Below are 72,089 nucleotides of genomic sequence, written 5' to 3' on the forward strand. Positions count from 1 at the left end.
GTTTCACATATGCTAATTGGTCTTGGACTGAATGGGGCGCCACCTGAAAGGATGAGGGGCCCTTGGCAAGTATCCTGCAGGTGTTTGAAAAACACCCAGACGATTTTAGTCCCAGAGAAAACTTAGCCCTCAGACCAGCAGACAAAAGCTCAGAACATAATTAACGTGAAATGGTGGGTGAGTGAGTAAGTGAAGGGATGGGTGGACGGTGGAGAGGATTAGTGAAAGGGTGAGTGAAAGGGTGAATGGATGTATAATGAGAGAAAGGATGGATGGGTGAGTGGGAGGATGGATGAGAGAAAAGGTAAATAGATGCATGTATGGGTGGAATGGTGGATGATGTGCGAGTGAATGGGTGGATGGATGAGTGAAATGATGGATGGATTGATAATTGAAAGGTTAGATGGACAGAAATGAAAGGGTGGATGTAAGGATTGATGGATGAGTGAGTGAAAGGGAGGGTAGATGGACAAAAGGATGGGTCAATGAGTGAAGGAGTAAAAGGGTTAATGGATGAGAGGAAGGATGGATGAGAGAGGATGGATGAGTGATAGGGTCAATAGATGCATTCATGAATGGATGAGTGGATGGGTGGGTGGGTGTATGCAAGGCTTGATGGGTGGCTAAGAGAAAGGGGGATGGAGAGAGAAAGGGAGAATGGAGAGAGAAAGGGAGAATGGAGAGAGAAAGGGAGAATGGATGGATGACTAAAAGGGTGAATGGATGGACGAGTGTACGGATGGATAGGGTTAAAGGGTGTATGTAGGGATGGATGAGTGACATGATGGATTGAAGGATATATGATGGATAGGTTTCGGAATGGTTGAATATGTGTGACCATGGATGGGCACACAGGTGGAAGGACATGGTGAAATGAATGAATGGTGAAAGACTGAATGATGGGTGAAAGAATGATTACACCTTGTAGCCCCATTATCTTCAGAACATTGACTTTAACATTTATATGAGTCATTGTCTTTATATAATGTGTGTGATTTGAAGCACTTCGACACCCTGACGTACATACTTGGGATGAGTAGCAATATAAAAGAAATCAAATACACATGAGGGACGGTCTATGCGAAGATGAGGGGCACCATATGAGGGTGGTAGCAAGGCTGACTGGCAGCACGGGGTATCAGGCGTTTCCCAAGGAGGCTGGAAAGGTGGGGGCGGGTTTGTTATTGGGGTCTGACACTGCAAAGTTACTTGTATATCCAGCATTATTTAGGCAACAATAAAAGTGTCATCGCTTATATTCAGGTGTGGTTCACCAGGGTCAGGTGACTAATGTACCTGCTGGAAGATTGAGTTTTGAGCTGTGCAATAAGCCTTTGTCTTTTAACCACACCCGCTCACAAACCTGCAATTAACTAAACACACTTATTGTGTTGGACATTATTTGCCGGATATGGCCCAGGATATGAGGGTGGCGGTCCATTATGTGGTGTACGAGATTCCAGAAATTTGTCAGGTGGTGGGGGGGGTCCCGACATGTAAAAATAAATCAGCTGTGGGGGCTCAACCTACAAAAGTTTGAAGACCTCTGCTCTACGGTGAGCGCAGAATCAGCTGCTTCTTCGAGATCAAACAGAAGGCTAAGCGCCTTCTGGAACATGGGTGTGGCTCTATATAGTCTAGCCACACCCAATATGGCCGCGGCACGCTGAGCGTAACGCACATATGACGCTATGATCATTTGTGCTGATACCAGCAAACAGGAGACAGCATAAGTGAGGAATGTTCGTTGCTAAATGCTGTAAAAACACCACGTAGTCAGCTCAATGTGATCATGATGCTGCAATTGTGTTCAAAACCTCACAGTTCGTGTCACAAGCACAATAGTAACCATGCCTTACCAAAAAAGCACTGATAAAAACAATCAAAAATAACAAATGGTACAAAACTACCACACACGCATAGTCCTAAGAAATATAGCATGATTAAGAACACATTTCCGGCATACCATGGCGTGCTGCCTGCATGGGACAGGGGTGGGTTTTATGAGGGGGACATTAGTCCTAAAAGGTAGAATTCTGCACGTGTGTCAAATTTTGGCTTACAAGAATGATGAGTGCACTGTGACTTCATGACAGGTAAATTATGCTGCATGTTTTCTTTGTCAGAATTATTTTTATCTATTTCAGCTACAAACAACATTTTTAGCTCAAATCTGGAAATTATATGGCAAGTGCTGCAAATCCATAATAATGTGCTAAGCAACGCAGCCACAGAATAGCATATTTTCACTGGCCTTGACCATTATGTTATAAAGTACCTATTCATAAAATGTAAATAAAAGATAAACACAGTAATTGCAATCAATAGCCATTGTTAGATGCACCTTGAAAAGAACACCTTCAACAATCTCTACCTCTATGAGCAAAATACATTCAACAAGGCAAAATATTTTTTCTAAAATGCTACATTCTTACATATATATTTCAGATTTTCCAAAGCAGAGGTTAGAAGAAAATCATGTTTTTATTAAAGACACAAAGTCTAATATGATGCATTTTCCTCTTTTTTTGCCACATACACAGCAGCAACTAGAACCTTTAACTTTTAGAATTGGAACATTTTAAAGAGTATAAATGTCCCCAACAAGCAGAAATCTTTATTATTTTTGCTGTGAACAAACCAAGCACTCTTTGTTGAAGCATAACCGACATGGTAAACGTCTTTTTATCTATTTCTGTCAACTTTCATGGATTTTTTCATATTCTCCTCAAACGTTTCCTGCAATCAAAAAAACATATTTATAAGGTATATTATTTGAAAGGGATAATATTAGCATCCGTGTCTTTAATAAAATCATGATGTGTTTCTCACCCCTGCTGTGGAAAATCAAAATGTTATTGCAAGGCAAGGAGGCCAATATTATGCATGTTTAAAGTCTTGCCAAAAAGGAGGAGCTACGCGGGCACCCAAAATGGCCATGTAGGCCAGTGGCTCACGGTGACCCGCGCCTCGCCCTCTAACATCCTGCAGTCATCCTGGTGCGCCTTTGAGGGGCCGACCCTGTGGATTGAAAGCGCTGCGCGGTGGTGTCGCTCCGGGCCCGAGACGTGGTAGTGGGCCAGAGCGGCGCGCCTGTGAAGTCCGGGCCTCTGGCGGCGTAGACGCCGGGGACTTGCGTGGCGAGGCGGCTGGCGCTAAGCTTTACAACATCGGCAACGCCGACCGGAAGTTCCCGGCCACGCCTCACCCTGGATTGTGCGATTCGACCGGAGACCCTTGGGCGCCTGTGTCGGGGCTCCGGTCAGTGAGAATTGCCTGTTGGGGGGCGAGTGGCGGCTCGGATTTGTTTCTCCCGGCTGAATTAAATTGAAGTGGCGCTATCGGGGGGCCCGGGTGATCGCGAATCCCCCTGGTGGTTATTGTGGGTGCCGCCTGTGGATTGCTGGCACCTCGGGACCGGGCTTGGCCCCCTGCCAGCCATGATGGGGAGTGCTTGTATGCCGCTCCAGAGACCCTGCTACAGACCGCCCCATGTAGTGGGGTGCGGCAAGCTGGGCGCTGGAGGACACCGAGGATGGGGCTCCTCCTGACACAGTTAAGGCCCATATTTACAAGTGGAGGCTCTTTTGCCGCTCTCACCGTTTGTCTGGCCGACTTAGAGCATCTGGATTTTGCCGAGGGTGCAACATATTGGCAGGGAGAGGCCCGAGCTGCCGCCTGGGCACGGCCATGGAGAACTACTTGAAGACCCGTGGTGCTGGCTGTTAGCATCCTATGGACTTCTGAGGACTGCGGTGCATTGCAGCTGGAATTGTAGCGATCCTCCACGGTGCCCCGTTTGTCTGGGTGAGACTGGTCGCTGGCTGTTGGCCCCATTGGTTTGCGCCCCCTGTGTTGCAGGGCTACTGGCGGACATTATTCCTCACAGTGGTGTATGTACATGACCCCCATCCACAACTTCTGCACTACTACTTGAAGGTGGGCTGATCCAGAGGGCCTGCGGAGGAACCTGAAGAATCTGAGACGCCTACCTGACCAGTCTGATGGGCGATTCGTGGAGTAGAGGCTGATCCATCCGGTGAGGGGCTGGCGTGCTGGGAACGGTGATTGTGACAGGGGTGCTTCTGAGCGGACTACCATCGCAAATATGTTGGCCGTGGGTTAGCAACCCTCCATGTGCAGACTCCAGATGGCGGCTCGATCAGAGGGCGACAGGTCACAGCCCAGGTCTACTAAGGGGTCCTGATCTGTTCAATCTAACAAGTTGGATCGATATACGCTGCCCAGGGGCTTGCCCTCTGGGTTGGGACAGATGCTGGGAGGAAGTAGAGAATCCGCTGATTCTGCATCAGAACCCACGCTGCAAGATGTTATGGCCGCCACAGAAGGTGTCAAGACCTCCTTGGGGCAGCAGATGGCGTGCTGGACCATAAGCTGGATACTGTGTCCATTGAGGTCAACCTGATCCGAGCTGATCTCACCAAAACCAGTGAGGTCAAGTTGCTTGATATCAAAACCGCGAGACTGACGATGTGTCGGAGCTGCAACAGGAGGTTTCTGCACTCAAAGCTGTTACTGACTTGGCGAGCCGCAAGCTGGACGATTACGAAGGACGGGCTCGGAGAAAGGTGAAGGTTTGGCCCCAGATCTCTTTGTTGAAGACATTATCCTTAACCATCTGAAGCCGAAAGGGTTGGGTAACTTTTTTACGATAGAACTTGCTCATAGAATCCCGGGAGGACGACCTAAGCCAGGGGCCCCACCAAGTCCGATGATCGCGAGGGTGCTCAACTTCAGAGATAGAGATGCTATCCTGCAGGCTTCCAGATCCGGGGGACCCCTGAACTATGAGAACTCCACCCTCACCTTCTTTCCGGACTTTACACAGATGGTCCAGAGGCAGCGGCAGAGTTTCCTTTGAGTCAAGAAGCAGCTCAGGGACAGGGGTTTGAAATATGCCATGTTGTACCCGGCAACGTTGCGAGTTGAAGTGGCGGGGAAAGTTTGGTTCTTTAATAACCCAGAAATTGCCTCGGATTGGCTGGAGGGTCTTCCCTCCCAGAGAGATCCCACGGGAGAGGGCGGCAGAGATGGACATGGTGCTCAGGAACAGGAATGATAAGTATCGCTGTAGCTCAAGCAGTCCTTTAATTAGGTGCAGCTCCAGGCCCAAGACATGATTACTATGGGTGGGGGCGGAGATGCGGGGCTCTGGCTTCCTCCTCTGATCTACATTTAGATAGTTATTTAGTTAGAATATGGGGCGACAGGCACACTGCGAATTGGGGGTTAGCGAATGCCGCGAGCAGGGGTGCAGGGTGGGGGGAGGCGGGATGGGTACATTTTTGTGTAATTGTGGTTTTCTTATTTCTTTTTCCTTTCCTTTTTGAGTCAGGTGATGACAGTGTAGCGGGATGTTCTTTACATGGGTTGAATGGCGCAGGGTAGTCGAGGATCAGGGATGAGTGTAGCGTAGTTCCTATTTTCCCAATAGGCCCTGCGCATTGAAATAACATAAACAGTAGTATCGACGTAGAAGTGCGGATCTTCCAGGCCTCTACTGACTATGCTAAACTTAATTGGGTTTGTTACCAACTAGCTCAGAGTGAGGTTCCGTGACAATTGTAAGTGGTGTTTTTTGACTCGCACGAATATGGTCGAGTCTGGTATCTATGAACCGCAAATGACGAGTTTAGTGGGTGTACGCGTTTTCGCTGTGCTAGCCTAAACTGTTCGTTTGTTTCGTGGGTTTCTTCATCTGAACCCACGGGTTCCATCTTAGATACGGCATCCATTTTGTTTCTTGCCCTCAAGTAGCCAGCGAACGGACGCTGTCCGCTTCGCGACCCTGGGATTCCCAAACTCTTGCGGAAGACACGTGTTCCTTTGAAGGTGTCTTTATGATGAGGGGGATGGTACTGTAAGGCAGATGGCGCCGCTCGAGGCTCATCTTGCCGTGCCGGTCTATTGTCTTAGTTGTGCATTCATTAGGCACGTCCCCTTTGATGCCTGCAACTCGTGTTTCCTGATACCACCCCTTTTACACCCTTTTCGATCTGTTCACTGTCCTCGTCTTCCTCTGCACCTGTTTCTGTCTCTTCCTCGGCTCGTTTACTACTGATTGGAATGTTCTAATGGTGGGAAGATGTACTTTTACAGTTGGGAACCGCCAAATGTTACTGTAATTATGTTCCGGGCCCTGAATACATGAAAGCGACCCCCTATGACCTTTACGATGGGAACCAAGTTGTAAACCTTTGTGCACCATGTTATCCTATGCTTGAAAACTGTATAAGAAGAGCGATCCACAGATACAATTTGAAGCAGTCTCCGTGAACTTACATGCTATGTACTTCTCGTGACTTCTGTGTTACCTGCAGTAATAAACCTCGAATCTTTGACGCCGAAGGAAGTGTCCCGTGTCTCTGTCATTTGTACGCCGGAACAGGTTACCCACGAAGGTTTTAGGTGTTATCCCTGGCACCGCTGGGTCTTAGAAAAACCCAGTCCTTCAGTTGGCGCCCAACGTGGGGCTGCATCAGTGGTACCGGTCCAAAGCCCGACTATCGTGAGGAACTTCGTGTGAAATCTCCGAGGGAAGGTGCACCCCGCTTCATCGATCCTGTTGTCGAAACAAGTGGCCCGACGACTTTTCCCGCGAAGATCCCCGCCTCCTGACGGCTGCGACGGACTGCTGCCCTGACTGTAGACCTGTTTTGGCGCCTGGCGTAGACCTTGGTACAGCGAGACGATTGACGGGCCTTCCTGGTGACGCCATTGATCTTTGAGTTAAGTATTTGTGGGTTGCTCCCAGAGTCCTTTGTTGTGGGTGCTTAGTTGTTGCATGGTTCCATTGCATTTGTGGTTCTTGGTATTTTGTTCTTTGTTGTGATATTTGACGTCTGCAGTCGCCAAAAACCGAGGGTTTTTGCTCTTTGCAGGGACATTGTAATCCTATAACCCTTGACGTTTGTGAAACTCGGTTAGTGTGCACGATGCCTGGCCGTAGTACTTTGTTCAGTTGCTTTAGAGGTTGTGGTGCGGATTCCCGACTGGAGGACTCGTGTCCGATACCTCCGGTTGGAACTCCAAATTACGAGTTGTACAGTCGACACGGTTTGGGTCCAATTACATTTAATGAGTGTTGGGTTCGTTACACTAAAAAGGACGGTGTCCTGAGTTGGCCACCTCATGGTAGTTTTGAGGCCCCGATTTTAGATAATCTTGAAGCTAAATTGTTCCATAGAAAAGCAAGGCCGGCCATGTTTGATTCCTTTCGGTTGTGGCGTAAAGAAGCCAAGCAGAGAGAAATCAAGCAGATTAAACGTAATAAGAGAGAAGGAATTGTTACAACGGTGAGAAACGCAGAGCAGTTCCAGCGAGATAAGGAGGAAAAGGAAAAGGAAGTTTTCGATAGATTGCAGCGTATGACTGTGGATAAGTGTTACCCCGCTTTACCGACGGGTACGGATAAGCAGGAGGAATCGGTAGAGGACCCCTTGTTGTCCTATCTCCTGAAGTCACCACCTCCGTACGCACAGGGCACCGCAGTTCCTGTGGTTCCCCCTGTCCCTGTTCCTCAACCTGCTCCTGTCCCTGTTCCCCAACCTGTTCCCGTTCTTCAGCCTGTTCCCGCTCCATTACCTGCTCCTGTCCCTACTGCTCCCCCGCTTGTACTTCCTCATACTCCTGCTCCCGCTGCTCCTACTGTTCTGGTTACTCCAGCTGTCCCTTCTGTTCCTGACACTTCTCTTGTTACCCCGTTGTGTTAATCTTCTTCCCCATCTTCTCGACGTCGTGTCCCTCTGTTGCTGCTAACTTTTTCACTTCTCTTGGACCAGTTCTTGAGTCCGCTGGTTCTGATGGTCCCCAAAGGCGAAGTCAACTTCCTGGTGGTAGGGAACGTGACTCGCTGTATAATATGGCGATGGGATGGATTAGATACCCCCTTAGAAATCCTCCACGTGTAGTGCTTGATACGTTCTGTCAATTCAACGTACCGACACAAAGGTTCGTGTTTGAGGAAATGTGCAAGTTTTTACGTGATCAAATATCGGCTGATGCATCTGACGATGTATTGACTGCTCTGACTAATCTTCAGCTCCAGTTTTCGAGCGGAATACTGGTGGGTAGCAATGTTCGACATGCTGTCGAGCAGTTGCTATCTTTTCGTCCTTCTATAATGCCTTGGGCATTGTTTTTAGAAGACATTGAGGAACCGCTAGCAGCGCCTGGTCAGTATCCCATGCGTGAAGTTCCACCAGTGTGGATGCCAGGTAACCCTGGTGCTAACCCTCCGATCTTACCATTCTTCCAGAGAGTGTGGATACACCTCCCATGGAAGCGATCGGAAGTTTTGCAGGTGAAGCAATCTTTGCCAGACCCTCGCAAGAATCCCGCTGGGTACTATAAAGAATTGTCTCAGCTAGTGGATGCGACGGTGATGAATCTTGCCGACATTGATACGTTGTTTGGCAATGTCGTACCGCAACCGGTATGGGCAAAGATTCGTCAGGAAGACCATGCGGCAGAATTAGGCGGTGACTGGGCTGCACTTCTTGCTGCGGATGCCTTGCAAGTTGGTGGGGCTAAGCCCGAACAGTTGATTGCTAATCTCCCTCAGAGAATTATTACTCTTATGAAAACGCTTATGCCAGCTATGAAGGTGAATTGGGACAAGTTGTCCGCTTGCAAGCAAAAGAAGGATGAGAGTGTCTCTGATTTCTTTACAAGATTTGAGGAGGCATTCATTGATCACAGTGGTCAAGATATGGGCACTGAGGGAGGTCAGCGATTGTTTGTGGACAAGTTTGTCTCGAATTTGTTGCCGGACTTAAGCAACAAATTACGGAATTCAGAGAGTGCGTGGGCTGTTTCCACTTCTGCTCAAATATTGGCCACGGCCCAATATTATGAGAATAGGGAGAAAGAGGAAAATTATCGTGCCGATAAAAAGACGAAAGAACTCAAAACTAAAGTGTTGTTGCAGCAAGCGTATCCTCCACGTTCGAATCAGAATGATTCGCAACAGCGGAATCAATCGCAGTCTCAGTCGAATAGGTCGCAATCACGAAATGACTCCTCTTCGCAGAGATCTACATTGGGGTAGAATCAGTGTGCCTATTGTAGGGGAGAGGGTCATTTGAAATTCGATTGTCCAGTTTTGCGTGATCGAAATAGTGGTAATTCATCTAGAGGAGGCCGTAGTGGTCCTCAACAGGCATTACGTGGTAGAGGTCGCGGTGCTCAAAATGATCATTCTAACACTTCTTCTGATTCTAATAATTGTTTCGATCAGCGTGGATCGTCGCAAGGAAGATCTGCGCAGTACAATGTGGACGATTATTACGTCGATCAGGACGCTGACAACGGTAATTACTAGGACAGCCATAGACAAGGAGAGGGAGTAGTATCAGTTCCGGTTGATCAGAGAGGGCCTTACGTCGCAGTTGCCACCTCGGGCGTCGTTGAGCCTTTTCTGTTGGACACTGGTGCAGCGAAAAGTTCCATCATGCATTCGAAACTACCTGGCGCACCTTTGTCTGGCTTAACAAATGTTTCCGTTGGATTCTCTGGCGCCCCTGTTAGCAATCCGGTTTCGCGCCCTTTGCCTCTTGCAATTGGGCCACGTGAGCTGAAAGCTCCTTTGATTTTGACTACTGGTTGTGGTGAAAATCTTTTGGGCCTGGATTTGCTAAAACGTCTGTATGCGACTTTGTATTGTTCTCCTGCGGGAGTGAAGCTTACATTGGGTGAGAAAGTTGTCTCTCCTATGTATTTGTCCGTCGATAAGCTTCCACCGGAATTGAGTTCTCTTCCTGCATCTTTGTGGGCAACAGGTCCCAATGACGTGGGCCTGCTTGACATCTCCCCTTATGTTGTTCACTTGAAATCTAATGTGCGTTTGCCACGTATTCCCCAGTATCGTATCTCCCTTGATGGTGAGCGAGCACTGTTAGCGATCATCTACGATTTGATTGAGAAAGATGTTATTGAGGAGACTCAGGGAAACGTGTGCAATAGCCCTGTGTTGCCTATTCTGAAGCGCACTGATCCATCAAAGCCCCCTGTTTATCGTTTTGTTATCGACTTACGGGAGGTGAATAAAATTGTGATTCCTCAGTTCCCTGTGGTGCCCGATATAACGGCTCTACTGACTCTGATTCCAGCCTCTGCATCTTGGTTCTCAGTGATCGATCTGAAGAATGCTTTCTTTAGCATTCCGATTGCTGAGGAGAGTAGGGACCTTTTCGGTTTCTCTCTTGGTGGTCGCAGCTTTAGGTTTAAACGCGCTCCTCAGGGCTACTGTGAGAGTCCATCGATATACAGCCAAGCCTTGAAGAGCCAACTTGATGCGTTTGTGTTGCCGGCCGGTGCGTCCTTGATCCAATATGTCGATGACTTATTGGTGGCTGCAGACACTCAGGACATTTGCAAAATTGCTACGGTGTTGTTGTTGCAGCATCTCTGTGACTTACATCACAAGGTGTCACCTTCTAAACTGCAATATTGTTGCCAAGAAGTAACCTACCTAGGTCACTTATTGTCAAAGGAGGGAAGAAGGTTGACCCCAGAGAGAATTGCAGCAATTGCTCGAATGACTGTGCCAACAACTCAGAGAGATGTGCGTGCCTTTTTAGGTATCACGTCATACTGCAGGCAATGGATCCATAATTTTTCATTGCTAGCGAAACCATTGGTGGCTCTTACGTGCAAGGATGTTCCAACTCCTTTACCATGGACGGAAGAATGTCAGAAAAGTTTTTCTGAATTGCGTGATGCGTTGTGTTCGGCCCCTGTGTTAGGTACCCCTGACTACAGTAAGCCGTTTACACTATACGTTCACGAGAGGGAAGGTTGTGCGTTGAGTGTTTTGACGCAACAGTTCGGCGGTAAGCAACGTTCATGTGCATATTTTTCCTCGACCTTGGACCCAGTAGCTAGAGCATTGCCGAGTTGTTTGAGAGCAACAGCGGCAGCTGCGGTGTCCATCCGACAATCTGCAGGATTGGTCATGGATAATATGCTTACGGTGATGGTTCCGCATGCAGTTGACACTCTCTTGAATCGTACTAAAACCCAACACCTGACGAGTGCAAGGTTGTCTGGGTACGAGTTGACGCTTTTGGCAAGTCACATTCAAATAAAACGCTGTAATGTCCTGAACCCGGCGACTTTGTTGCCAATCAGTATGGAATCAGACGAAGTAGCACCTCATGACTGCTACTTACGAACTGAGGAGGAAACAAAAGGTCGTGTAGACTTGAAAAATACTCCATTGGAAGACCCCGATGAGACCCTGTATGTGGATGGGTCGTGTTTTAAGTTGCCGAATGGTGATGTGACGACTGCATATGCTGTGGTGACGTTGAGTACGGTTGTGGAGACTGCGAGACTGAATCAGAATTCTGCTCAGGCGGCAGAGCTGATTGCTTTGACTAGAGCGTGCGTGTTGTCGAAAGGGAAACGGGTGAATGTGTTTACGGACAGCCAGTATGCATTTGGTGTTGCGCACAGTTTTGGACGATTGTGGAGAGAGGTTTTATGACATCTCATGGTACAAAGATTCAGCATGGACAGCTTGTGAATGATCTTTTGGATGCACTTACATTGCCCGAGCAGGTGGCGATTATTAAATGTAGTGCACACCGTAAGGTGATAGATGATGTTGGTCGTGGCAATGCTTTTGCGGATGAGATTGCTAAGGAGACTGCCCGGAATCTTAGCACTAAAATGTATGTGACGAATTCGGTAAGGTGGCCTGCAGAAACTGGTATGTGTGAAGACACTATCGAGAGTGTGAAAGCGATTCAGAACGAGGCCACTGAGTCTGAAAAGATGAAGTGGAAAGAGAGTACGGGAAAGTTGGACGCGAATGGTTGTTGGATTGATTTGTCGGAGAATAAGAGATGGATGTTGCCGGATGCGTATGTGCTAGCTGTTGTGACGATGGCACACGGCTTGGCACATATTAGTGTGAAAGGTATCTGTAAGTTATTGTCCCCTGTATGGAAGAATGATGGTATTGCTAAGTGTGCTGAGAGATTGGTTAAGAATTGTATGATATGTATGATGTACAATCCTGGTAAGGGAACTCCTACACCCCCTGGCCATTTTGCTCCACCTTCATGTCCTTTTGAGGTGATTCAGTTAGACTTCATCCATATGGAGCGATGCAATAACCTAAAGTACGTTTTGGTTGTGGTTTGCGCATTCTTCCGATGGATTGAAGCCTACCCTCTCAAAGACAACACTGCTCTGTCCACTGCAAAAATCTTACTGAAGGAATACTTTCCTCGGTATGGAATGCCACGGATTGTATGGTCTGATAACGGAAGTGAGTTTGTGGGGAGTGTGATGAAGAGTGTGTGTAAGGGCCTTGGAATTACACAGAAATTCCACAGTGCCAATCATCCCCAGTCAGCAGGTTTGGTTGAAGGGTATAATGGCACCCTTAAATTGAAACTAGCAAAGATTCAGGCTACGACTGGTCTCTCGTGGCCTGACGCTTTGCCCCTAGCTCTTCTGTCAACTAGGGCGACTGTACACTCCCGAGTAGGGCTCAGTCCCTATGAGATTGTGTTCGGCCGCCCTGCCAATGTTTGGGGGGTCCCTAGACCCAGTGTGTTCTCTGATCTTGAGTACCCAATGTTGATCGATTATCTTCATGATCTGACTGCTAAACTGAGGTTAATTCACCAACAGGTCTTTGAAGCACTGCCGACGCAGACGGAGGGTCCAGGCCACCAGCTCCAGCCCGGAGACTGGGTGGTGACGAGGAATTTTGCCCGGAAGCGCAACCTTGACCCTCGTTTTACCGGACCCTACCAAGTGCTCCTTGCCACGAGGACTGCTGTTCGTTTGGAAGGGCGTAAGAACTGGGTGCATGCGACCCATACCAAAAAGGTACCTATACCTTTACCAGCAGACTCGTGGGTGAGGAAGGGCATCGCCTCGTCTGAAGTCAAAACTGTGCCGACCTTCGTTCCTTTTAGCGACGCTCAGCCTGTTGGAGAGACCTCAGTGCAGCAGAACGACATTGTTGAACATTTGTCATCACAAAACTCAGGATCTGAACAATTGACTGATCAACAGAACTCTGTCTCATCACCGGATCAACTGTTTGACGAACAGACTCGTCCTGGGAGAAGCCGATATTTTCTCCGCTCCAGCACTAAAGACTAATAAAAATATTTTTGCTTTCTCCCCTGACATCCACGTTACCCCATTGCCACTATTCAGTTTGAACATACTTGCATAATTGTGATTTCGTGAATTTTGAGCCTTTTTCCTATATGTGTTATGCTTCCACAGCTAGGAGATTTTTGTACATATTGTTGATTAAAAATACCTTACATCCGGGTGGACCGTAGGGCCGCGCGGGTACTTCCTTCTGGTTAGTAGGTCTTGACACTAGGTCAGAGACCGTTGATTCCTAGGAACTCCTGGGGATTGACTACTGCTACACAGAACGAATTGCGTCAAGAACGTTGCGGACGGTTTTAGAGGATGGCTTTCTCGAAGCTGTCGGAATTGGAAAAAGCTCAGGCCCACAGATTCAAATTACGAAAAATTGTACATACAAAATGCTTCATGTTTCAGGTGTTCCTTCTGTTCTTAACTGTTTCCTCGTTATTGGTGGGTGGGGTGTATTACATGATACAGTCATTTTTGCCTTCTGCTTCACCTACCCCTTCTCCCGAACCTAAACTTACCTCCACTGTCTCTCCTCATTCCTTCCACATCTTACCCCAACACGAGCAGGTTAGACGTGCGGAATTCATGAACAATTCCTTCGTTCAGCTCCTCCATCAGCATCGGTTGGTGATGAACACTACCAATTGTTGGGTGTGTGGGTTAATGCCACATTCCACCGATAAGGGCATTCCGTATTTGGTCCTTCCTTATAGTTCCCAGGGTTCAGCTCGAGCATTCCAAACAATGTTTCGAAGCGCACTAGATTCTTACCCCAATCGAGAGCCACGCTCTCCACACTTTGGTCCCGGTCCGTACCATAAGCCTTTGCCAATAGCGATTGCTGATTTAGATAGGCATATCTATGAGCCGTCGCTCATACCAGAGGAAGAGGTGCGAGCCTATAGGGATCTGAGTGAGGTTGAGTATAGTGCGCTCGTGGGCGAAAGACAGCTCAAAAGCTCGTCTCCAATATGGATCGTACCCCACCTTGGTAATTTCTGTCTAAAAGGCCGTGGCCGAAGCCCGAGAGCTCACCTTGGAGAGAGTGCTTGCTCTGAGACGTATGTCTTACCAATGCTCTCTTCCCCTGTTCTCCTGACTGCCAAGGGTACGTACTTTGTTTGTTATGACCGTGCATATACATGGTTGCCCCTTGACTTTGCGGGCACCTGTTATATTGCAAACTTGTTGCCACCGACTTTTACAGTCGCCTCCGATTACCACAAGACCAGAGTTGTGAGGGGCGTGATTAGCAAAGAGGACACTGCCGGTCAAGAAGCAGGAGACTTTTTCAAGGGTTTCTTGCCGTTTTGGGGGCCTATGATCAATAGTAGGAACCTGAGACAGTTGACTCGAGTGGTGGAATCGACAGCTAATATCACTGCCAGTGCCCTTGGTAATATCAGATTTGATCTCTCTTTTTGGTGATTAATTACGCAGTTGTTCCTAGATAGAGGTTAATTATTTCATATTATTTCATGTTTCATAGCATTGTTTAGTGCCATTAATTATTTTATGCTGCATAACGTTGGTCAGTTGGTGTAAACCGACATTTTATAATGTGTTTTTGTCTTGTGCCTATACTTTTATTTCCTCATTTCAGTCATTTATCCACTCAACATGTGTTGCTTCTCTTTTACATGTCCCGTTCTATTTAGTCTTAGGATAACTCCATGTTAGTTTTAGCACTACATTTCCCTACAGTCCTGTCAGTTTCACACGTGGTTATCACAGGAACTATTTTAGATCCTGTATGGTATCCCTCCGCTAATCTCCGCATTAGGATTCCACCGTTGCGCGTGTTGTCGCGTTTCAGAGCTTTCCGGTAAGACTTGGGGCAGTGCTTGCTTTCTTCTTTCTCCCTACAGCGGGAAACCGTTTCTCTAAGCCTTGTCCTGTTATGCATTGTTTTAGGAGCCGACTTCACAACGCACGAGAATGATTCCGAGTTTATCTCAGAGCCGGTAAGACCCGCAGTAGCGCTTTAGTCTTAGCAGCCACATTGTAGCAAAAAAGCCTCGAGCGCTGTTCTTGTATTTCCTTTGTAGATTTCTTCTGTACAATTAGAAGAGTTTACTACGCATCCTCAAAACCGTCCGGTGACAAGCATAATTTACTGGATCTGCTTAGAGTCACTCTAATCTAAAGGTATTTATTTGCCTATTTGTTCACTTTTAGTGTTTATTTCCATCGTAGGGGATATGAATGTACTATCACCGTTAGGTCATTTCGAAGAGCAAATTCCTTGCATTTATTTAATGCTTCCCTAGCGCCCGCCTTTAGGCCCATGCTGAGAACTACTCAGTTAATTCCATTTTCGTTTCAATATATGCAGATCTTCCTTAAAAACTACTCAGTCTTAAGGAACCCCGTCAACTCACATGGCGTTCATTTTCTTCATGTTTTCACAGTTTTTTAACGTGACAGAAACCAGGGAAAGACCCAGAGAGCGTGTTACTCACCATTCCCCATCTGGTATGTTCTATTACTTACCCATTTCCTCGCATGTGGATTAGACCCAGCAGTAAATGAGTGATGGTCATTAAGTCCGTGTTAGCTTGCCCGCAGCATACATACTTATTTTTTATGGAATTGGTTTGTATTTAAGTTTATCTACAGATCACGCGCATACACTTATGTGTTTCTACATGACATTGTTTTAGAATAATGAGCGGTGTCTTTCACTTATGTATTCTGCGCTACCAGTAGATGGACAGTACTACACTATCAGATGAATGTTTTTATGGATTCAGATTACGTGATATGTACTATGATGTTTCTGCTTAACACATTGGATATGCTCCAATGATTGAATATTTTTCTAATGACAAAGTTTGAAAGCGATTTCTTCTTTTTTCCTCTCTGTGTACATTGTGTATTTATGCGCAGTTGTAGTTTTTTTCACACATACAATTCTCTGTATTATATTTGTTTTAGGTATTCGCCCCTGAAGAAGGGAACAGGGCTTCCCGAAATGCATCGGGCGACAACTAGCAACTACATCTAATGTCATTTCTTTATATGGATGAACTTGAATTTTAGTGGCTCATTAAGTCACACATACTTTTGTATTTTGCTATTGTTATCAATCATATAGACTTATGTAAAGATAACATTGTATGATTTACAAGATGAACTGAAGAAGGCAGGATTACAACTGAATAATCACTGCGAAAAATAAAATTTATGTTGGTAACATCCAGCTATATATCCTTTGACTTATTAGCGGTTTATTATATGTTTACTTTGAGAGAATATTTTCTCCTAGGAACAGTGCATACTGCATGTAGGCTCAGCTTGCATTTTCAATTACTGTTTTGATACTATGTAGCCAACATAGTCTTGCAGTTTGCACCCTTAGTTTATTTGGTTAAATTGATATAAACTTGAGTGCTCCTCTCTCTTTGTTCTTGGTAATATCACAGCAGAGCTTCAGGCGGATAGATTGATGACGTTACAAAATCGTATGGTTTTAGACGTTGTCTTAGCAGATCGAGGTGGAGTATGTAAGGTGATCCATTCGAGCTGTTGTATTTTTATTCCAGACAACGCTCCGACTGTCTATCAAGCCATCTCGAAGTTGCATAAGATCTCTGAGTCCATACACGTGGACGTAGGGGATTGGACGCTGCTCGGGTGGTTTTGAGGCCTAATGTCGACTTGGGGTTGGAAAATTCTGATGATCATTGGGGTTGTTGTAGCATTCCTGTTCACATGTTGTCTTTGTGTGCAGTGTGGTCCTGCCTTATGTGGCCTCTGTGCTACGACGTGTATAAGGCAGCCGCCTGTTACCAAAGGAACTCTGATGGATAGAATTATGTTGCAGCAGCATCTAGATGGTCTGATGAATATCGAGATCGATTATGATTCCGACTAGTGCTTGCCTACATGAGGGCAAAAGGAGCGTCTGAGGTTCCGTGACAATTGTAAGTGGTGTTTTTTGACTCGCACGAATATGGTCGAGTCTGGTATCTATGAACCGCAAATGACGAGTTTAGTGGGTGTACGCGTTTTCGCTGTGCTAGCCTAAACTGTTCGTTTGTTTCGTGGGTTTCTTCATCTGAACCCACGGGTTCCATCTTAGATACGGCATCCATTTTGTTTCTTGCCCTCAAGTAGCCAGCGAACGGACGCTGTCCGCTTCGCGACCCTGGGATTCCCAAACTCTTGCGGAAGACACGTGTTCCTTTGAAGGTGTCTTTATGATGAGGGGGATGGTACTGTAAGGCAGATGGCCCCGCTCGAGGCTCATCTTGCCGTGCCGGTCTATTGTCTTAGTTGTGCGTTCATTAGGCACGTCCCCTTTGATGCCTGCAACTCGTGTTTCCTGATACCACCCCTTTTACACCCTTTTCGATCTGTTCACTGTCCTCGTCTTCCTCTGCACCTGTTTCTGTCTCTTCCTCGGCTCGTTTACTACTGATTGGAATGTACTAATGGTGGGAAGATGTACTTTTACAGTTGGGAACCACCAAATGTTACTGTAATTATGTTCCGGGCCCTGAATACATGAAAGCGACCCCCTATGACCTTTACGATGGGAACCAAGTTGTAAACCTTTGTGCACCATGTTATCCTATGCTTGAAAACTGTATAAGAAGAGCGATCCACAGATACAATTTGAAGCAGTCTCCGTGAACTTACATGCTATGTACTTCTCGTGACTTCTGTGTTCCCTGCAGTAATAAACCTCGAATCTTTGACGCCGAAGGAAGTGTCCAGTGTCTCTGTCATTTGTACGCCGGAACAGGTTACTGAGGTTCCGTGACGATTTGAACCCGTGTTTTCAACATTGTCGTAAATACATAATTTTGGTATCAGCGAACCGCAAATGATCCATTTAGCATATCCTGGTGTTTTCGCTATGCTACAAGCAAGAGTACTCCTGTTACAAACACATTTCCGATCTACCCATGGCATCCATCTTAGATCATGGCAGCCATTTTGTGTTTCTTGCCCTCACATAGACAATGGACACGCAATGACCTCTGATTACTTCATTTTCGATTAAGGACACGAAGGCTTAGCCGGCGATTCACCTCTCTAGTGACACGTGCACCTTAGAACAGAACATGCCGTGGCTGCATGACTCGACAAAGGCTGCCTCCTCTGCCTGAGGCCAGTCCTGCCATACTGGTTCTCGTGTTCGTTGGCCTGATCATGATTAGGCGGCCGAAGCTGGTAGCCTTGCCCATTTACGACCCACAAACATCTCTTATCCTGCTTTTCTATCTTCTGCACCTGGCTCTGCTCCTTTCCTTCTGGGCCTTTATTAGGGGGAGGTAAAGAAATTTACGATGAGGCGGTCCGGCTCTTGAATGAAATGTTGACATGGGATTGTGATGGAATAGTGGGAACCCCTCTTCGTAATGTTTGACATCAGATATTATCGACGATTCCTGTGCAACGCCAAATATTTATTGTTTAGGACACAAAGGTTTGGGAATGTACTAACATTGTGAAGAATTCGCCTGAAGGCTAATATTTCGTATATAAGGAGTAACCCTTCTTGTACAAATCGAACAGGCGCCTAGATACTGCCCGTGTGTAGTTTCTGTGACTTCTGTGTCCCTGCAGTAATAAACCTTTGGTCTTTGACGCCACCATCGAGAAGCCCGTGTTTCTGTTTATTTGTGCACCGAGACAGGTAGAACTCCGGGGTCTTCGGGTGTTATCCCTGACACCTCTGGACGGAACCAAAAAGTCCAGAACTCCATTACCCACGAAGGTTTTAGGTGTTATCCCTGGCACCGCTGGGTCTTAGAAAAACCCAGTCCTTCAAGAGGTCACTGGAAACTTTCTTGACTGAAATAGGAAGTGATCAGCTTCCCTGGCACAGACAAGAAGGGATTCAGTTTTCCAACAGCCGTGCAACATGACAACTTTGCTCCTCAGATCAAGAGTCAATCTCTAGGGTCGTGTGAAACAATAGACAGTTATTTTACTCAGTCAGGTTGGTGCAGTTTACTTTCACAATATGTAGAGAACAGAGAGACGGGCGTTTGTCAATAAAGGGTTAACATTTATTGAACAGTCTTTCTTCTCGTACAAGAGAAATGTATTGCCACAATTGCAAGACTTGTTATTATAAAAAGTACGTACAGTAAGATAAGTATTGCGAAATAATACTGTAAAAGCATTGATATGGTTTCTTAGCCATACAATGGTTTAAAAGTAATAAAACATATATACATTCATATATACAGTAGGCTAAAATACTCAACTGGTGCTTCTAACTACGCCTACCCCAGTGTACCTGACCTAAGCCTAATACTTGGGAGGGGAGTAAGTAAGTAGCTTTGAGTTAAGTTGGTTTTGCCAAGGTTTGCTTCAAGAATTCTCTCTCAAGGGTTTAGTCAACACCATACCTCTGGAATAGAATGATGGAGGTCTGGTATCTCCCTCAGGGCTCGATATCCCAGTCACCCGCAAGGGTAGACCAGAAACGTTGGAGCTGGATTTCTCGGCAGGAGAAAGGCAGCGTCTCTTCTTCAGCGCGTCGAGGAGGAGAAGGAGGGGGGACAGCGTCCGCGGGCAGCTTGCATCTGCTGGGCTCTTGCAGGAGGACGGCTGTTCAGCTCCTAAGTTCACCACACCATCGTTCGCTAGTTAGCAGCGATAGCAGTAGCGATAGCAGCTATGATATCTTCAGCATAACAGCAGCTTCAGGCGACGGGCAACAGGGGCCTTGCTTCACCAACAGCAACGAGACAGCAGCGTTTGCTTAAGGCAACGTTGGTAATATTTATACCTGAAAGGTGCCTTGTTTGACGTAAGTTTGCTGGACATAAGACGTCAATATAGATGTCACTAGGAAGTGATCGTCTATCAGTGCTCATTAGAGTTCTATTACTAATTAAAACACAGCAATCGGGGATTTCCAGGTTTGCTGAGTTTTTATCTTGTTGAAGAATTCGGAGTGTTAATCTAGGAATCTCAGATAGTGACTTCTGCTCTGTCATTGCACTAATTGGTTGCAAAGGAAGTGGCAGAGAAAGCTATCCTGGAATGTGGCTCTGTTCGTGTGAGGCCAGAGATGAGTTTCTGAATATCGCACTTGAACGGTTATGCCAATATAGGGAATAAATAGATTTATAGCCGAATAGGGGCATAAGGTCACAGTATCGATCAGGATCCTAGATAAGCACGCAACACCCACTCCACGAATTCATGTCCATCAAATTACTAAAACTAGAGCAATAAGATGCATGTGTAACATTGCCCACCCCAAAATACATAAATGCATTTGAAATAGGCGTATATTGTAATACGTGAAATTTAGGTACTGTACGTTTTTGAAGCATAGAAATCATTCAAAAATTATAGCATATGAAATCAATGAACGATTATGCAAAAAGAATTACACATGAAATATCTCTGAAACAGAAGAAGGGCGAGATAAATCATCACATATAAATGCATTGCAATAAATGTGCTAGAGGCTGGTGTAAGGTTGTTATGTCTCTAGATGTGTTTAGAAATAGAAGTGTGAAGCTTCTGTTCTCTAAGAATAGTTTTTACTTTAAGCAAATAATTTTTCGTGCCAAAAAGGGTGAATATTAGAAAAGTGTTCAATTCAAAAGAATTATTGCTTGAACGGGGAAAATAGAGTTCCAACGCTTTTAGCAGTTTTTGTTGTACAAAACTGAAGGCCGAATTCAGAGTTCATGGGAACGCTGTGTGTTGGAATGCTTCCCCAAAGTTATTGTTTCTGTTCGGGTGAGAACATCATATCAGACAGGCTCTCAAAGAATTGGTCTACAAAATCAGGTGATAGTTCAACCAAATTCGATAGTGCTGTAACTTGGCAGGTGTGAGAATGATTGCTGTCATCATAGTCGGGATCAGCAATGCTCACAGATGGTCGTACCTGGGTGATGTTGCTTTTGTCACTCGCTCCACTGTTACCACCTAGTCGTAGCACAGGAGTCTCAACGAATGCCGTCATCAGGATTGGTAGCCGCTGGGGACAACACAATGCGTGAGCAGTTATCGGACTGAGCAAAGTATCGACGTCCATTGGTACTGCTGATGGAAGTGAAAGACAGATGTCCAACACGCACTCATCTCCGCATAGCATACATCGTAGTACCGGTAAGATACAGTTCTGCCATATAGGTCTGAATGAAAGGAACCAGGTCATGTTTAGATCTCTCAGCCTGGCCAATCCAAGGACTCTAGTTATTCTGTCCCGGTAGCGGATTGCTAGGATTGTCTCTTCCATTCCCATAGGAGTCATGTCTGAGCTTTGGCTTGCCATAACGAAGCAGGAGGGTCAAAAATAAAATCCCTGCTACAAGTCCCAAAAATAGGGGTATGCCGCCAAAAACAGAGTGGACAAAATTAGGAACGATTCCCAGAATTGCTTGAAATGGTGTTAGCAGTCCCGTAAAAATCGTCTTAAATATGCCTGGGATGCCTGTGGCATTAGACATGTTAAGGAGTTGGCTAAGCATTTCTACGAAATGCACGGGGCAATTTGTTGATAAAAGGTCATGAACCTCCGTAGCTGTCCTTGCAACTAGAAGATCATACGTCTCTTTTGATGACGTTATGGGCACTGTTGTCTGTAAAAGCACAGACTTCATTTTGCTTAAAGTATCAATTCGTATAGAATAGAGATTCAGACGAGGCCAGATGGGAGTCTCTGTGTCTGCAAGCCCGCTCGGGAACAATGCTTGCATACAGCATTTGACCATGGATGTTACACTTACTAGATAACTTTTCCCTGGCACTAGGCCACAACATCTGTGATCCGTTCTAAGAATGTAACTCCCGTTAGCAAGTTGCATAAAGAAGGGCTCTATCTGAGTTGCAGGTGTGACAAGCTGGTGGCATGAAAGGTTGTTAGAATTACCTTCACAGGCGCCGTGTAAATTAATACCATGGCACAAAAGTATACCGCTTAGTGAATGTTTACAGTTTTCACCACTAAGAAATACATTTTTGTCGCTGTCACTATAGCAAGAATGTGTGTATGGTAATTTCCATTCTGATTTTACATATCCTTTACCCAATCGTTCATACTGGCCAGTAGGTATGTATTCAAGGCACTTTTTAAATTGGAAAGTTGTTATCGGAATAGTGATAATGCTGTGTATTATCCATTCAATGACAGGTCTCTCTGACATTGTCAATGGTAATCTCTCAAGTTTTTCGATGCTCAGGATTGTATAGTCTGCTCCTTTCTGTGCCAAACTGATTTGTTTATCAGTAAGGTTAAAAATGGAAAATAATGACGTTGTGTTGATTAAACGCCAAGGCACATAGCCTGAACGAAGATTTTGCAGCGTCCAGCCTAATTGTACAATAGAACGTAATTGAGATTGGCCATGCTGTAACATTAGCAAGTCTCTGTCTATTATGTCAAAGGCAGAAGATACAATATTGTCCAACGAATATATTCTGGAGGACAGAGTCATTAACCCATTGTCCACTACAGAAAGTGATTTTTCCAAATTAATACGATCAATTTCTCGTATTTTTTCTGCTGTTTCAATTTGTGTGACTTTCCAAGACTCGTTGTACGCAGCATAGATACTGGTCGCTATGAAACGCTTTTGACGCTGTTTGCGTGGTCCAAGAATGAAATCGCGCAAATCAGCACCATCTTTTAGTAAAGACAAGTGTTGCTTAATTTCAGCCAGTGTGGATGATCCTAGCCATTCGAGGCAGAGTTTCCCTACACTGTATGTTGTTACTATCCCTGGATGTTGTCTCTGGGAGTATCTAGGGTCTTGTCTGGTCATTTTTAACCCCTGTGTTTTGTTCAGGAATCTATCTTGACAACTGTTTGTGTCAGTAGGCCAGATTAACCACTTTTTCCAATCAGGATGTGTTCTGTTAAAATGTAAAATTTTAGTTACGTCTATCTCAATATCTGTTGTTGCATTATCAGGTATTGGCTTTGGAATAGACGGTTTGTTAAGTTCTTTGATCTTAGCTAGGCCAAGACAAGATGTTTGGTGTATTGTGTCATTTAAAAACATAATTTGTTCTGGTATCATGCAGGTTCTGAATAGTGCTTCAAGGCCTTGTACCTGCCAATCTTTTGTACCCCAAATAGTTTTCGTTTCAGTGTTATTTTTCCAATAATCAAAACCAAATGTCATCATTTTTTCATAAAATGCTTCTGAATATATTAATTTAGTGTTTGTCAGCATTGTTTTCATTCCTGTTTTATCTAACAGTTTGTAATAAAACGTTTCTGCATCACTGGTGTTAAACCCTGAGAAGTATTTGAATTTCTCAAAAAATGATTTAGAACTGCTTTTAGGTGGTGTAGAACAATGTTCCCATTGATTATACTTAAAAACATTTCTAGGCTGGGCAGATTTATGCAAATAATGATCGCCATAATGTGTGTAGCAGAATAATTGCTCATAACTAGATGTACCTTGTAAAAAATCATGTTCTGTGAATCTAGCTGACATTACTAAATCAGACATCATGTCATTAATACTGTTAAAGTCCCAATCATCAGAGAATGTACTATGTTTTACAAAGTCACTTAAGGAAACCTTCAGTTGATGAGGATACTTCAGGATCTCGACCGGACCATAGATCTCATAGCCAGTTTTCTCCCATACTACCCCACCAGGTATTGGAATTGCTGTGACATTTACTGTTGACAGTTCTCTTTTCTTCACGTGGGATGATCTGTGTGGTTTGAGGACTAGGTTGATGTTCTGACTTGCTGTGTCCATTGTACTATATTTTCCCTCAATGAATTTTCCCAAACAAAGTACCATGATGAGCCAAAGCAGGAGGAAAAATACACCTAGACCGAACCAGAACTCTAACCAAGGGGAATTAAGGTAGATTTCCTTCAGTTGATGAAAGAGTTCCGTTGCTTTTTCTTTAAAAGTCATTTTTGTTTCTGGCATCACTTCCGGGTCGTTTTGATCTTCAGAGAAGTTGTCGAAGTCGATGAAATAACCAGAGGCAGTTCTGTCAATTGTTGGGATTGTTCTTTCAATCTGTCTTTCGGTAGCATTTTCTGATGCCACATTATTGTAGACTGGTGTTTCTTCTTGACGAACTGTTTCAATCTGTGTCTCAAGAGGCACAAGTTCCATGGCATTGTTGCATAGTCCTTCTCTGTGCACTGCAGGCTGATCGAATGTGATTAGTCTTTCAGTTTGAACCTCTTGGATTGTTGCAAGTTTGGGTATTCTGTTGTTTCTTGGGAGTCCACTGGGCCTACTGTTGATTATAGGCCACATGGTTGTGGTTTTACCAGGTCGATAGATACGACCCTGTTCTCCTTTTTACCAGCAAGGGGCGGTAGTACTACTGATCTTGTTCCGGTGACTGCCAAGACAGGTACTGCTTTTCTGTAAGAAGGCCCAAATTCCTTCTTCACCGCAATTTTTTCTCTGACTAGATCCCCAATCTTTGGAATCCAGACAGGCCATGCTGGGGCTGTTGCTTGTGGTGCCTCGTCAGTGGTATCTGGCTGTTGTTTTAACTTTATGTTGCTTAAGGATTTTCTTGTTTCATTCAGTTCCTGTAAAACAGCCAAACGATCTTTTATGTCAAAGTCTGTTGTTTTTTCTTGTACCACTGATACCTGACTATGTAAGTCCTGAATTCTCATTCTAATTCCGAACAATAGTTCGTATGGGCTGAAACCTTTTAGAGATTTTCTTGGCAAATTGTTAAGACTGGACTGGACACTTATTAAATGTTTGACCCACCCAGCACCTGAACCTAATACCTTCGCTGTTATAGATCGCTTTATGTCCCGGTTTTTTCTTTCAACCACACTATTCCCTTCGGGGTGCGACGGACAAGAATACCGCAACCCAATTCCCATGCTGGCCATGGCCTCCTTATAAGCTCGAGAGCTGAAAGCAGGACCCTGGTCAGAATGGAACGTGGTAATTGCGTATGTGCCGATAAAGACTCGCAGATCTTTTATAACCGTTCTAGCGTCAGCCGAGCGCTGGAGCCACATCCATATGAACCTCATACAGGAATCCACTGCTACCATGATATATCTATAGTTGCCGTCCCTTTGTAGGGGACCACAGTGGTCCAGGTAAACACATGCAAATGGTTTATCCGAGATGAGAAGGGGTGTCTGCGCTGGTCGTTTTACTGTTGATACTTTTATCCTTTGGCATATATCGCATTCTAATACATACTTTTTAGTTTGTATTCTCAAGCGAGGCCACCAATATCTCTGTTTTAATAGTGATATTGTTGCGGAAACGCCAGCGTGTGCAGAAGCAAGCCCTTTGTGTGCCGCTTTGATTAGTCCTAACCTGTGTTCCATGTTTGGAATTACCCTATCCCCCACTCCAGGGATTCGAGCAAAAGGAACATTATTCGTATCTGTTGAATATAAGTACTTTTCTGGAAAGCCTTTTGGGAGTGTTTTCTTAGCATTCTTTACTGACACACTGACAGCTTGTAGAATATCGCTGTCTATTTTTGTTTGTGACCGAGTTATCGCAGCTACGGAAGCCGTTTGCACAGCTGCCTTCGCGGCTTCATCAGCCAATGAATTCCCTGCAACGTGAACGCCATCACGTTGATGACTCTGTGCGTGTATCACGTGAGTCTTTTGTAGTTCTTTCTGTAAAAGAGCTACCTGTTTCCAGAGCAATTTATGCTTTATTGTGGCACCTGTGTCATCTTTGTAATCGTTTTCAATCCAGCTCTGCAGGTTGTTATTGTAAGAGTTGACGCATAAATGAGAATCACACACGATAAGTGTCGGGAATTCACGTTCTGCATTTTCGAGCGCCATCTTCAAACATCTGATTTCAGCTCTCCGAGCTGAACAGTTTCTCAATGATTCAGTTTTTGTTACTTTCGGTCTGAATTTACCGCACAGCCAACGACCTTTAACAATCGCACATGCTGCATCGTAGGATTTGCTCTCTACGTTGTAATGCTGTACAAATCTATCTGTATAGATTATACAGGCGTATTGTGGGAGAGGCAGAAGTTCGATTGGCAGAGGATATTCTTCTTCATATTCTAAATTATTCAGTTCTTCCGCTCCTAGAGAATCTACACACTGTATCCATTTCGGATCCAGTGACACTGTAGGCAGGTTTACTGGGCTGAATAGCGCCTCGAAGGCGGATTCCGCTGTGAGGATATTAATCAGTTCGCCGTGTGCTAGTTCTCGTTCATTTGCTAATGCAATTTGCACTGCTTTCACAGTTCTTTCTGTGAGACTGAATGCTTTTTCTGCTTGTGTGTACAAGTGAGATTTAATTGAAATTGGTACCTTTTCTCCCTCATTAGAGATTAGGTACGTGAATCCGCATCTTCCTGGGATGACTCGGATTACAAGACCGCGTGTATTGTCACGTGTATCTAATTTAGTTTTAGCTAACGTGTCTGTTTGCAGTGATCTCAAAATTTCTGTGTGTTTTTGAGTCCAATTGATTTGTTTAAAATCAGGTTTAATTAGTTCGTAGAGAGGTTTAACCCTCTCCGCGTAATTTAAAATGTATGTTCTTCCGAAATTCAGAAAACCTAGTATGGATTGTAAATTCTTCAGCGTTTTTGGAGCTTGGAGTACAGCGCACTTCTCTAAGAAGTTGTCCGCTAGGCTTTTTCCTTCACTTGACAATTCGTACCCTAAAAATAGTACTGTCAGATGGGCAATTCGAGACTTTTTAAAGTTGAATTTGTAACCCTCTGCTGCGAACCCAAGTATAATGGTGTTCACTCTTTTCAAGTGAGTATCCAAGTCGTCGTCTGTGAGATAGATATCATCTACGTAAGATAATGCCTCATCATCATATATTTGTAGTAACTCTGTTACCCTAGCTGAGAATAGTCCTGGGCTGTTCTTGAACCCCTGTGGGAGTCGACAGAATTTTCTCTGTGACCCAAATGTTGAGAAAGCGGTCAAATATCTGCTTTCTGGTGCAATGTTTTGACAAAAGAAACCATTAGATATGTCTAATGTCGTTTTATATTTTTTCCTAACTATGTTATTCATTAGGGCTGCACCATGCGAGTTTTGTACTGCAAAAGTTTTACAACATGCATTAAGATGTCTGTAGTCCAAAACTAGACGATATGAATTGTCTGGCTTGGAGACAGGAAACAAAGGATTGTTCATTTGAGAGGTGCATGTTTCAATCACCCCCTGGTATTCAAGTTGATCTAAGATCTCCCTGACCTGTTTTTTAGCTTCTTGCTTAATGGGATACTGCCGTTGGGCAGTTGGTTCACTTTTTAACTGGATTTTGTGAGGAGGTGAGTCCTCATCCCATCCTACATGATTTTTATATAATGCCGGTGCCTGGGCTACTGCCCATTTCCTTGCATATGTATATTTTTTGTGAATCGGAATGTGATTAGAGAAGGCAGGCATAATCACTTCTTCGCCACGAGGGCACTCCCTGACAAACTCTGGGGGCCAATCTTTTTCAGCTAACAGAATATCATAGCCTTTTGAGAGTTTATCCCAAAATAGACCCCTTATTTTCCTAGTCTTATCACCCTCTATACGCAATGTTATTTCGTATATTTTATGGGGTTCGCTAAGTCTGGTGTCGGCAGTTTCAACCTGAATGTATTCATTCGTGTCCACTGTCTCCAGATGACTCATCAAGATCTTGCGGGCTATACTGATTTCTGCTGCACTGTCCAACATTGTCAATGCCCACTCCTTGTTTTTCAACTGTGTCCTCAGTATTCTTGGCATGGTTGATTACTCTAATACTGGCTACCTTCTTTTTCGGAAATTGAGATTTTTTACTCTGAGCAGGTTCCTTGTCTTTGGACTTGGTGTGCTCTCCTGGGTCTGACCATCCTCTTCTTTCCGATTTCTGCGAAAAAGATCGAGAGGGATGTGTATCAATACTTTGATATCTATCAGGTTTTTTCAGATTATCCCTATTTCTAAGGTTATATCTTTTCTCAGAGGGCTCCCTCTGGGGAGACTGGTGTTCTCGAGTCGGAGTTCTTTCCCTCCGTCGAGGAGACCTTCCTCTGGACTGGAAAACTTTTTCCTTGGGAGTGGATTGTTTATTTCCATCCCAGCTCTTTTTAGGAGTATTTAAATTATTTTTAATAAATAATTTTTCTGGATTTTCGAGCAGTTGGGGTTTTACTGGTTTTCCACCCAAGCTGTCTCTACCTAATTCTTCATAGCATTTCTCTATGATTCTGGCAAGCTCAATTGGCTGATCTGTTATATCTGTTTCCTTCAACTTCTGGTGGATCGCCACAGATGCTGCTTTTCCTTTTATGTTGGCTAATAATATAGCCGAGACCTGCTTGAAGTCTTTCAGTAATTTCATACCTAGATTTAAAGCGGGCTCTGGACCGTATTCATTTTGAATCTGTTTTAGCACTTCTGGTATTACCGCCATAGACGGAACACCGTGTGTTTTTGTGTAAATGGAAGCAAAGACTGTTCCCCAAGTGTCGCAGTCCTCCACGTGTGGTGCGATTCCCATAGGAAGGCAGATGGTCAAGATTCTGTGTTTCTCAATAGGTGTAGTATCAGGAAATACTGCCTCTATTTGAGTGATTTTCTGTGCTAACCAGAAAGGAATTTGTTCCCGTTTTACGGGTGTTTTACCAAGACATGACTGTATGTTTTGTGGTGTAATTTTATTAGTGTTCCCCTGATGAGGGGTCAGCTGTGGTACATTAACAGCTGGTTGGACTGTTGCAGTCCGCATTACATATTGGACTAATTGCCTATGTATTTTTATTAATGTTCTTAGCTGTACTAACAGCTCTTCTCTAGACATTTTTGCAATGTCCGGATGTGGTGTGTAGCTGGCTAGAACCGGCCACGTTGCTCCTGGTCTACCTAGTGGACCGAGCCTGGTAATATGATCATTATGTTTTAGGGCGCCATTAAACCAGAGCAGGTGCTCTTGGAATTTTAGTGGGATTTCAGTCTCCTCGAAAGGAGCGTACTCTTCCGGAGGTTTCTCTATTTTGTAATAGTGAAACTCGTTTGTTCTAGCGTTTGCCGCTGGAAAGTTTATCCATGAATAGAATACCTCTGTCTGCCGATATTCGTGAGCCTCTATCACGAAAATTACTGTACCACCTTGAGGTGTCAGTCCGTTCTCTATAAGTTTTAAAGTTATAGATTTTCTTAAATGGACCGGGATGATTATTGCACCCGGTACCGTGTCATCGGGACCCTGCTGAGTCGCATCTGCTGCGGCCACAGTGGTTCCGTTTTCTCCTGGCATTGTATAAATGCAAGGTTTGCAGAGTAGGTCTCCAAGGAGACAAAGATTAGGTGCACAATATTTTGGAACACTGTATCCTTCAACGTTGAATAAACCAGAGCTTTACATAGGAATCTCTTCCTACTGAGTTCGGGCGGATTTTAACCTTTCACCCACTCCAGGCGTCTATTGGAGTATTTACGGGAGAAAGGGGTCTGTGTGAAATATGCACGACTGAGTTACTCTAATTTCTTGCGTTAGTTTATCGCCTTGCCCCACGTTGGGCGCCATGTAGCGTAGTTCCTATTTTCCCAATAGGCCCTGCGCATTGGAATAACATAAACAGTAGTATCGACGTAGAAGTGCGGATCTTCCAGGCCTCTACTGACTATGCTAAACTTAATTGGGTTTGTTACCAACTAGCTCAGAGGTCACTGGAAACTTTCTTGACTGAAATAGGAAGTGATCAGCTTCCCTGGCACAGACAAGAAGGGATTCAGTTTTCCAACAACCGTGCAACATGACAACTTTGCTCCTCAGATCAAGAGTCAATCTCTAGGGTCGTGTGAAACAATAGACAGTTATTTTACTCAGTCAGGTTGGTGCAGTTTACTTTCACAATATGTAGAGAACCGAGAGACAGGCGTTTGTCAATAAAGGGTTAACATTTATTGAATGTCTTTCTTCTCGTACAAGAGAAATGTATTGCCACAATTGCAAGACTTGTTATTATAAAAAGTACGTACAGTAAGATAAGTATTGCGAAATAATACTGTAAAAGCATTGATATGGTTTCTTAGCCATACAATGGTTTAAAAGTAATAAAACATATATACATTCATATATACATTAGGCTAAAATACTCAACTGGTGCTTCTAACTACGCCTACCCCAGTGTACCTGACCTAAGCCTAATACTTGGGAGGGGAGTAAGTAAGTAGCTTTGAGTTAAGTTGGTTTTGCCAAGGTTTGCTTCAAGAATTCTCTCTCAAGGGTTTAGTCAACACCATACCTCTGGAATAGAATGATGGAGGTCTGGTATCTCCCTCAGGGCTCGATATCCCAGTCACCCGCAAGGGTAGACCAGAAACGCTGGAGCTGGATTTCTCGGCAGGAGAAAGGCAGCGTCTCTTCTTCAGCGCGTCGAGGAGGAGAAGGAGGGGGACAGCGTCCGCGGGCAGCTTGCATCTGCTGGGCTCTTGCAGGGGGACGGCTGTTCAGCTCCTAAGTTCACCACACCATCGTTCACTAGTTAGCAGCGATAGCAGTAGCGATAGCAGCTATGATATCTTCAGCATAACAGCAGCTTCAGGCGACGGGCAACAGGGTCCTTGCTTCACCAACAGCAACGAGACAGCAGCGTTTGCTTAAGGCAACGTTGGTAATATTTATACCTGAAAGGTGCCTTGTTTGACGTAAGTTTGCTGGACATAAGACGTCAATATAGATGTCACTAGGAAGTGATCGTCTATCAGTGCTCATTAGAGTTCTATTACTAATCAAAACACAGCAAGCGGGGATTTCCAGGTTTGCTGAGTTTTTATCTTGTTGAAGAACTCAGAGTGTTAATCTAGGAATCTCAGATAGTGACTTCTGCTCTGTCATTGCACTAATTGGTTGCAAAGGAAGTGGCAGAGAAAGCTATCCTGGAATGTGGCTCTGTTCGTGTGAGGCCAGAGATGAGTTTCTGAATATCGCACTTGAACGGTTATGCCAATATAGGGAATAAATGGATTTATAGCCGAATAGGGGCATAAGGTCACAGTATCGATCAGGATCCTAGATAAGCACGCAACATGAGAGTGCTGAGTTGGAATGTGAATGGTTTGGGTGACAAGATCAAGAGAGGGATGGTCAGCCAACTTATTAGACGACACTCCCCAAATGTGGTATTGTTGCAAGAGACACACTTGGTCGGTAATAGATGCATGGCCCTCCATAAAGGGGAGTATAAGTTGATGGTGCATGCTGGGTTTACAAACGGCTCTAGGGGGTACAGGATTCTGGTTAAGAATTCCTTTCCTCTGTCTGTGCAGGCTACGTCGGTGGACCAAAGGGGCAGATACGCAGGAGTCTCGGGGCAGGTGGGGGGCAAGACGGTCACCTTTTTGTCTATATATGTGCCACCGGGCCTCCAGGCCGAGACCTTCCGGGATTTGAGCTTGGTCTTTCTCACATTGCCCCTTGGTGGCCTAGTCTTAGGTGGTGACTTTAATGCTGTATTGGATGGAGAGGCGGACGGCAGTCGCCTCGGGCACTTAGACAGAGACAGAGATGGCTTTCAGAATTCCTGGACATGCTTGGATTGGTTGATAGCTGGCGAATACGCAACCCAACATTGACATATTACACCCACTTTTCAGAAGCTCACTGTAGCTTATCTAGGATAGACTACATTTTGTTACCTGTGGCAATGGTGATCATGGTCCATGAGGTGAACTTTCTTGAGAGGGGAATTTCTGATCATTCTCCACTATGGCTGCGGCTCGCCCTTGATCAGCCGGCAGTGGGCAGGATTGATCCCAGTAGCGCCTGGCAGTTAAAGGACCCAGTTACAAAAAAAGAGGTGATCCGGATTTCAGACCGTTATTTTTATAGAAAAATAGGGGTCTGTAGATTCGGCGCAGTCCCTCTGGGAAGCATACAAAATGGTAGTGAGAGGTGAGGTAGTATCCTTGGTGTCAGGTAAGAAGAATAAAAGACATGCAGAAGTAGCCCAGAAACAGACGGAAGTTATACTTTTGGAGGAGAAGGCGGCTAAGTCGCATACGCCTGCGGAGCTCCCCTTGCTAAGACTCCGGCAGGAGGAATATAAAGACCTCGTTAGAGATAGAGCGGTTGCCCAAAACAATGCAGTCCAGAGCCGTATATATGAGCACGGCGATAAAGCCGGTAAATTGATTGCATGGCTTGAGCACGGGGAGCGAACAACTAGGCTGGTACCTGAGTTGGAAGGGTTGGCATCATGTAAGATCACGGATCCGCAGGCTGTGGCAGACGAGTTTTCTGAGTACTACAAGAAGGTTTATATGGCCGGCAGTGAATTTACGGAAACTGAGAATAGCGGAATGATCAGGGACATTGTTATGATGAGTTTGTCAGAGGAGGAAAGGAGCTATCTTGACTCCGCGTTTTCAGACGATGAAGTTGCGCAGACGATCAGGCAGATAAAGTCCGGTAAAGCGACAGGCGCCAACAGGATACCGATTGAGTTGTACAAGTTGAATGCTGGTAGACTCGCCCCACACGTCCGAGCCATGTTCTTGGAAAGCAAAGAGAAGGAAGAGCTCCCATATGACCAACAAGTGGCCAATATTGTGGTCATACATAAAGTCGGTAAGCCTAAAACACTATGCGCATCCTATAGGCCCATATCGCGTCTCAAGGCAGAACCCAAAATTCTAGCGAAACTCCTGGCTACTAGGCTGATCAAGGTGATCACGACCCTGATTCACCCGGATCAATCCGGTTTAATGCCTCGTCGGAATACGGCACTGAATCTGTGTAGACTACATGGAGTCCTTGGGGGCTCCTTGAGGATCCACGAGCCAACAGTATTGGTATCTTTAGACGCCACAATGGCCTTAGATAGAGTGGAGTGGCAATATCTGTTTGTGGTGTTGGCGCCTGGGTGCGCCTATTATACGCGAAACCCCTAGCCAGAGTGGTTGTCAATAACTGTAAGTCTAGTGACTTTTCTTTGGGTAGGGGCACGAGACAGGGATGCCCGTTGTCCCCATTACTCTTTGCACTCGCAATGGAGCCCTTGGCGGCCTGGGTCAGATGGGATACGGGGCTTACAATGGTCGCCTGACTGGGAAGATAAGATCTCGCTTTACGCAGATGACGTTTTGCTTTACCTCACCAACCCCAGGGAATCCTTCCGCAAATTTCTTGACGTGCTTGCCATTTTTGGTAGATACTCCGGATTGGCCATAAACTGGGCAAAGTCGGTGCTCTTTGTCTTGGTGGGCGACCCGCCGTTGATTCCGCAGTCGTGCCCTGTTCGTATTGAGACTGTAGGATTTAAGTACTTGGGTATATTTATCACGCTCAATCCACAGCTACGATATGATAATGACTTAGCTTCCCGTTGAACAGGTGTAAGAAAGATGTGGAGAGCTGGAAAGCTCTTCCACTTTCCTTGCTCGGAAGAGCCGCGCTCTTCAAGATGATGGCTTTGCCTCGGTTTTTGTATTTCTTGCAGAACTCGATGGACCCAGTGCCGACTACATATTTTAGGGAGATAGAGACTCTTCAGAGGTAGCTCCTGAGGGACGGTAGGGCCTGTATAGCATTTAGTAAACTGACTCTCCAGTGGTATGACGGCGGGATCGGAATTCCAGACTTAGGGAAGTACTACTGGGCCTCACAGCTGGCCACTGTGAATCATATTGTCTACGGACTTTTGGGGGAATCCAGGCTATGCCATGGACAGGGGTCAGGCCACGGGTGGTATGATGGATAGAGCTCTGTATTCCAGGCCTGGGAGATTTCTGTTGACTAGCCCGACCGTGCACGCAATACAAGTGTGGCACACGGTCAATAAATGTCTTGGTTGGGAAGGCAGATTGACAATGGCCACACCCCTGCTAAATTCTGAGAAGCTGGGTAGTCTGTGGAAAACTAAGACCTTATTGGAATTACCCAGATAAAAGATGTGTGGGGGGAAAGACACGGAGCATACATTCGAGTCCCTCAAAAAACTGTATAGTTTACATGATAATGAATATTACCGATATCGGCAAGTGAGACATACCCTCACCACCCATGTCCCTAAGGGCACGGTACTTCCGGAGGCGTCGCCTTTGGAGGACCGAATCCTAGATGGGCATATCCCCAAGAAAATAATTTATTTGATATACAGGAAATTGGTCAATAACATAGAGAACGCGTTGGAGCGGATTAAAGCCCAATGGAGTGCAGATGCGTTAGAACGTGATGATGAGGACTGGGCGGAGGCGGCTTCCTCCCCGAAGGTAGTCGCTATCCAGATGCGGCTCCGACTGGTGCAATTGAAGATATTACATAGATCCTTTATAAATGGACCTGGTTTGGTACGAATGGCACGAGCTGAGAGTGGAGAGTGTAGGAGAGAGTGCGGGTAAATTGGCACCTTGATGCATACTCTCTGGCATTGTGTTGAGATACAGTTATATTGGACAAAGATCCATGAAAAGCTGGGGGAGGTTTTGGATGTGGAGATACGACCAGAAGCCCGAAGGTGTTTGTTGAATGCGTGGGAGCCTACGGATTTAAATGCGTACCAGAAACAATGGGTGACGCTGGCGTACATGGTGGCTAAACTAAAAATAGCTCAGCTCTGGGGAGCCAGTCAGCAGCCCCCGAGTCAACAAATGAGCAGAAGACCTTGACTGGTGTATGTTTATGGAGAAAGCAGTATACGTGGCCAGGGGTTGCCCAAAAAAGTGGGGGAGGATATGGGGTGCATGGAATAGTCACAGAGGAGACATCTGTGAACCACCTACGCCGAGACTGGACCTGGAGGCACAGGACTCACCTGGATCCCTGCACTGAGTGTTGTTGCGTTTGATTCTGTACCTTGCCACAATGACCCATGCGTTGAAACTGTATGTGTCCACCTGAGATTTGGTTTCCCTTTTGTAATTGGTTAATAATAACATTTTCATTTAAGACTACCACTCACCAATAATGCTTTTTATGCCTTAGCACCTCTTGCTGAATGGAAGAGGAGGAATAGATCTACATTTGGATCATATTTGGCAAGAGGTGGGATGGCATCAAAAGCATTTATGGTGGGTGTTTCAGGTCAACATATTTCGTATTTAAGAAATTGTATTTTAAACCAATAGAAAGGACATCCCTAAATGTTTTGGCAAGACATTAAAAATGCATAAACACAAGACCAAAAATCTTTGATGAATTTAGAAGCCTGTGACGATAGGTCCGGACGCGTGCCATACTCTTCTGTAATCATCCATGTAATCAACTGCATTTGACCATTCTGTACCTAATCATGACTTTACTCTACTGGATTAACAAACAACCTCACACAATCTGTCAGAAGTACAGGATCGCCCATCAGTAGACTCATTAGGTTTGTAAACCACACTTGTGAGGGCTAAAACAAAGCTACAAACAGATTTGCCTGACCTTTCCTCAGTTTCATCAATGCTTGTAGTATTCTAGAAAATGGGGTAAATGAGTAATTGCGTGTCTGCCCCCGCTGTTGCAGAAATGTATCTACTGCACTTGCCTCTTGCTTTGGATCCAGTTTCCAACTGCAAAACATAGGAAGCTGAGCATTTAGTTTGCTTGCAAAGAGATCTATCAGCAATGGGCCCCATCTGATCTGTAACACCTTGAACACCTCCATGTTCAGCATCCAGTCACTGAAATTCCCCAGAATCCATGAATCCCAATCTTTCACAGAAATGCTGAGCTCTAAAATATGTTGTGCCTGGATCTTTATATTCTGATCTAAAATGACAAAAATCCTTTGCTAAGGCTGCTTACAAAACTCCTCACAGCAAATTATCCTGGTAACAATTCTAAATTCTAGATCACTGCTAGGCTCAATAATGAAGTGGAGCTGGAAATATTGCCTGAATTTGAACCGAAAGCAAGCACGACAGTCTTGCTAACTGACTCAGAGATAGTACACTGCTCTCCATAACTCTCCTCATCTCTCTGCGTATCTTTTTATCCTTCTCTGTTATCCAATGTCTGTATCTGAAAACCCAAAAATATAATCTCCCTGCTCTGTACTAGACATTACTTCTCCCTGTTCACTACAAATCTCAGGTGCTCAAAAATACACTGCTAATTGTTTGCTCTACAACCATTTCCCTTGTCTCTGCCATTATTAAAACGTCATCCAAATAGACTATCAGAGGCACACTTCTCAATCTCAACCAAGTCATTATTGGTCTCACTGATTTGATGAAGCACCATGGTGTGATGTCAACAGGAGACACGTGAACCTCCACATCCTTCCTTGCCACTGAAATCTCAGATAATGCATGTGATCCTGAAATATAGGCATCATTAATTACGCATCTTTTAGATTCAGTCATGTCAACCAATCTCCCTTCCTCAGGATATCTCTCAGCAAATGAATACCCTCCTTTTTTAAATACTTGAACTGAATCCAATCGTTCAGCTCCTTCAAATTAATGCGAGTCTCATACCCTTGTCCTTTTTATCCATGAAAAATATATTATTTACAAAACCTTTTGAGTTCAAGCAGCTCTCTATTGCGCCCTTCTCCAACAGAGCTTCCACTTTCTGACTCGCCAAGTGTGTCAATTCCTCTGAATATTGTTAAACTCTTGGACATTTTACCTGAACCGGTACCTCTACAAGATATCCTTGCACTGTCTGTATTACCTCTGAGGTGATTTCCATCCATTGAGTTACAAAGTGGGCAACCCAGCTTCAAAGGGGTACACAAAGGATCTTATAGCAAATATACCTTGTGTTCCTCTGGCCCTTCTGTCAACCCCGGATGATCTTTCTTTTCTTCTTTGCCTTTGTCGGTAAAAATTAAGCTCTTGTGATACTGTATCCTCAGCCAGAAAACCTGGCCTGCTAAAAATCATTCTCATGTCTCTTTGAACTTTTTGAATTGAGTTGAATGCACCAACATACCTAGTCATGTCCTTTACACATTCCTCGCCAAATAGTAAACCCTTGGCCTTAATTCCAGCCTCTTTACTGGCTAGTTCTGCAAGCTTAGGCTCTATTTTCACTCATCCTCCGTTCAACAAAAAGTACCACATTTCTATTTCCCAGCAAGCAAACTGCTCTCTGCACCCATTGCCTCAGTTCCTCTACATTCAGCTTTCTACTAATCGCATAGGCCTCTTCAAATAAATCAAACATTTTGGTCAAAGGACCAAAGACATCCAGAAGTCTACCTTGACATCCTTTTAGGCCTTTATCCAAGCTCTTCCTTGGGTCTCTCCCAGGTTTATTTAAAAATATCAGTATCTTTGAAATCAATTCTGAAGAGTATGCCATCGTATTTTCTAAAGATGGTCTAAGACACTCAGAGTGCATTCTATTCCGGACCTCTTTAGGCACGTCTCAACTCAGCCAATACTGAACATATTGTGCTACATGGTCCACCAGTGTCCATTGAGGACACCGGTGAAACCTTTGCAAGCGGCTTGCTTTCAAAGACCACTTGCTCTGCCCTTACCGTTAACTTCGCTGCACCACTCTGCATATTCTAAAACCATTCTATTCATTTACTTTTTTACAATGTTACCTTCAATTTCTAACCATTTTAAGTTGAAATAGACATTGTTAAACATATTTAAAAAAATCACTACTACTCTCATACACTAAAGCTGTGAAATCATAGTGCTTATCTAGGATTGTTGTTAAAAGAAGAGCCCTTTAAAAAGTGTTTTCACCCTGGTTTAAAATAAACACTTCTCTGACTAAAATATAGTAATTCTGATGGTAGAAACCTACATTATATACCCACCTCTGTCAGATTTAAAACAGAGTAAATTTGCTTTACATAAACAAAAGATATAATTCTAAACATATATTCCCTCGTGAATACAAATAAAAACAATTTTCTTAACCTTCCATATCCACCTTAACCTTTTGGGTGCTGAGGACAGTAGAGTTCAGTCCCAGCACCCACCCACAGGGGTAGAGCTGGCACTCCGCCGTGGGTGGCCTATTTTCAAACCCCCAACAGGGATGCCAGCGGAAGACCTTCCACTGACGCCCCAACCCCGTCAGTAATCCGATACATCTGAACGCTCATGGTGTGCCAATGTCATTAGATGCAGCCGGGGCAACGCTAGAATCCATTTGCTTTCCGAAGGGGAGAGATATTGCAGACACAGGGGGAAAGGAAAGAGATTTTCCTTTCCCCCTGAGCCAGTTTGATTTCTGCCCCACGACCGTAGGTGGGACTGCGATCATATAGCAGGAATCCACATCCCCTGACGACCAGGGACTTTTCTTCTTGTTATTGGGGGAGCGACCACTTAGGCCTGGGGGCTAAATTTATCCATGTTTCGGCCCCTCCAGAGGCTGATTGGGCCATATTTTCATTCACTCTACCCCTGGGGGGTCAAAAACTACTAGAAGCCAGGGAAATCTTTTACAAATCTGTAAGGGAACAACCCCTTGGGCAAGAGTCACTCCCCCCTGGGAAATTGTTTGGGTAATTTTGCCCCCCCCCCCACCCCCTAGAGGGCAGACCGGCTGTTGTCAGGCTGATCTGCCATCTGGGGGTAAAGGGAGAGCTGTAGCATACTAGACACCAAGAATGTTTGCTTTTTATATATCAGGGAATGGTCCCATGGGCAAGGGTCACTGACCTTTTTTTGGGTCAATGTTATGGCTGTTTTCTGCCCCTCCCCTCAGGGCATATTGGACATATTTTTAGGCGCATCTGCCCCCACTGGGGGCAGAAAGCCACTAGGCATCAGGGAGTTTTAGATGTATGTGTCTGTAGAGTGGCCCCTGGGCATGGGTCACTCCCCCTTATCGGGACAATGTTTTGGCTGTTTTCTGAGCAAGCCCCCGAGGGGAGATCGGCCATATTTGTAGACCCATCTTCTCCCAAGGAGGGCAGAATGCCACTAGAAACCAGATAGTTTTAAATTGGCAAGAGTGGCTTCCCATTATGGGGTCATAATTGTTTTCTGTTTTCTGCTCTTCTCTGGGGCATTATATGCCATATTTTTAGGCCCACTTGACACCAGGGAAAGTTTTTGTGTGTGTATGAACTGGAGTTCGGCTGATGGTCTGTGTGTACTGGTGTTAGGCTGGCTGTGTTTGTACTGGCATTTGGCTGGCAGAGTGTGTAGATGTGCATGGCTGGCAGTGTTTGTAGACTGGCACTTGCAGTGTGTGTAGACTGGTGCTTGCTTGGCTGGTAGTATGGGTGGACTTGTGTTTGGCTGGGGGTGTGCATGGCTTGTGTTTAGCTGGCAATATGTGGACTGATGCTTGCCTGGCGGTGTGCATTGGCGTTTGGCTTATGGTGTTTTGAACTGGGCATTTTGTTGGCTGTGTTAACTGTTTTATTTCTGTGATGTTTTATTTCTCCTTTTTATTCTAGTGCAATGGTTTTGATTTCCTGGTAGTAACTCCTGCTTGTGATTTAGGCACTGGGAATTTGCAGTTTGTGTAGTTGCATGTGTTTGGTAAGAAACTGTGTTTTTACTGTTTAATGTAAATGAGTATCATTTCCTTGCATGAATGTGATTTTTGTAAATGCTGTAATAATAGCAGCATACTTAGTTTCATTTTTATTGCATTGTGTTGTCTTGTGTGTAATTTTCATTTGTTCTTTCGTTCTAAGGCAGAGGTCTTCAATGTGTGGGGCGCGACCCCCATGGGGTGCCTAGAGTCCTGGGAAGGGGGTCGGACATTCTACAGCTTCACTTGTGCCTGCAATCTAAAATGTTTGCTTTCGTATTGGAACAAGACAAACGCCCCGGGACAGCTAATTTAGATCGTTATCAGGTGAAGATTCATCAAATGAGTCTCTTGCACCAAGAAAATATGTCATGCCAGGGTGACTGCTTGGCTTAATGTCTTGCAAATGTGCCTATCAGTTCATCTGCAAGTGTAAGGGTGCTCAGAAGCACGTTCTGGCTTTAATTGATCAAATCTCTCCAAGATTTGTTTTTTTAGTGGCAAAGAGTTAACAATTGGGCTGGGAAGTGCTTGCTTTTAATGTTAACTCAATTTACACACCCCTCTGTATCCCTAAAGAGGTGTGTCGTAAAACTATTTGCACGTGTTGCAGCATTCCATCTCACACTGTGTGTAATGCAAGTATAAAATATTGACTTACATATTCACAGTGCTTTCTGTCACAGGCTGTGAATTCGTAGCACTAGAAAAACATGTCACAATTCTAAGCTGCACCAATCAAAATGTAATCCTGTGGCTCTCTAGTTACACATAGACCTCTGCAGTGCATTAACTAATAGTATTTTCATAATGTACTACAACGCATTCTCCACTAACAACTTTTAAAAATTTATTTTTCATTTATGCCGTTTATTTTTAGGTCTTGCCTACGCAGCGCACATGCGCTACATAGGAAAAAGACCTTAATCCATCGCAACACTTTTGCAGGCAAAAACCTGCACGCATTGCATTGCTTCCAATGGCAACATGTGCACGTTTGGGAATTCCCATGCAGGGAGTGAGCAGCGGCGCCATATGTTAGCAATTATCACCCCCTGCTGCTCGCTCCCGCAAGGGAAACCTACGCAGGCCCCATCCTCTCTCCCCTTGCTGCTGCACGCGTTTGCTTGTTTTATTTATTTGGAGAAAAAAAATCCTCGTCACCCTTTGTCTTTTTTATCGTCTGTTGATGTTTTCTATAGTCAACGCTATTTTCAAACTTTAAATAACACAATTCGAACAAAAAAAACTTGGCCTGTATGGATGACCTATTTCCCACGCCTCCAGCTGAGAGTCAGTTGTCTGCCCCTTCTCTCACCAGACAGAAGGGGCGCACGGTCAGTCTCGAAAAGGGATTGGTTGGCTTGTTGGGAGGCCAGTCTTCGTGTCTCAGGCAGCCAATTTCCCTAGCAGGGACAGAGAAATACAAGAAAAATTTGACGCGTAGGTATAGCGATAAACGGGCACGCCATCTTTGTGTGTTCATTCCGTCCCCACTTATGTGTAGAATTTTCAAGCACCAAGGCCATTATTTCAAATGGGTCAATAATAGTTGACATTTTGTTAGTAACTTTATAAGATTTATATAGATCTTAATTGCCTTACATATATTATCTTTATATTATAAATCTATATAATACTTTATATCATTAATTTATATCAAAGAAAAAAAAACCTCTAACAAAGATAAAAACTGCAATCTTTATGCCAATATTTTTGTAAACTCTCTTTTCAATTACCGGTTTCTCTTTAGACAAGTTTAAACCTACACGTACCTAGATGGCTTTCCTTTTTGTGACCAGTAGAAGGGGCGGAGTAAATCTCTAAACGCGAGTTCTTTGTCGATACATTAGGTCCCACCTATTCCCCACTGACGCACGACAGCCGCTTAGTGTCTTCTTGGAACAGTCTGTGTACTGTACGCACAGCGCGGCGTCTGTGAGCTGCTGGAGTTCACTGTGTGCGGCCTGCCACACCAGCCTGGGACAAACACGCCTTGTGCTCTTCCGGAACCCCTTCTCACAGTGTGTGGCCTGCCACACCCGCCTGGGACATACACGCCTTGTGCTCTTCCGGAACCCCTTCTCACAGTGTGTGACCTTAAATACCGGACCTGCGACGCATGCACCTTGTGCTCTTCTAAACCCCTTCTCACAGTGTGTGACCTTAAATCCCGGGCCTGCCACACAAGTTCCTTGAGCTCTTCAAAACCCCTCAGAATCTGCAATATTTAATATCAGACCTGAAACAGACGCAATTTGTGGTCTTCTGGACCCCTTCTCAGTCTACCGTCTTTGATCCCAGGTCTGCCACACACACAACTTCTGCTCTTCCTGTAGTGTAGTTCCTATTTTCCCTATAGGCCCTGCGCATTGGAATAACATAAACAGCAGTGTAGACGTAGAAGTGCGGTCTTACAGGTCTCTACTGACTATGCTAAACTTAATTAGGTTTGTACCAACTAGCTCAGAAGTCACTGGAAACTTTCTTGACTGAATAGGAAGTGATCAGCTCCCCTGGCTCAGACAAGAAGGGATTCAGTTTTCCAACAACCGCATAAACATGACAACTTTGCTCCTTAGAATAAAAGTCAATCTCTAGAGTCGTGTGAAACAATAGACAGCTATTTCACTCACTCAGTTGTGAAAGAATTACTTTCACCAGGATGCAGAGAATAGAGAGACGGGCGTTTTCAATAAAAAGGTATTATTTATTGAACAGTCTTTCTTCTCATGCAAGAGAAATGAATTGCCACAATTGCAAGACTTGTTATTATAAAAAGTGCGTACAGTAAAAAGAGGATTGCGAAATAATACTATAAAAGCATTGATATGGTTTCTTAGCCATACAATGGTTAAAATGAATAAAATATATACATTCATATATACATTTAGCTAACGTACTCAACTGATGCTTCTAGATACGCCTACCCCAGTGTACCTGACCTAAGCCTAATACGTGGAAGGGAGTAAGTAAGTAGCAGTTTAAGTTAAGTTGGTTTTGCCAAGAGTTTGCTTCAAGAATTCTCTCTAAGGGTTTAGTCAACACTGTACCTCTGGAATAGAATGTTGGAGGTCTGGTATCTCCCCTCAGGACTCGATATCCCAGTTACCCGCAAGGGTAGGCTGGAAACGCCAGAGCTGGATTTTCTCGGCAGGAGAAAAGACAGCGTCTTTCTCAGCGCGTCAAGGAGGAGGAGGGGCAGCGTCCGTGGGCTTCTCGCATCTGCTGGGCTCTGCGAGGGACAGCTGTTCTGCTCCTGTATTCTCTATCACCACCGCTGTGCTTGCTTAAGGCAACGTTGGTATTATTTATACCTAAAAGGTGCCTTGTTTGACGTAAGTTTTTGGACATAAGACGTCAATAAAGATGTCACTAAGAACCGGTCGTTCTTACAGTGCTCATTAGAGTTCTATTACTAATCAAAACATAGCAAGCGGGGATTTCCCAGGTTGCTGGGGGTTTTATCTGTTGAAAGAACTCAGTGTGTAATCTAGGAATCTTAAATAGTAGCTTCTGCTGTGTCATATACTGTAATGAGCTGCAGAGGTGAGTTTCTGAAATATGGCTCTGATCGTTTATGCCATTATAGGGGTATGGATGGATTATAGCCGTATTGGGGCATAAGGTCACAATATTGATCGGGGTCCTAGATAGAACACGACACCCACTCCACGAATTTATGTCCATCAAATTACTAAAACTAAAGCAATAAGATGCGCGTGTAATACTTCCCACCGCAAAATACATATTGCATTTGAAATGGTGTATTTGAAATACATGAAAATATAGGTACTGTACGTCTTTAAGTATAGGAATCATTCAAAAATTATAGCATATGTAATCAGATTTTGCGAAAAAATTACACATGAAATATCTCTTTATACAGAAAAGAAGGGCGAGATTATTTCATCACATATAAATGCATTTGCTGTAAAATGTTGCTAGAGGCTGAGGTAAAGTTATTTTGTCTCTAGATTTACTAAAAACAGAAATTCTGTTCTTTATGAATAGTTCTACTTTAAGCAAAGGTTTTCGTGCCAGGAAAAAAGGTAAATATTTTGAAAAGTGTTCAATTAAAAAAAAAAAATTCATGGTGAACCGGGGAATAGAGTTCCAAACACTTTTCAGTAGTTTTTGTTGATCAAAACTAAAGGCCGAATTCAGAGTTCATGGGAACGCTGTGCACCGGAATGCTTTTCCAAAAAATCATTGTTGTTCAGGGGGGAACATCATATCAGACAGGCTCTTAAAGAATAGGTCTACATATTCAGGTGACAGTTCGACCAAGTTCGATAATGCTGTAACTTGGCAGGTGTGAGAATGATTGCTATCATCGATGTTTGGATCAGCAATGCTCACAGAAGGCCTTACCTGGGTGATGTTGCTTTCATGTATCGCTTCACTGCCGCCACCTAGTCATAGCACAGGAGTCTCAACGAATGCTGTCATCAGGATTGGTAGCCGCTGGGGACAACACGATGCATGAGCCATTACAGGACTTAGCAAAGTATCGATATCCATTGGTACTGCTGATGGAAGGGCAAGACAGGTGTCTAACACGCATTCTTCTCCGCATAGCATACATCGAAGCACAGGTAAGATGCAGGTCTGCAATATAGGTCTGAATGAAAGAAACCAGGTCATGTTCAGATCTCTCAGCCTGGCCAATCCAAGGACTCTAGTTATGCGGTCCCGGTAGCATACTGCTAGGATCGTTTCTTCCATCCTTGCCGGAGTCATGTCTGTGTTTTGGCTTGCCATATCGGAGCAGGAGGGTCAAAAATAAAATGCCTGCTACAAGTCCCAAAGTTAGGGGTATGCTGCCAAAGACTGAATGGACAAAATTAGGAATAATTCCTAGGATTGCTTTGAGAGGTGTTAACAGTCCCGAAAAAAATCGTCTTAAATACGCTTGAGATACCTACGGCATCTGACATATTTAGAATTTGGCTAAGCATTTCTGTGAAATGCACGGGGCAATTTGTTGATAAAAGGTCATGTATCTCCGATGTTGTCCTTGCAACTTGGAGATCATACGTCTCTTTTGATGACGTTATGGGCACTGTTGTCTATAAAAGCACAGACTTCATTTTGCTTAAAGCATCAATTCGTATAGAAGAGACATTTAAAGGAGGCCAAATCGGCGTCTCGGAATCTTCAGGGCCGTTTGGAAACAATGCTTGCATACAGCAAGTGACCATGGAAGTTACGCTTACGAGATATGCCTTCCCTGGCATCAAGCCACAACAGCTGTGATCCGTTATTAGAATGTAACTCCCGTTAGAGAGTTGCTTAAAGAAAGGCTCTATCTGCATTGCAGGTGTGACATGTTGGTGGCATGAAAGGTTGTTTGAAGTTCCTTCACAGGCCCCGTGTAAATTAATACCCTGGCACAAAAGTATACCGCTTAGTGAATGTTTTGCAATTTTCACCACTAAGAAATACATTTTTGTTGCTGTCACTATAGCATGTGTGTTTATATGGTAATTTCCATGCTGACTTAATGTACCCTTTACCCAATCATTCATACTGGCCAGTCGGTATATATTCAAGGCAATTTTTAAATTGGAAAGTTGTTATCGGAATTGTGGTAATCCCGTGCATTATCCATTCAATGACGGGTCTTTCCGACATTGTCAATGGTAATCTCTCAAGTTTTTCGATGCTCAGGATTGTATAGTCTGCTCCTTTCTGTGCCAATCTGATTTGTTTATCAGTAAGGTTAAAGATGGAAAACAATGACGTTGTGTTGATTAAACGCCATGGCACATAGCCTGAACGAAGATTTAGGAGCGTCCAGCCTAGCTGTACAATAGAACGCAATTGCGACTGGCCATGCTGTAACATTAGCAAGTCTTTATCTATTATATCGATGGCAGATGATACAATACTGTCAAGTGAATATATTCTGGAGGAGTCATTAACCCATTGTCCACAACAGAAAGTGATTTTTCCAAATTAATACAATCAATTTCTCGTATTTTTTCAGCTGTTTCAATTTGAGTTACTTTCCAAGCCTCGTTGTATGCAGCATAGATGCTGGCCGCTATGAAGCGCTTTTGACGCTGTTTGCGTGGTCCCATAATGAAATCACGCAAGTCAGCACCATCTTTAAGTAAAGTTAAGTGTTGCTTAATTTCTGCCAGTGTGGATGTTTCTAGCCATTCGAGGCACAGTTTCCCTACACTGTATGTTGTTACTATCCCTGGATGTTGTCTCTGGGAGTATCTAGGGTCTGGTCTGGTCATTTTTAACCCCTGTGTTTTGTTCAGGAATGTATCTTGACAGTTATTCAGGTCAGTAGGCCAGATTAACCACTTTTTCCAATCAGGATGTCTTCTGTTTAGATGTAAAATTTTTGATACGTCTATTTCAACTTCTGTTGTAGCCTTATCAGGTATTGGCTTTGGAATAGACGGTTTGTTAAGGTCTTTAATCTTAGCTAAACTAAGACAGGTTGTTTGGTGAATTGTGTCCTTTAAGAACATTGGGGCATATTACCAAGCAATAGCGATAATTATCGCTATTGCTTGGTTAGAGACAAAAATTTACCGCAGCGCTGCGGCGATTTTTACCGCAAATAAACCTTGGTATTACCAAGGTTTAACGCAAATGCGGTAAAAATCGCCGCAAAGCATGAATATCGCTGAAAAGTCAGCGATATTCATGCATTAGCGAGCTAATGCTCTTAGCCATGTTATCCACCTCCCACTGGATAACATGGCTAAGAACTGCTCAGGGCAGGTGTTAGCTTTTGGAGATATTCCCGCTTAGCGCAAATATCTCCAAAAGTTGGTAATAGGAGATAGCGATGTTAGCGACTGTTTTCAGTCTCTAACATCTTGGCACGCCCACTTTGCATCTCATTAGTGATAAATATCACTGACATGCAAAGTGGGGCCCAAGATGGTTGCTATCTCCTACTGTGTTAGCGGCAGCTAGGTAATAGGGAGATAATTTTATCTCCGCTTTCTTGGCTTTTAAAGCCAAAAAAAGCGGAGATAAACCCCCTTGATAATATGCCCCATTATTTGTTCTGGGATCATGCAGGCTCGAAATAATGCTTCTAGGCCTTGTACCTGCCAATCTTTCGTACCCCAGATGGTTTTTGTTTCAATGTTGTTTTTCCAGAAATCAAAACCAAATGTCATAATTTTTTCATAAAATGCTTCTGAATATATCAATTTAGAATTTGTCAGCATAGTTTTCAATCCTATTTTATCCAACAGTTTATAATAAAACGTTTCTGCATCACTTGTGTTAAACCCTGAGAAGTACTGGAATTTCTCATAGAATATTTTCGAACTGCTTTTAGGTGGAGTAGCACAATGTTCCCATTGGTTATATTTAAAAACATTTCTAGGTTGTGCAGATTTATGTAAGTAATGGTCAGCGTAATGTGAGAAGCAGTACATCTGTTCATAATTAGACGAACCTTGTAAATAATCATGTTCTGTAAATCTTGCTGACAACAATAAATCAGACATCATATTATTTATATTTTCAAAATCCCAATCATCAGAAAATGTACTTGATTTTAAAAAGTCACTTAATGAAACCTTGATATGGTGAGGGTATTTCAAGATCTCGACCGTGCCATATACTTCATAGTCAGTTTTGTCCCATACAACCCGCCGGGTATTGGAATGGCTGTGACATTTACTGATGATAGTCCTCTTTTCTTCACGTGAGATGATTTGTGTGGTTTCAGGACTAAGTTGATGTTCTGACTTGCTGTGTCCATTGAACTGTATTTCCCTTCAATGAATTTTCCCAAACAAAGTATCATGATGAGCCAAAGCAGGAGGAAAAATACACCTAGCCCAAACCAGAACTCTAACCATGGAGAAATAAGGTAAGTTTCCTTGAGTTGATGAAAGAGTTCTGTTGCCTTTTCTTTAAAAGTCTTTGTTTCTGGCGTCACTTCAGGGTCGTTTTGATCTTCAGAAAAGGTATCGAAGTTGATGAAGTAGCCAGAGGCAGTTCTGTCAATTGTTGGAATTGTTTTCTCAATTTGTCTTTCGGTAGCACATTCTGATGCCACATCATTGTAGACTGGTGTTTCATGATGAACTGTTTCAATCTGTGTTTCAAGAGGCACGAGTTCCATGGCATTATTGCATAGTCCCTCTCTGTGCACTGCAGGTTTATCAAATGTGATTAGTCTTTCAGTTTGAACCTCTTGGATTGTTGCAAATTTGGATATTCTATTATTTCTTGGGAGTCCACTTTGCCTACTGTTGATTATAGGCCACATGATTGTGGTTTTACCAGGTCGATTGATACAACTCGGTTCTCCTTTTTACCAGCAAGAGGCGGTAGTACTACTGATCTTGTTCCGTTGATTGCCAAGACAGGTACTGCTTTTCTGTAAGAAGGCCCAAATTCCTTCTTCACCGCTATTTTCTCTCTGACTAGATCCCCAATCTTTGGAATCCAGACAGGTCTTGCTGGGACAGGTGGTGTGTCTTCAGTGGTAGTTGGCTGTTGCTTTATTTTTATGTTGCTTAAGGATTTTCTTGTTTCATTCAAGTCCTGTAAAACAGCCAAACGATCTTTGATGTCAAAGTCTTTATTCTTATCTTTTACCACTGAAGCCTGACTATCGAGGTCCTGAACATGCATTCTAGTTCCGAACAATAGTTCGTACGGGCTGAAACCTTTTAGAGAATTTCTTGGCAAAGTACTTAGACTAAGTTGGACACTTATTAACCCCTTCAGTGCTGATGACGAGCCCAGGCTCATCATGCACGTGTGCTCATGACGAGCCTGGGCTCGTCATGAGCCATGGAACGCTCACACGTGGGGCTAATTCCCCCGCTGTGCTGAGCGTTCCATTGGGCGGGCGGGTTCATGACGAGCCCAGGCTCGTCATGAGCACACGAGCACCGTGCTGCATGACGAGCCTGGGCTCGTCATCAGCACCGCGGCACCGTGCGCAGCCCCCCTCCCCCCCCGCACCGCGGGGGAATTAGCCCTGCGGCGAAGGGGTTAAATGTTTGACCCACCCATCACCCGAACCTAATACCTTCGCCGTTATAGATTGCTTTATGTCTCGTTTTTTTCTTTCCACTACACTGTTCCCCTCAGGGTGTGATGGGCAAGAGTATCGCAGCCCAACGCCCATACTGGCCATGGCCTCCTTATAAGCTCGAGAGCTGAAAGCAGGACCCTGGTCAGAATGGAACATGGCAATTGCATATGTGCCGATAAAGACTCGCAGATCTTTTATAACAGTTTTGGCGTCAGCCGAGCGCTGGGGCCACATCCATATGAATCTTGTACAGGAATCCACTGCGACCATGATATATTTATAGTTGCCGTCCCTTTGAAGGGGACCACAGTGGTCCAGGTAAACACATGCTAATGGCTTATCTGAGATTAGAAGGGGTGTCTGCGCTGGTCGTTGTACTGTTGATACTTATATTCTTTAGCATATTTCGCATTCTAATACATATTTCTTAATTTGTATTCTCATGCGGGGCCACCAATATCTCTGTTTTAATAATGATATGGTTGCGGAAACGCCAGAGTGTACAGAAGCAAGCCCTTCATGTGCCGCTGTAATTAGTCCTAACCTCTGTTCCATGTTTGGAATTACTCTATCCCCCACTCCAGGGATTCGAGCAAAAGGAAGATTATTCATATCTGTTAAATATAAGTACTTTTCTGGAAAGCCTTTTGGGAGTGTTTTTCTATCATCTTTTACTGACGCACTGACAGCTTGTAGAATGTCGCTGTCTATTTTTGTTTCGGACGAGTAATCGCAGCTACGTAAGCCGTTTGCACAGCTGCCTTCGCAGCTTCATCAGCCAATGAATTCCCTGCAACGTGAACGCCATCACGTTGATGACTCAGAGTGTGTATCACGTGAGTCTTTTGTAGTTCCTTCTGTAAAAGAACTACTTGTTCCCAAAGCATTTTATGCTTGATTGTGCCACCTTTTGCATCTTTGAACCCATTTTCCACCCAATTCTGCAAATATTCATTATAAGATTGTACGCAATAATATGAATCGCACACTATAAGTGTAGGGAATTCGCGATCGGTATTTTCTAGCGCCATCTTAAATGCTAGTAGTTCAGCTCGCTGAGCTGTACAATCTCCTAGAGATTGCGTCTTAGTGACCAGTGGTCTAAATTTTACTTTGTGCCAACGACCTTTAACAATCGCGCACGCAGCACTGTAAGCTTGTTTACCCCCAACTGCGGGTTGTGCTGATCCGTCTGTATATATGATACTTCCGTATTCTTCTAGAGGCAGGATTTCAATTGGCAGAGGACATTCATATTCATATTGTAAAAATTCCTGTGTCTTTAGGTTAGGATCAAATTCATACACTATGTCTGTTGCAGCAAGAGAATTAACCCATTGGATCCATCTTGGATGCCAAGCTTTAGCATTAGGAATGCTCGCTTTAGTTACCGCTTCTAAAGCAGGTATAGGTGTAACGATTATTATTCGTTTACCTTGTGCTAGGGCCCTTTCTTTTGCTACAGCAGTCTGAACCACAGTTAGAATTTTTCCGTTGAACTGAATTTTATTTCAGTTTTTGTTTACAAATGTGATTTGTAAGCAATTGGTACCGTTTCTCCCTCATTAGAGGTTAGGTACGTGAATCCGCATCTTCCTGGGATGGCTCGGATTACAAGGTTGCGTGTATTGTCACGTGTACCTAATTTTGTTTTTGCTAACATGTCTGTTTGCAATGATCTCAAAATTTCTGTGTGTTTTTGAGTCCAGTTGATTGGTTTAAAATCAGGTTTAATTAGTTCGTAGAGAGGTTTAACCCTCCCCGCATAATTTAGAATGTAAGTTCTTCCGAAATTCAGGAAGCCTATAATCGATTGTAAGTTCTTCAGCGTTTTTGGTGCTTGGAGTACAGCGCACTTCTCTAAGAAGTTGTCCGCTAGGCTTTTTCCTTCACTTGATAATTCGTATCCTAAAAATAAGACTGTCAGATGGGCAATTCGAGACTTTTTAAAGTTGAATTTGTAACCCTCTGCAGCGAACCCAAGTATTATGGTGTTCACCCTTTTCAAGTGAGTCTCCAAGTCGTCGTCTGTTAGATAGATGTCATCGACATAAGATAATGCCTCATCATCATATATTTGTAGTAACTCTGTTACTCTGGCTGATAATAGTCCTGGGCTGTTCTTGAATCCCTGTGGGAGCCTACAGAAGTTTTTCTGTGACCCCATTACTGAGAAAGCGGTCAAGTGGCTGCTTTCCGGTGCAATATTTTGACAAAAGAAACCATTAGATATGTCTAATGTTGTTTTATATTTTTTCCGAACTATGTTATTCATTAGTGCAGCATTATGCGAATTTTGTACTGCAAATGTTTTGCAACATGAGTTTAGGTGTCTGTAGTCCAAAACTAGACGATATGAATCGTCCGGTTTGGAAACAGGAAACAAAGGACTGTTCATTTGAGAGGTGCATGTTTCAATCACCCCCTGGTATTCAAGTTGATCTAAAATCCCCCTGACCTGTTTTTTAGCTTCTTGCTTAATTGGGTACTGCCTTTGTGCAGTCGGTTAATTTTTTAACTGGATTTTGTGAGGAGAGTCCTCATCCCATCCTACATGATTTTTATATAATGCTAGTGCCTGGGCTACTGCCCATTTCCTCGCATATATATATTTAGTGTGATTTGGAATGTGATTCGAGAAGGCAGGCATATTTATTTCTTCGCCACGAGGGCACTCCCTGACAAACTCCGGGGGCCAATCCTTTTCAGCTAACAGAATATCATAGCCTTTTGAGAATTTATCCCAAAATAGACCCCTTATTTTCCTAGTCTTATTCCCTCTATACGCAGTGTTATTTCGTATATTTTATGAGGTTCGCTAACTCTGGTGTCGGCAGATTCTACTTGAATGTATTCATTCGTGTCCACTGTCTCCAGATGACTCATCAGGATCTTGCGAGCTATGGTGATTTCTGCTGCACTGTCTAGCATTGTCTGTGCCCACTCCCCGTTTTTCAGCTGTGTCCTCAGTATTCTCGGCATGTTCGATTACTCTAATACTGGCTACCTTCTTTCTTGGAAATTGTGATTTTTTACTTTGAGCAGGTTCCTTGTCTTTGGACTTGGTGTGCTCTCCTGGGTCTGACCGTCCTCTTCTTTCCGATTTCTGCGAAAAAGATTGAGAGGGACGTGTATCAATACTTTGATATCTATCAGGCTTCTTCAAGTTATCCCTATTTCTAAGGTTATATCTTTTCTCAGAGGGCTCCCTCTGGGGAGATTGGTGTTCTCGAGTCGGAGTTCCTTCCCTCCGCCGAGGAGACCTTCCTCTGGACTGGAAAACTTTTTCCTTGGGAGTGGATTGTTTATTTCCATCTCAGCTCTTTTTAGGAGTGTTTGAATTATTTTTAATAAATAAGGGAAGGAGTGCACTCATAATATTTCCTTACTTTTAGAAACTGGGCATTTCTCTACTCTCAACTTTGCTCTGTGTGCCTGCAGTCAGTCTCCAATACACGTATGGGCAGGGTGACACCTACACTTTGTGCATACTCTCTGTACAGCCACAACACAGGAAGCACTGGGTGTGACAGGGGATATATCTGCATTCATTTGCATACTGATAGTCTTCCTGGGTAGGGAGAGGTGGTTCACACGTACATTTGAATAGGTTGTGTCCTGCTCTCACAAAAAAGATTGATTTACTCCCTACTGGTACTCTAGAGTCAGGGCTGGGTTAAAAATGATCATTGTGCACTTCAGAGAACTCTTTAGAAGTCATACGCTACATCAAAGGCACTTTTGAGTATACGTATCAGGGCTCAGACCTTATCAATCGGCACCCCACTGGCCCTGCAAGAAACTCTGCTGAAGTAAAGCCGCAAAGGATTGACACTCTGCTTAGCCTTTTATAAGTAACAGATTCCCTACTTTGTTGAGCTGCCCAGCTGCCTGCTGAATTTTGCCCTGCTAAAGGATCAAGGACTACGCCCCAGAGTAAGGTCTCAGAGATATCAAAGGCCTAGGGTTTCCAGCTCACTGCACCCTGCGAGTAGGTCAACTGCCCTAGTTGCAGGAGCATGCTGTTGGAACCTAAAGATGTCAGGTCACCTAGGGTAGCCTGGCCTAGGGTGAGGCAATATCAACAGAGGCACATATGTAAAGGTTGCAAACCACCCAACAGTAATCCAACGCAATTTCACTCAAAAATTACGCTACACCAATGTTTGGAAAAATACGAGCTTGTTTATAAAAATAATCTTTGCTCTCTTGTCTTTAGAAATCACAGCTCGCTATATTACATTTACTCCTGAAAATATTAAGTCTTTCAAAGTTGCTAAATCATGTCATTAAGCAGTTTTTCAACTTAACAGCTCATTACATTTAGTTAAGAGTTTAGTAAATTCCTCAAAATTGCCAAAACAAACACACTACTTGGCTTTCTAACTTTGCATTACATTTCAGTAGCTCCCAGGGAGCAGTGTCTGCACCCCTCTAGAAAAAGGTTACACATTTACTCCTTCTCCACCACTGACAACAAGGAGTACCGGCTAACCCTTCCTACTTCCTTTATTTCGGGACTTGCTCTTCTTGAGGAATGTCATGTTATAGGCAATTAATCAATCTGCATATATTCAGAAGGAAACCATCAATCTATGTAGACCCATATGGGAGTCTTTCAGGGCGTAGCACGTTGTGGCCTTGATCCTGTGTTTTAATAAAGATAATGCCTTGCTTCCCTGCCCCCGCTTTAGCTTGCTTAAGAGGACAACTTCCCCCTCTCGACCTCCTCTTTACTTGTTAGAAATCCGCTGTTGTTGGTGTTTTTGATCGCCGGGGGGGTAAGGGGGAATAAGGGCGGCAAGGAAGAGGAACCGAACCTCACTGAGGCTCACAAGCCTTTGGGGGCTCCTCGGCTCTCCCCCTCCCGCTCAAGCCAGCTCCTCCGTGTGGCGCTCGAGCGGGGGGAAAGTAGGTGCACAACAATCCTGGGTCGCTGCTGCTCTTCATGCGCTTCCTTGTCCGGTCCCGCCTCCGCCTTCCTGGATGAGAGCGGCTCACCCGGGCAGGCGCGGGAGAGTAGCGGCTCAGGTCAGAGCCTGCTCGGCTTCGAAGGACGGCCTCCTCTGGTCCCGCCCACACGCGCCGACTGACGCGTTCAGGCTACTGGGCCGGCGCTGATCAGCCACAGGCAGGAAAGGGTGATTCACCTCACCCAGAGTCACCGCCACAGACACCAGACCCAGAGCGAGGAAGAAGGCAAACCTCACCAGGCTGCCAGGACACTCTGCGGCGCCTCGCCAGGTACTCGATGTCGGCCCCAATCTAGTCAATCCAATTACTCCTTGGCAAGGGGCTACCCCAGTTAACGGGGAAATGGGGAAGAAAGGTTGGATTATAATGTATGATGACTCCTCTTCCACTCACAGACCCCTTGGCTACCGAAGGAAGTATTCCAAAGTCCCTTTCCTCAGAGTCCGTGCTAGAGCCTCTTTCTTCACGGGGCAGGGGGCTTCCCTCAGGCACAACCTCCCTCACCCACGCTTGTCCCTGGGACCAGAACAGGTGCCCAGGGTCTTCAGGATTTCCCACAGGCAGGGTCAGGACAACGACTATACTATCAGAGGTCCAGAAGGGACCAGAAGGTTCTGGAATGCCCTACTCTATCCTATGGGACAGGTTCCAGGTATGTCAGTTAGGACAGTTGGTAGCCACCATTTTGTGACTCCAAAGAAATTCAGGAAAGGCCTCTAGGCCTGAGGTGAAAAACTATGAGGGCGAAAGAGCACCTATCCCCTAGACCAACACCTTGAAAAATCTAGTGGGCACAAAAATAAATAAAGGCATGAGGGTCAAAAAGGGGACAAAATAAATAATAAATTGGAGGGACTACGCAAAAGGTCAGACAGGTCTAACACATGCCTTTTACCTGGTGGCACGTCTGAGGAGCGAGCAAAGTGCTTCATCTCAGCCCCCTCGCACTTTTCTTCAAAAGTCAGCCTTCCTATGCTGTTTACTGGTCGCCTGAGACTAGTGTTCTCATTTCTAGCACACCCAAGGAGTAGAACCTCTCCGTTCCTGAGCACCTAAAGAGGACAAAGCGTGATGCTTCATCACAGCCCCTCGCACCGCTCTACAGAAGTGAGCATTCCTTTTTGTTTTCCCGAGTACCCCAGAAGGAGCGCCTCTCTGTTGCAGAGTGCCTGAAGATCAGAGCTTCACGCTAAGGGCATCACTGGGAGCCTTGATTGGGTTGTGTGCCTCTCCCAGTTGCCCTGCTGATATCAATGTGCTGGGTGCGCGCTCTCAAATCTCTTAGGGGGGGTTGATGGCTGTGTGCTTCACCTACAAGCTGTGCAGCTCGCATGTAGGCAAAGCCCGCCAACATCTTCAATGTTTTGCCCCAGTCCCGCCTTTTTCAACGAGCCATGCAGCAGTGCGATTCGCCACTCAGCGGCTACAATCCTATACAATGGTACTGTGGGAGCACTAAGCGCTGAAGGGAAGTTGTTTAGCTGCATTTCCACCCCCACCCCCTTAAAGCAATGTAGGAACACTTTGGACCCAGGTTCAAACCTTATGATTGTACTATTCAAGCACAGGAGAGTTACTATAAAGGCTCTAAAAGGAGCCCGGTTGAATTAAGCACTGCTTTGGGATTTATTCTTGTAAAAATCATATCTCTTGATCTACTTATTGGATTTCTGTCGTTGTGGTCTAATTGTATTCATTTGAGTATTTCCTATTCATCTAAAACTGTGTGGAGTCTTTTTGTGGTGTATTCATTGTATTACTCTGTGTGTATATAGCATACATACTTTATACATTGCCTCTTATCATAAGCTTGCCTAGTTCGGGCCACATAACCAGAGGCTGAGCACAGGTTATCTTAGATGTGTAGCTAGCTTACTAGAGTGGTGGGTTCTGCTTGGCTTAAGAGCATATACTAGTTAACCAGAAGCCTCAATTCTAACAGCATATTTACTAAGTATTTATGACTATACAGGGACATATTCCAAACACAGTACCATCTAATGAAGAGCATTGGATGCCAGCTCCAAATCATAGTCTTGCCTGTCCTTTGATCACATTAAATGTCTGGTAATCTAATAAAATATTTTCTTTAATGCATTGCTTTAGCTAAGGAACTTTAATCTGATCTCAGAACACAACATCAATACAGCTCTGGAGTGCATTGCAGTTTGCTACCATATTGGCCAGAATGACATTTATGAGTAAGATGCACCACACAAAAACAAGAGCACAGCAAAGGGGCCATGCTACTGCCTGAAGAAATGATTAAGAAAAGCAAGAAAGCTCTTTAACCCCTTCGAGGTACAGTGGAGCTGTGCTCATGACGAGCAGAGCTCGTCATGACCACACCCATTTTCATTGACCTTTAGCACAGGAGATGAAGATGTGCAGCATCCATGTGGTTAGGTATACCTTCAGACAGCAAAATCAAATAGAAACATTTCACTTAATAAAACAGTTTTAAATAAGCTACGGATGGAGAGACAAATCTAAAACACTGGATTGTTTGTCAGCAATAGATTATTTGCAAGCATTTCTACCCTTACCATTTGTGCATTTGATGTAATTCCCTAAGTGGCCAAGAGTATGCCCAGACTTGGGCCCCTTGCCTGCTATGCCAAAGCATCCAGGTTATATCTCACTGGCCATGCCTAACAAGGTAGAAATTGGGTTAGGGTTCTTATGTGCCCTCCTGGAGTGGGCCTCACCTGGTAGTTTGGAATCAACGGCTACCATATGGACCAGGGACAATACTGATTTGCATAAGATGTGCTTCTGTCTAGAGTGGCACAGTGAGCGAAAAAACACGGGATGACATGCTAGCTCTACAGACTGAATGTCAGTGGTTTAGGCTATTTGCCTCTCATCGCCTTTTGTGTATTTGAAGCTAAACAAAGGGCCTGAGTTATCTTGTGATCATAGGTTTCAGACATCAGACTCTTAAATTGTACCTGCATGGGCCCTACGCCTCTGAAAGTGACAATGCTACTGTCCTCATTCCCTTTCCACTGAAGGTTTTAGTTTTCCTGACCAGCAAATCTCAGTACCTGCTGCCCACTTGAGGCGCTGTCCATGGACTGGCCTGTTAATAACTGTATCTTTGTGGGCCATAGTGGGTGTGACTTTTCTTTCCCTTTGCAGCCCGATTTTGAAAAATCTCCCTATTTCTTTGAATCCCCATTAGAAGTACTTTATACCCACAGAAGCATACATGACCGCCCGGGGACTTTGTGTGTGGTATCTGCGCCTATGACACCAACTCACATACTCATACAGCTACTCGGCTAAAATATGTTAGAAACAGTATCACTCATTAGCAGAATAGAACATTAGTAATTTAATGTAATCAGTAGCTTCGTATCGATCTTGAAGTCTCAGAAACGTTTATGAAAAACAATCACTGGAAGATATCAGTGACGTCATTTGAGATGTCACGGACCATGTCATGCGTGATGTATTATGTGAGGCCATAAGCAGTGCACTGCCGGGGCGTCAGTTATAGTTAGCTCAGGGAACTATCACTGCTTGTTTGCAATGGATTTGTGCATGTGAAAAATGAGAGCCTAACTACAACTTCCCTCCTGTATCATTTGTTTTTTGCAGCATATATATATAAATCTCCAAACAGAAAAGCAGATGTCAGTGTGCTTCCAGTGTCAGCGGTACCTATGTGGTGACGCGTTCGCCAACACGTCTTACGTTTCCAGAGAGTCAGCTACTCGTGATCAAGGTAGCTGTGCATACCGAGATGCGTTGATGTAGTCCTTCAGCCAAGCAATATAGCAGGTATTTTTTTAAACACCCTGAGTGCTGTGCTCCTTCAAGGATGAAGTAGGAAGTAGGCATCTTTTATAATTGGATTCCTGCAGCACTGTTTAGTCGGAAAGGCATCTGAAGAAGGAATCCCTCCAAAATGCATCATGCCATTTCCAATAAAATCTGCTGGTCAGAAACAATCCTGAGTGTGTGCCCAGTTCTTCCTGTTGTGTGAAGGGCCTTGGACGTGGTATTTTTGTGCGTGGCCACTATGCACCTGGGAGCCCCACCCTAAAAGCAGCGAGGCAGTGAAAGTGTCAATCTTTGGTGTGTTTTCAACGGACTTGAAACGCTGCTGCGCCTCCGCTTTCCCACCTGTTAACTCCATTTCGGGCCTTCCCTAGGAGCAAGGAAGCGGCAGGATGATGGCTTGTGGGGCCAGCAGAGAGATGTCTGAGACAAAGGTGAGAAAGGTGGAAAGGAGAGCTCCACCCACATGGGGGAATGTACTCACTGCAGACACTCGAATCCCCGCCACGCACACTGTGTCTTTCAGCCTATCGGAGCAAAGCATGTTTTATCAAAAAGGGGTAACCCTGTGTCCCTCAGAACCTGGGTATGTGTGATTAAAGAAAAAAGTGGTTCTGTCGGGTGGCGTAACAAATTACCTTAAGTAAAGGCTCTGTTAGCTCATAATATATTGAAACGAATGACAATCAATTACATTCAATTACACCTCTCTGAGAACAAATTTAGTTCAAAGCTTTTATATATGAAAGAGTCACAATTATAATACACTAGAATTTCTTCATTCCAATTCCGTTTCAATAAATGTTAAAAACATGTGAGGAGTGACTGTTGGGGAACAAAGTGAATAGTGAAACAAATTCGGTGACACTTATTTACAAATTCATACAGTATTGTACATGGGTGAAAGGGGGAGGGAAAGTTTAGGTGTTTGGCGGTCAGAGTTCTGAGTAAATACTCCAAGGACACAGATGGTTATTGCGCCTGTTCCCGGAGGTTTCTTGACCAGTATTATGCGTTGACGTTTCGACCCTTAAGTGCCCCGATTGGTGGTCACGGTGGGTCTTTATCAAGACAGGGGAGGGAGGGGCGACCTGGGAAGAAATGAGAAGGGGTTTCAGAGAGGTGTGGAATAATGTATGTACAAACTAAATTGTGTGAGTGCATTATACTCACAGGGGGTCTGGAAACTTGGGAGGGAATTATCGCACCGTGGAGGAAAGCCAGAAGGTCAATCTGGGGGAAAGGTAGCTGAGATGAGTACCTTGCCAAATTTGAAAGGTCATAAATAATCAATAATAACTAGGTCGGTGCGATTTACAATATTGCATGCACAGTCTACCTATAGATAATGATGCCATAAAACGAGTGAAGTATTTAAGGGTGGTGCGGGGAGTGATTTAACGCTAAAGAGAGCCTCGCAACGTACATCCAGGGAAAACGGCAGGCAAGCGCTCGTGAAGAGTAAATCAAGCAGTCATGACGACATTGGCGAGCATCTTTGGAAATTGTCAGGCGCCAGTTTAGAGATGAAGAAGCTAGAGACTACCAAGCTCTCGTGGCGATTAAGTCAAGCACTCGTTATCGGATTGCATGTGATTAAAAAGCGTTGGAGGTTAACGAGCGAAACTCTCGTGTAAGGGTGGGCGGGCAGCTACGCTCCGTGCACGTAGTGCCGGCTTCTACGCATTTTGCGTAGCAGGCGTAGAATTCGGCACTGCGCACGCTCCGCAGACGGTGGGTAGCTGGCCGCCACCCGCCTCCCTCCCGCCCTCCCTAAATACTTTATTTAAATGTTAGAAAGAATTAAAAGGCACTTACCTTGCCCGCTGCGGCCCGCCGCGTCCCCGGGGCTCGCTCTCTTCATCGCTGCCGTCTTGGGTACTAATGCGCATGCGCGGGCAGCCGCGCATGTGCATTTCTCACGAGAAATGCGCATGTGCGGCCGCCCGCGCATGCGCATTAGTACCCAAGACGGCGGCGATGAAGAGAGGGAGCCCCGGAGACGCGGCGGGCAAGGTAAGTGCCTTTTAATTCTTTCTAACATTTAAATTAAAGTATTTAGGGAGGACGGGAGGGAGGGAGGCCTGCGGTGCGTAGTGGGGCTACGCGGAGTGCGGAGGTGGGCGTAGTTTCTCGCCCACTTCACGTAGCTCCGCGAAGCCCCACTACGCCCACTATGCCCAGGCCTGCTCTCGTGTTGGAATTATCGAGAGGATCGTGAAGTACTAAGTGCAAAAATGCGTGATCGGTGTATACCATTACCTGACGCACAGGGGGATTTACTGTTAAATATCCGAAGAGGTCCGTGATAATCTTAGTGCCTAAGGGCATGATCAGTATACACAGTTGCCAAGGTGGGCCATCTGCACTAAACTAGAAATAAAATTACTTGAGTCCGGACCACCGAGGCTTACCCCGATTCGAAGGAGGTACGTGCTATCTCATGAAGAGCCGAGCACCGTCTGTCAACATGGGCAGTAGCTCGAACAGAGCGAACGCGAACCGCGAGGACGTTACAGTAACAGTATTGTATGATGTTCTTGAACCACTACTCTGATTATGTTCAATTTTGTTTGTCAAACAACTTCTCCCGAGTTTTACATGATTGCAACATAATAGTAGTGAATGATGCTCGTGAATTATAACTTTCATTATGTCATATGTACCACAATCTTCGTGTGATCCCAAAACTAGTAACTTGCATTTCTAATTTATGACTCCTCCGAGCCCATTGCCTCGTGGGTTCTTATCCATTTTTATTCAATACTATCTTTGGCGCGGCTAACAGCAACTCCCATGTTGCTTAGCAACCAAGGGGCTCGTCACCCCCGTCCTATGACGCTCCAGCATCTCGCGGGTGTCATGACGCGTCCTACCAACGTCCTGGCGTTGCTATGCGACCGACGTGCATAACGTCCTCGCGGTTCGCGTTCGCTCTGTTTGAGCTACTGCCCATGTTGACAGACGGTGCTCGGCTCTTCATGAGATAGCATGTACCTCCTTCGAATCGGGGTAAGCCTCTGCGGTCCGGACTCAAGTAATTTTATTTCTAGTTTAGTGCAGATGGCCCACCTTGGCAATTGTGTATACTGATCATGCACTAAGATTATCACGGACCTCTCCGGATATTTAACAGTAAATTCCCCTGTGCATCAGGTAATGGTATACACCGATCACGCATTTTTGCACTTAGTACTTCACGATCCTCTCGATAATTCCAACACGAGAGTTTCGCTCGTTAACCTCCAACGCTTTTTAATCACATGCAATCCGATAACGAGTGCTTGACTTAATCACCACGAGCGCTTGGTAGTCTCTTGTTTCTTCATCTCTAAACTGGCGCCTGAAAATTTCCACAGATGCTCACCAATGTCGTCATGAGTGCTTGATTTACTCTTCACGAGCGCTTGCCTGCCGTTTTCCCTAGATGCACGTTGCGAGGCTCTTTAGCGTTAAATCACTCCCCGCACCACCCTTAAATACTCCACTCGTTTTATGGCATCATTATCCATAGGTAGACTGTGCATGCAATATTATAAACAGCACCGACCTAGTTATTATTGATTATTTATGACCTTTCATATTGGCAAGGTACTCATCTCAGCTACCTTTCCCCCAGATTGACCTTCTGGCTTCCCTCCAGGGTGCGATAATTCCCTCCCACGTTTCCAGACCCCCTGTGAGTATAATGCACTCACACAATTTAATTTGTTCATACATTGTTCCACACCTCTCTGAAACCCCTTCTCATTTCTTCCCAGGTACCCCTCCCTCCCCTGTCTTGATAAAGACCCGCCGTGACCACCAATCGGGGAACTTAAGGGTCGAAACATCAACGCATAATACTGGTCAAGAAACCTCCGGGAACAGGCGCAATAACCATCTGTGTCCTTGGAGTATTTACTCAGAACTCTGACCGCCAAACACCTAAACTTTCCCTCCCCCTTTCACCCATGTACAATACTGTATGAATTTGTAAATAAGTGTCACCAAATTTGTTTCACTATTCACTTTGTTCACCAACAGTCACTCCTCACATGTTTTTAACATTTATTGAAACGGAATTAGAATGAAGAAATTCCAGTGTATTATAATTGTGACTCTTTCATATATAAAAGCTTTGAACTAAATTTGTTCTCAGAGAGGTGTATTTGATTGTCATTCGTTTCAATATATTATGAGCTAACAGAGCCTTTACTTAAAGTAATTTGTTACGCCACCCGACAGAACCACTTTTTTTTATCGGAGCAAAGCAGGCATCTTTTATAATTGGAGTCCGGCAGCACTTAGTCAGAAAGGCATCCGAAGAAGGATTCATTCTCATACTATCAGGATACCAGCAGCAATGAATACATAGTGCAATAAAATCATATCATAATGATTAGATATGTGCATGGTCCTAAATCTAGAAAACATTGTATATAGTACATAGATGGATATGTAAACAAAACCATAGGGTCAAAGCCAATGCTATAATATTACACATTGTCAAAAAGTGCTGTTGCTAAAGTGCTATTAATAAAGTGTTAGTGCAATCTGTGTAACAAATCCCTAACTAAACAAGTATAAAAATCATGAAGCCACAGGAAAGCTCGCAAACTAGAGTGTTGATGTGTGAATGCACTGAGGACATAGTCTGATATGAAAAGAAGTTCAAGGTGTAGACGGGATCAAATGAAATAGGCTGAGTTGTCACAAAATATACCTTGATGGACCACCATAAGATGTCTAAAAACATCAACTATTATGTTAAAGAAACCTCATACATCCCAAGTAGTTAGCTGACACTAGGGTTCTATGCTGATGGCATAAGTAAATGGCTAAGAGGCAGGAAGAGATGAATCGATTGCACTGACAATTATTACTATGTTAGAGAAAATTATGTAAATCTTCCCCGGTATTCAATCCATTAGGCATCCTCTTGTCGAATTGTAAAATGAAATGTGAAGTTGTCGCAATTGTCTTTCTCTGTTGCCCCAACGCATTGATTTAGGAACAGCCCCTATCACGAAGTACTTAAGATCACGAAGATTATACAGATGAACTAACTTTAGATGTCTTGCCACTGGATAATTCGGGTCAGAATTCACCACTGCACGCAGATACTGCAGTATTCTGTTGAATACTTGGAATTCAGTGCTCCCCACATATTTAAGCTTGCACGTGGATTGAAGCATAGTCAGTGCGATATGTAGCACCCTTGGATCTTTATGGGTTTATCATCAAATGCAGTGGTGTACTCCGTGGTACTGATGCCGAACTTTCAAGCTCGGCAAAAGCTACACTTAAAAAATCTGCACTTAGTGGACAACCAAGTGTTGGAAGGGTTGACTTCGGGGCTGCTCTTGACAAGAGCATCCCTCATCTTCCTAATTTGCTGCTTCTGCCTACTGTAGGCAGTGATTAATCTAATCTCCTGGGGAGTGTCATTCCTCTCAGCCCGGGCTACAGAACCCCTGGCATTATCACCATTGTTATCACAAAGGTACGTGTCTCTGGTAAGACTATTGGCTTTACTGAGAGCTGTGTTCAGGTCTTTAATCTTATAGACACGTGCTTTGAAGCGCTGCACTGCTTAATTTTTCAAATTGTTTTTATTTGAAGAAATAAAGAGAACAATCAATTTATCACAATATAAGTTACATTCGGATGATCTATTTAATTTACGCACATTTACTATTCGCAATCTTATATACATAGAATCAGTCCGTTGAAAGTGTAATTTATACAGTTTTACCTTCAGCGTTGTTGCCTCCCTACATTAAGTCATCTTCTTGATTAATTGATGGCAGTTCGCAAATATCTCCCCTATAGGTATCCCATGTTCCCCATTTTTTGGGCATCTCCTGGGCACGTACATCGTTTTTTCCGCCACCATCACTGTGTCCATGTCTTTACACCAGATTGCTAGGGTAGGGGTGGCCGTTCCACCCCAGTGGCAGGCGATGTTTCTTTTTGCTATCATGGTACCCAGAGTGACCCAGGTGTGTTGCATTAAATGTAGGTCTGTTGTGTCCCAAATATTAAGTAAACAACATTTGGGGTCCCTTGGTACTGAATACCCACTCACCCTCATAATCAGGGGCATGACTGCCTCCCAATATCCCATCACCACGGGGCATACCCAGATAGGATGGAAGAATGTACCAACCTCCCCACATCCTCTCAGACATAGCAGGCTTTCGATTTTACCAATTTTGAAGAGGGTAGTTCTAGTGTAGTAAATTCTATGAAGAATTTTAAGTTGTATTAGACGCAGTTTAGATGTGATCGCTACCTCTCTGGGGGAAGAGAGCACCTCTTGCCATTCTGCGTCATCCAGTTCGCCCACTTCATCCTGCCACTTATCTTTGCGCTTCCTCATCGTATCTGACATGTTATTAACACTTTTTTTATAAGTTAAGGAGATTGTTCAGTTATCTAAGTAACCCGTCAATAATCTGTCCTCTAATGGGGACGCTTCTGGCAGTGTGGTGTGGGGGGGAGGGGGGGGGGGGGCGGGAGCTGGGGAGTACTGCATCAAGGGTGTGTTTAATCTGTTGGTAGCAAAAATGTTCGGTTGGAGCCAGCTTGTATTGTGTTTGGAGATGTGTAAACGTGATAATTTTTCCCTTCACCCAGAGATGGCCAACCTTCGTTATCCAGATGAGGTCCCAGTTGTTGAAGCCCTTGCTTTTTCCAGTCTCCCCACCTTCTCTGTGACCCATAAGGGTGTCACTTGTGGGAGTGTGTCGTGCCATCCTAGTTTTTTATACACTAATTTCCAAGTTTGGAGTGTGTCGTTCGTCGTTCCAAGCATTGGACAAGTCTTATTGTAGAGTGCTCCGTGCAGTCCTGTCGGTCCTAGCTGTAGCCTGTTGAGGGCATAGGCAGGGTCTGTGTAAGGGACATGAATCTATTGGCTCACCACAATTATTTGGGAGGCCCAATAGTAATATTTAGATTTGGGAGTTCGATGCCACCATCGTACCAGGAGCGATTTAGTTTGCTCATAGCTATGAGGGCTGGCTTATGGTCCCATAAGAGTTTAGTCACTTCTACCTCGGTGGCCCGGAAGAATGTTTGTGGGACTGGAGAGGGCGTGTTTTGGAGGGCTTAATGAACCGGGGGAGAGACATCAATTTAAAAAGGGCCACTTTCCCTAGTAGCGACAATGGTAGTGAGTGCCAATCCTTAGTGTCTTTTGAAGTCGTTTCAAAGTGGGACTGCTTCATTTTGACAGGTTTCTAAATCTGTATCCGAGCTGCAAATGCATCGGATTCTCAAGAATTCCCCGTAGGGAATGCTCTGAATCAAGTATCTGGGGTGGGAACTCTTAGCATGGAGGATAGAGTTTCCTGCCATGCTCTTTCTATGAGTTTAGTGTGACTCGACCCTCCTCAATGTACAACTGCCCAACTAAAAATTCTACATTGGTGTTACTAATAGTCGCAGTAAATTTTAGATTTAGATTTGTTGGTATTGATAGAGCTGCCAAAATCTTCAGCAGATGCTTTAGAACCTTTCCACACCACACATACATCATCCATAAATCTCCACCTTTGTTGGACATGGGTATCATACATTAGTTTGTATTGCCCTTTAAGGACATGCTCCTCCCACCAGCCCACATGTAAACATGCGTAGCTAGGGTAAAAGCATGCCCCCATAGCCACTCCTCGTAGTTGCAGGTATACCTATTTGTTAAATAAAAAGAAGTTATTCTTCAAACAAATGTCAATCATAGTTATAGTATATGTCGCTGACCCAAAAGATAATCTACTGCCTTGATACCATCACTGTGGTGAATACTGGAGTAAAGTGAAGTTATATCCCTAAGTATAAAAAAACAATCAGTGTCCCACATGATAGATTGTGATTTCCTGAGAAAGTTACCAGTGTTTTTGATAAAAGATGGTAATCCTGCTATAAACTCCTGCAAAAAGAAGTCCACATACTTACATATAGGTTCCAATAAACTCCTCTGAGCCGAGACAATGGGTATGCCAATGATAGGTATAATGTTTTTGTGAACCCTAGGGAAAAAATATAATACAGGCCTCACAGGATGTTCATTCGTCAAAAAAGTAAATTAGTTTTTAGTCAACAAGCCCATTCGTTTTCAATGTACCAACTCCTTAAAAACCATATCCATCACTTGTCTTCGGTCATAAAAAGAAGCTATTCTGTAGCAAGCCGTATAATTCAGATGGTTCATGGCTTCCTCCATATACTGCTTTTTAGGCCAAAGTACAATATTGTCACCTTTGTAAGCTTTGTTGATTATTAGGTTTCTGTTCTCTCTTAGTTTACGTGTGAGATTAGAATATTGTACTTCCTTATGTCTGTTGCGATAACTGTGATGGTTGATGGATCTATTCAATTTCTTTAATTCATCCACGACCCGGTCACTAAAGACATCTATTGCATCCTTTGGCATGAAAGGGACGAAAATAGAGGTAGGCGAATGAGACTACATATAGGACTGCGGATATTGATACCAGTCGCCAGCAAGTCCTCCTGCGTGGAATTTGTATTCTCATCCCTGTCACTGGCCAATGAATGGAGGAGCCTAAGAGTATTTACATCAGTTACTAGTAGATTGGAACTCGTTTCATTTCCTGATGGTACAGTAGTATTTCTTGACGATGGATTCTTTAATTGAAAGAATTTGAGGAGCTTCAGTTTGCGTATAAATTTATATACGTCAACCCTAGACTGATTGTACTTGAAATTACTTTCTGGACAGCAAGTCAAGCAAAGAGAAAGCAATTGTACTTCATCTGTAGTTAAAACAATGTCAGATAGATATATAACTGTGTTGTCAGTGGGGGTTATTGATGTGCCCACTTCTAAGCTCATGTTCTTCTGCCACTGGTATTGGCTGCATACACTCTGCCTATTCCTCCTGCGCTTGTTTCTTCTTCTCCCTGTTTTAATTGAGGGTTTGGGGGTTGCAGGGTTGGACGCCGGTCCAGTCGCAAAAAATTAAGTTCTTCAGCTGGTGTTAGGTTTGCAGCCACATTCAGGTGCATAGTTGAGTTCGATTCTCTATTATCATCTGACTCACTGCTGCTCAATACTGAACTAGCATCCGAACTCAAAGTTTCAGGACCATTGTTTGTTTAGGTTGGCAGTTGGACAGTAGATGTTTTGTTCGCAAAGGCTTGCTGATTGTAGGAGTCAAATTTCTTTGAAAAGGTGAACACCCTTCCTGTCTCATAATCGCTTTTATCACACGCACATTTAAAGACCTTGCGTGCTTTATTGGTGTCTTCATGTTTTTAATGCGCCCTTCAATTTCCTCTTGCCCTTTTTCAACATGTCTTTCTGAACAAGTTCTTCCAAAAAACCATTTATTCTCTCAATTTCTTTTAGGATTTCACCTCTGTCAATTACGGCATATTTAATCAGAATTTCTACCATACTTATGGATGCCTGTAGATTGTTAGTGGCCCATTCTTTCAACATGGCAGGGTTAGGATCCTCAAAAGTCGGTGCTATCATGACTCTCATTCCATGAGGTATTCTATTGACATCCCTGTATTCTTCAAGGGACTTCTTCTCCCACCACTTTGTGAGTTGAGTTTTTAATAGTTTTTCCAAAAGTCTTTAGTAGGGATTTAACATCAGTGTTCACAGTTTTGTTACTATGTCCGATAGGTTCTTAACGAACATTAGGTAAGTTTAACAGAGCTTCCACTGCGGCGTTGCAGTCTCGCAGCGTGTCTGCTAAGGACATGGTTGCTGACAGTCTGAAATAAGTAATGCACGGCAGTGCTAGTACTGTGTGTTAGCACCTAATATTCACGATATATATATATATATATATATATTCACTGAAAAAACCATAGGTTTCATGGACGTTATAGTAAGAAAATAGCATTTAAAAAAACCTTAGAAATTCACTGTAAAAAACTATAGGTTTCATGGATGTTATAGTTAGAAATTAACCTTTAAAAAACCTTGGAAATTCACTGTGAAAAACCATAGGCTTCAGGAACGTTATAGTTAGTTGGACATTTCACTCATACAAAACCAGAGAAATGTGTCCATTATAGTTAGTTGAGGTAACTATTCCTCGTGTCCCCGCAATACACTGCTGATGACATCACATATTAAAACACTCATGACATGGTCAGTGACATCACTGATGGCATAAGGCCCTCCACGCCTTTTAATTATTCTTTTGTATTGTAGGTGCATTTATTTAGCACTTACTACCCCCGGCGATGCATTGAAGCGCTTTTTCAGCGAGTAGCGTGCTACTTCAGAACCCACTAGGATAGAAGAGGGAAAAAAGTTTGCATTTAGAAAGCGCTTGTTACCCCTGATGAGGTCTTGAAGCGCTTTTTTGGGCCAGTAGCACGCTTCCCCCAGAACCCATAAAGGATTAGTGGTGAATCAGTATAGTGACATATGAAAGTGATTTGAGTGGCGGATATGTTAGTCGATTATTTGGATTGAGAAGGGTAGCAGAGAGATAAAAGGGGGACAGAGATTTGTATATATATATATATATATATAGCGCTGGTCACCCCATATGGGGTGTTGAAGTGCTTTTTCGGCGAGTAGCACGCCACTCCGGAACCTATAAAAGGTTAGTGGTGAATTAGTATAGTGAAATATGAAAGTAATTTAAGTGGTGGATATTAGTCAGTTATTTGGATTGAGAAGGATAGTGGAGGGATAGAAGAGGGGAAAAGGGTTGCATTTATATAGTGCTAGCTACCTCTAATGAGGTGTTGAAGAGCTTTTTTCAGTGAGTAGTACGCTACTCGGAACCCATAAGGGATTAGTGGCGAATTAGTATAGTGAAATATGAAAATTTAATAAGTGGACATGTTGATCTGTTATTTTGATTTAAAAGGATAGCGGAGGGATAGAAGAGTGAAGTATTTATTGGGGGGGGAAGTCATAGCAGTAGTGGGAGGCTTGGGATGAGTAGAAAGGCTTGTTTTGGGGGATCAGTATAGTAAAGCAGGTGTCAGATGGTGCAAGGAGGGGTAGAGTTGGGGCGAGTCTAGAAAGGGCTATTTTGGGAGTCATAGTAGTGATCTTCATTGGCCAATGTGCATGAAAACATAAATGTATGTTCTGTGCCTTTGCCTTTGCCTTTATGCTTATATAGGTGAAATGAGGTTCCCCATGCGCCCATAAATGTGACTCACAAACTGTTTTTCTTTCTGTTGATCAACATTGTTCAGCTGAGCCACGTCGTTTTACCATCAAAACAACTTTCCACACAGCAAAATTGGATCGCACTCACGGTGAGATTAGAAAGCATTTAATCTCAATTTTTTTTCATTCTTTATGGACAAATTCTTTAACCTACGCGTTTCGGTCTTTCTGAGACCTTGTTCACGGTTTACAACTTCCTTGGTTATTTCCTGTCCATACACCGCTAAGCTTTATGGAACATGTAGTTTAAGGAAAAACAATCATGAAAATGTGCTAGTGATAATAGTGCAAAAACGAAAATATATACAATCAGTTAATTATCATGGTACCATTAAAAAATAAGCTACAGTATTTGCAGTAATATGTCCATACTTTTAGCATCAAATTTCTTAATTCATCATCACTAGGAGGCTTTTTTTTACAAACTTTTCCTCATACCATAATTGTGTGTGATGTTACTCGAGATTTTTCCGACTCACCCCTCCAGTGGGAGTTCCGCCATACCAGGTATTTCAAACCTCCAGTGATTTATTTGTACCAATGTTTTCCCACATAATTATAATCTCTTCTCATATGGGGTACTCTCAAAGCTCTACATCATATTGCCCTCCAGTAGGCATTGACCATACAAGTGATGCAACTATTAACCTATTACCATCACGACAGTCCCTTAAAAACTCTTCAATAGCTACTGTAGGCTCCATCCTATCCACATTTTGGGTTACAATTTCCCTGATCTGTAAATATCCAATTGTGTGTAAGTGAAAATAGTGAAATTGTGATTAAAATTCCATTTTGGAAACAACGCGAAGTGAAGTTCATTTATTCCAAGTGTATATAAAGTTCCTCATCTTGATTCAGTCCGTATTGTGTTTGTTCGTGTCATTCGAAAAACCAGTATCTGATGTGATTCAATTTGTCTTAATTTCCTTTCTCTGTTTCCACCCCATTCACGACGGTCCACACTTTCAATGCCATAGAATTTCAGAAGTTTCCAATTTTCTTCTTATTTGCATTCCATATGAATTGCTATTGCATTGCATTGGTACTTGTCTATAGTTGCACAAACATGTCCCAATATACGTTTTTTTTAAGTTCACATATGGTGCTTCCGACATATTTGAGATCACAAGGACATTCAATCACATATACAACATATAGCATTTTGCAAGTGATACATTTTTCAATATTTTATGCCAATCTGATTTCTTTTGTGTTTTAGCAATTTGGCAAACTTTACAATTCTGGCATTTCACAAAGCCCGATGTGCTCAATCACTCTGATTTTTGATTGTATCCTTTCCGAAAATGGCTCTGGACTAGTTTGTCCTTCAGGTTTTTGGCTCTCCTGCATGTCACATTTGGATGTTTTCCCATTATTGAAGCCACAGTTGGGTCCAATTGAAGTATTTTCAAATTCATTTTAAGGATTCCCTTGATTACTTTGGATTCCTTGGAGAATGTTGTAATCAACCGAATTATGTCCAACTTTGGACTCAGGGTTTTCACTGAAATGATTTCTTCTCTTGTTTTCATCTGGGTCCTCTCACAACCCCTTTTGAGTATTCCAGCTGAATACCCTCTACATTTTAATCTCCGTGATGTTACCCTACTGTGTTTAACCCATTCTTTTTCTTCAGAGCATATTCTTCAAATACGCAAAAATTCGACATATGGAATGTTATAGATCAAGTTGTTTTAATGGAAGCTGCCCACGTGCAATTGCATTTGTTGCTGTTGCTTTACGATGTAACGTTTGTATTTTGTTCTCATGTATATATATTTCAGTATCCAATAATGTTACTCGCTCTAGGCTGATGTCATAGGTAAATATGAAGTTTGCTTTTGTTGAATTGAGGATTTAAAGTAATCACTACACTCTTCTTCTGATCCATCCCAGATAATGAAAAGGTCATCAATGAACCATAACCAGATGATTAATTTGTTTAAAAATGTGTCATTATCTGGGTTCCAGGCCAGTTGCTCTTGCCACCAGCTCATTGCCAGGCAGGCGTAGCTCAGACTAAATGAAAAGCTCATCGCTGTGCCATTTGTTTGTATATATATTTTTTCACCAAACAAAAAGACATTGTGGGTCAAACAATCTTATGCCCACCGGCATCACATTGTGTTGAGTATAGTGTAGATTTTGATCTCTTAAAAAATATTTGCACACGGATATATATCCTCATTTTCAATGTTTGTATACAATAATACCACATCTATTGTAATCAATTTGTATGTATCTAGCCACGGTGTTCCTTGTAGGTGCCTCAGAAGGTCGCTGGTGTCTTTAATATAGGAGTTTACATTTAGAACGAAAGGCATTAGGAAATGATCCACAAAATTTGCCACTGTGTCAAACAGTGATCCTTTGGCTGAAATTATTGGATGCCCTGGAGTTTTTGTTGGATGCTTATGAATTTTGGGCAGCTGAATCTTGTTTTCAATTCAGAAGTTTGTTTTAAAAAAAAATGTTTTAATCTCACATGTTTTATTACTGCAAGCACCTTTGCCACGTTGATCTTCCTTACGTATTGATGCACAAGTTACTACTTGTGTAACGATATATCTGTAAGAGACATTAGTTAGTGATAGATTCCTTACCTTAGAATATCCCCAGGTGTCAGACTGGATCCGGAAACTTTTGCATAGCAGTACCCTTGCGCGTCGGTAGGCGTCGTCTGCGGCTCCGCGTCCGTCGTCGGCGCCGTGATGACGTCGTGGGAGTACATAGACGCCGCCTCCGCGTGCTGACGTCAGTTCTTAGACACAGCTTTTCCGCGCCAGAAACGCAGAGCTATGCCAAAAAGCAACACTGGTGCCATGAAACTAGGGCCCTGAAAGGGGATGACCTTAACCCTAGATATCGGTTCGCAGAACGGGGAGGATGGGTGGGTCGGTAAGGAATCTATCACTAACTAATGTCTCTTACAGATATATCGTTACACAAGTAGTAACTTGTGCATCTGAAAGAGACACGTTAGTGATAGATTCCTTACCTTAGAATGGATACCCCAGCAATACCAACCCCGTGGTGGTGGGTCTGCGAACCAATAATCACACACAAAGTCCTGGATGACAGAACGGCCAAAGAAGCCATCCCTCCGGACTTGCCTGTCCAGGCAATAATGTCGTGCAAACGTTTGCAGTGAGGCCCATGTAGCCGCCTGGCAAATGTCCTGCAAGGGCACACCTCGGCCCAAGGCAGTTGTAGTCGCTGTGGCTCGAATGGAATCAGCCTCACAGGGGGTTCCTTCTTAGCCAATGAGTAACACGCCTGGATACACAAGATTATCCACTGCGAGATGGTCCGCTTGTGCACCGCTTTCCCTTTCTTAGCGCCCACGTAACCAACAAAGAGTTGGTCATCCACCCGGAACTGGCGACTGCGATCCAAATAAAATGAGAGCGCACGTTTTGGGTCCAGACGGTGGAGCCTCTCTTCCTCTCTCAAGGGATGCGGAGGCATAAACAAGGTGGGCAAGGTGATAGATTGCCCAATGTGGAAGGCCGTGACTACCTTGGGTAGGAAGGAGGGCCTTGTCCGTAACACAACCTTGTCCGGATGGACTGAAAGGAAAGGAGGTTTACAGGATAGAGCCTGGAGCTCACTCACTCTCCTGGCAGAGGTGATGGCTACCAGGA

Source organism: Lissotriton vulgaris, chromosome 4_1, assembly GCF_964263255.1.
Source record: "Lissotriton vulgaris chromosome 4_1, aLisVul1.2, whole genome shotgun sequence".
In the NCBI taxonomy this organism is placed as follows: Eukaryota; Metazoa; Chordata; class Amphibia; order Caudata; family Salamandridae; genus Lissotriton; species Lissotriton vulgaris.